The following is a 72089-nucleotide window of genomic DNA, read 5'->3' on the forward strand; positions in this document are numbered from 1 at the left end:
AGATCTTCCCTAAGGTTATGGATTTCTAGACTTGATGGAGATGGTTGTGGTTTATTTATCATTTCAAAAGTTCCAACAATATCCCAATGTTGTGCATTTTCAGCTAATTGGTCAAGGTAATCTAATGCATCTTCAGGATTTTTATCTCTAAATTCACCATTACACATCATTTCAACAACTTGTCTACTTTAGGGTATCAAGCCCTCGTAGAAATAAGTGACCAATTGCCAAGTTTCAAAACCATGGTGTGGATATACGTTAAGCAATTCTTTAAACCTATCCCAACATTGGTATAATATTTCTCCTTTTTTTTTTAGTTAAAGAAGTGATTTGTCTTTTAAAAGAATTGGTTTTATGAGGTGGAAATAATTTTTTTCAAAAACTGTTCTTGCATGTTATTCTAAGTTTTTATTGATCCAAATCTAAGGTTTTGTAGCCAAATTTTAACTTTATCTTTTAATAAAAAAGGAAAAAGCTTTAATCTAATTATGCTTATATTACAATTTTGGTTTGTGTATGTATTACAAATTTCTTTAAAATCTCTTAGATGTAAGTATGGATTTTCATATTCTAAATCATGAAATGTTGGTAAAAGTTGGATAATATCTTATTTGAAGTTGAATCGAGATGCTTTTGGAGGAAATACTATATACGACTGTGCTTTGGTTCTGGTTGGATTCATGTAGTCTCTCAAAGTTCTTGGTTGATTCTGATCACATGCATTATGTTGAGAATGATTGTCTTCCTAATACATTTGAGGATTAGTTCGCCCAAAAAGTTATCATCTTTGATCTCGTCTGACTTGATTTAAAAGTGTTTAATTTACTCTAAAGTATAAGAGTGTCTAATTATACTATTTCTCGGTGAGTCCGAGGTCGATCCATAGAGAAATGATTTAATTTGTTTATTTAAGTTTATATAAAAAAATGAAAATAAATTTAAAAATATGTGGAGAAAAACTATGAAATTGAATTACTTATGGTTATGGATCCACTCCTAGTAATAAATATAATTTAATAAATTCTTTTTTATTTTCATTTTATTGAACAAAATATTAATTGTATAAATTACAATTATTTTCCCATTAATTTTATTATGGATTAAGTACTTAATATGGCAAAACTTAATTTTTCTACAATAAGTCAAAATACCATTTTACCATACTTTATACTAAGATATTAAAAATTCATTTTGTCAAACTCCCATATTTGTCTACAATAAATCAAAATTTCAAAATATAAAACATGGATAAAATTAAATAAAAAATAATTTAATTTATATAATTAAAAATAGAATTTGATTAAATCATATTTTTCTACTAAGAGCTTCACATCACCCTAACTATTAGTATTTAGCTAAACATGTTTAAAATAAAAGGAATTATTAAAATTTAAAAAATCATAATAAAAAATATTTGAAAATTGAAAATAAAACTAATTTTATTTATAGAAAATATATTACAAAGAGAGATGAGAAGAAGAAATTGAGGGGAGAGAAGAGAAGGAAATGTGTGGAGAGGTGTGATCCCCCCACTCCATTTATACTAATACATGATTAATCTACACCACACAATTAAATAAAACTAATTACATCTTAGTCATATATTTGTCCTACTAACAAAACATAAACCTAACTTAATCTACTCAAGCACATCTAACACATTCCACTAACAATTATCATACCTAATATGATAAAAACTTATAATTTCACAGTTACCACATTTACTGTCGTAAAAACTTATAATTTTACAACAAAAGTCTCGGATCCTCCTCGGCGATGACCTAATTTTTCGGGCCTTCGGAATCTAAATTTGACATTCGTACATTTGTTTGGAGCCTCAAATTGCGTGAAATTATTATTTTTACTTAATAAACACATAAAAATACACAAAATCAAATATTTAAAAAAATTATTAGAAATTCTTAATATGTTACATAATTAAAAATATAAATTATAATATAAGCACAAAATAATATTTTTACCCTCTAACAAACATACAATTTTTAACACTAATCGCACCCCCAACCAGCTTATTGTTAGCACCTACCAATTAAAGCGTTATATTAAATTAAGATTTACTAAATTCACATGCAAGTTAATAGTTGTTCATCTATCCTCTAAACTACCAAATAAATAAACTCTCCTAAATTTTTCTAACTCTTTGTCGTTCACTCATTATGCAGAATATCATAAACTTTCTTTTGTGTTCAAGTAATTAACACAATACTTATGGGGTTTCATTAAAAGAAAACAACATTTTTATGCTAAAACTCATTAGAAATTATATTTTCAGGCAGTAGATTATTCAAATAATTGTTTAAAAAATTACATTTTTAACCCATGTAACAAGCTTTAGCCCAGTGACTCCAAGACCAGTTGGCCTTAGGGCACTAAGTGTTAAAACACCCATACGGACTTAATTATTCGGGTCTTTAATAAATAAGCAAACAATATATTTATAACCTATGTAGCGAGCTTTAGGCCAATGACTTCTAAACCAGTTGGCCTTAGGGAATTAGGTGTTGAAACACCCCAATGGACTTAATTACTCGGATTCTAGATATAACAAAATTAAACACATTTAATTTTTTTATTTTTTTTATTTTTTTGCAATATACCCTTTCCACACCTTTCCTTCTCTTCTTTCTCCTCAATTTCTTCTTAATTTCTTCTTTTCATCTCTCATTATAATATATTTTCAATAACTAAAATTAGTTTTATTTTCAAATTTTAAATATTTTTTATTATGATTTTTTTAATTTTAATAATTCATTTTATTTTAAACATGTTTAGTTAAATACTAATAGTTAGGGTGAGGTGAAACTTTTAGTAGAAAAATATGATTTAATCAAATTCTATTTTTAATTATATAAATTAAATTATTTTCTATTTAATTTTATCCATATTTTATATTTGAATTTTTGATTTATTGAAAATATATTTAGTAGAACAATAAAATAAAAAGATATTTACCGGTAGTGGTGATTGTGGCTCACATCTTCCTCTGGTTTTACGTCCAATAACGGTTTGAACGCTCTCTATGGGTCGAGGATAAGCTTCCCATTAAGTTTTCTTATAAACTGGCAAACAAGTTGTTTTTTAGTCAAATTCTCAAGACTAAATTGTGCACTTTCTTTTTGGAATAATCTATATAACCTATGTATCTCATATTGCACATGTCTACTTCGATGTGTCTCAAGAGATCGTAAGATATCATCCAATGATTCTTTACTCAGACCATCCTTAACGAATTTAATTTTATCTTCTCAATTATCAAAAATCATTCCTAAAGATTTACAAATTTCTCGTTTATAACTAAGTCTTACATAGTTATGACATTCTGAGCCAAGTCTTTTAGCTCTCCGTTTTTTAGCAAATGTGCTTTTACCAAAACCAGGCATGTAAGAAATAAATGGATCAGAAACTCACCAACTAATCGGACCTTTACTTTAATTCACCAACGAATACCAGGAGGAATTCTGTTGATCATTAACAAACACATTCTTTCACAACGAGCTTTGTAAATTTTTTTGAGTGCATTTTGAGGGAGAGAATGATAATGCTTATGCAATTTATGTTGTATTTCTTCCATGTTTGATTTTGGGATCTCAGTTATTGTGGGAAACTGAGGATACCGACTTAAGAAGTCACGGACTATCATTATCCGCCATTTATACGGGAAAATAAATCAAAACACACCAAAATGAAGAAAATCAAATCTACAAAATCAAATCAAACGTTAAAGCGAGCAACAAAAAGAAACACACAATGTAAAAAGGAAAATGAACTCACACTCGTGCTCTTATTGAATTAACCTCAAGCTCCAATTGAAATTCATATATACCACCCTCTATTTCTCTGAGTTGTCTTTCTATATCCTCAACGTAGAACACTAATGTTGGTGGTTGTAGTTTCCAAATTGGATGTGATTTATAACTTTGTATCAGTCCTCTCAAGTGAAATTTCACTCGCAAAAGGTTTTTAAGATGTCTAAGTAGAATCTTCTTTATTGAGGTGCTCATGATGTACAATGACGAACAAAACACAATTATCAAACACACTTAAGCAAGAAACATCATAACACGTATCATTCAAACGGTAAAGCAACAGTGAAAAGTTAAAACATTCATTAAAAGCTTAATCAAGATTTGGTGGGTCACTCAAATTTATTTCGGTGATTTCTTCATGTGATTGGTATTCCAAATATGATATTTAATCTTTGTCCATTAACTTTAAATGTGACACCGTTCTTTGCATTCTCAATTTATATGACCCCATATGGATATACATTTTTTACAACAAATGGGCCACTCCACTTTGACTTTAACCTTCCTGGAAACAAATGAAGATGAGAATTATAAAGCAACACTTTTTGACCAATCTCAAATGTTTTTCTGAAAATTCTTTTATCATAAAAAGCTTTTATTCTTGCCTTAATAATTCTTGAATTTTCATATGCATCATTCCTTAATTCCTCAAGTTTATTCAATTGCAATTTTCGCATATTACCAATATCATTCAAATTTGAATTAAAAACTTTAATAGCCCAAAATGATTTATGTTTAAGTTCAAAAAGTATGTGACAAGGTTTACCATAAACTAGTCGATAAGGTGACATTCCTAAAGATGTCTTAAATGCAGTATAGTAGGCCCAGAGTGCATTAGTCAGTTGAAGAGACCAATCTTTGCGGTTTGGGTTAATTGTCTTTTCTAAAATTTGTTTTATTTCTCTATTTGCTAATTCAACTTGACCATTTGTTTGAGGATAATAAGGGGTAGCAACTTTATATGTAATTCCATGTTTTTTCATTAAAGATTCAAATGACTTATTATAAAAATGCTTACCTCCATCACTGATAATGGCTCGAAGGATTCTAAATCGACTTAAATTTTTTTCTCTTAAAAATTTAACCACAGTTTTGCTATCATTATTTCGACAATAAATTGCTTCAATCCATTTTGAGATATGATCAACTGTCACTACAAGAAAACAGATAATAGATGACGGAAAATAACTGTCATAAAAGGGGGTGCATGACAGATAGTGTATCTGTCATCTATGTCACTGTCATTAATTTATAATAAAATATTTTCCGTCATGAATTCATGATGGTTTTTCATAGTCATATATCTGTCACACAATATTTTAATGTAAAAAAATAATTCAATTGAAATTTAAAATTTATTTAAATTTTTCACTTTTTTTTTTAATTTTTGGCAGGAAATTAAATTATCATTTGTAAATTCATTATTTGATTTTGACAGGAAATTATTTATGACAGAACGTATGACGGCTATTTTCCGTCATATAAAGTTTTGATTTTTTTAAAAAATTATATTATAATTATATTTGGTTGATGAATTCCTGTTTACAAATTTAATTAATTGATAAAACAAATATCATTAAAAAATAATTAATATTAATTAAAATCCATTCAATCTAACAAATTAATTTTAAAAGAAATTCAATTAGTCTCCAATGTGATCACCATTAATACATAATAAAACATTTCAAATTGAAAAAATGATCCCACAGTATAAAATAACAATTAAATTCCAATCAAACTCCAAGAAAAGCAATTAAAACTCCAACCACCAAGCTAAGGTATCCAACAAAACTTCCAAAAATTAATGCAAGTATTCCAACAACAAGCCTTCCAGCAAAACTCTCAGTTAAAATAGCATATTCCAACAGCCACACACCTAGCAATACTCTAACTCATAGGCAGCAACTGCCATCTTCCAACAACACTCTAATATCAGCCATACACCCAACCACATTCCAACCTAAATCCAACAGACAGGTTTATACAGAATCAATCAACCCAATTTATAAACTTAATAAAAGGCACATTGCATAATAGCATTCGCATATGAACTTTACATGCATAATCAAACATGAAATGTTGAAACAACATAATAGAAAAAAATGATTGGAATAAATACATGAACTGATACAAACTACAAGCATTATTTAAGAATATAGTAAATTAGAACAAAGCACTTCTTTATTTAAATTTTCTAAAATACGGATGTCCATATTTTCTGGATTGCTTGAATTCTACAGAGTTCCAAGTGCACACACCCAAAAGTTCACATTTTATGAAATGCAAATATCTTCACACAAGACTCACTCCAGATATTTATAATTGAAGTTAGAAATGGAGAATTTCACATGCAATGAATGGAGAATCATTATTCAAAAATGCAGATTTTCAATCCCTTAAAACAATAAATTAGATCTTTCATCAATTTAACCCAACAATACAACAGTAAATTAAAGGTTTTATTAATTTATCACCACATTAAATGTTAGTGCTTCAAACCCATTATTAAAAAATTATAGAGAAAACAAAGGAAACCAAACACGCTCTTTAACTTTCAGCTTTTTATCTCTACAACAATGTTTCTTTAACATGCTTAAGAAAACATGCAAAGAACCTCAAAGCTCAAATTTTAAAGTAAATAAATAAAAAGATAAACACATGTACCAAGCACATTTGCCTAAAAAGTAAAAACCTTTTTCTCTTTTGCCCTTTTTTTCATTACTCTCAAAGCTTCTAACTTCCAAACAAAGTTTTAAGTTTAATAAAAAAAACACAATAAAAGAAAGAAAAGAATATGAAGAAAAGGTAGAATAAGTTTAAAAAATTAAATCAAACATTAAAAGAAAATTAAAAAAGAAAAGACAGCTTTTTCTTACACAATAAACCTTCAAAAGCGAATGTAAAAGCAGGGCTCACAATTGCTTTCACTTAAGTAAAGCGCTCTCATAGATACAGAGTTTTTTATAAGATGGCGTTTCAATTTTGTTGCATGTCAAACAAAAGAATTGCCACTTCTTACACATACAAAATGAGACATCGATTGTACTATATGGATGGGATAAAATATATGGGTTCTATTTTGGTGTCATTGAGTTCACTGTAAAAGGGACATTCATTATCCAAGCTCATCAAGTTTGTACACAAGTTAAGACCACTGCAAAAAAAGATGTTGTCTGTTAAATGGGTTCCTTGCAATTTTCAAGTCCCTCAGTTGCATTTAAAGGTAGAACCTCTCATAAATAAAAGCCTATAACAATTTTTATCCTTTTAGGCATTCTGTCAAACACTTGCTAGGCGTAACTCTGTAAAATATCACCATTTCATTCAAGAGCTTATCTTCAAGTGAACTCAAAATACAAATTCTCTAAGGAGGGAGAGAGAGAGAGGGAACCCAACATACTCAGTCGGGAGCTGAACCTCAGCGATCCCTATAGTCCACTGCGTAGAGCTTTCTTCTGAGTTTCTTTTATATACCTGATAAAAACAAGAAGTGTGAAATTTTAAGGCACAATAATAATATTCCTACATATAGAACTAAAATAGAACAATGTAGAACTACCAACACAACCACTCGTAAAGAATGCAAAGAACAAGATAATTAGAATTTACGAGGACACCTTTTTTTTAAATGACTAAATAAAACACACTAGTAGGCATCACTAAAATAGTTACAGAAAATTATCACTAAAACACCTTTTTTGTTATTTCAGCCTCTTCGATGCCCAAATCGACGCCATTTTCGCTGCCTTGTTTGCCTTGAAGTACGACGACATTAGAATGGTTGTAACGGAGACGGGACGGCCATCTAAGGGGACGAGAATGAGATTGGTGCAAGCATCGAAAACATTGCTGCGTACAATGGAAATCTCGATCGCAGAAATCGAAGAGCAGCAGGGGAGCGGCGGCAACAACTTAACAAGTAGCGTGTTTAATTAAGGTAGATTTAGGGTTCACTTTTTCATTTTATACTTTAGAAATTATATAGTGTAATTGTTCACATATTAAGTAATAAATTATAAGTCGACACGTGGCTAGTAAAAAATAATAATTTGTGATAAAAAATAATTCTATCATAAAACCATCATTAATTCATGAAAAATATAATTTTATCACAAACTCATCATTAATCCATGATAAAAAATAATTCTATCATAAAACCATCATTAATCCGTGATAGAAAATAATTTTATCACAAAGCCATCATTAATTCATGATAGATTGAAAATTATGTCACAAATCTATCATCATTTGATGATATACCCAGAATCTGTCATAAGTTGCCTGTCATCTATTAGCAGTTTTCTTGTAGTGTGTAACTAATACGTACACAAATCCAAAAAATGGTGGAAATGGACCTAAGAAATCAATTCCCTAACAATCAAATATTTCAATCTCCAGTATGGGATTTAAGGGCATCATGTTTCTTTTAGTAATTGATCCCAATTTTTGATAGTTTTCACAAGTTTTGCAAAATTCATGTCTTTGAATATGGTAGGCTAATAAAATCCACATTGTAAAATTTTATCTGTAGTTTTTCTTGAAGAAAAATGTCCACCACATGCTTCAAAATAACAAAAATTAATGATACTACTTACCTCGTTATCAGGAATGCATCTTCGAAAGATTTAATCAGAGCAATATTTGAACAAGGATCCTCCCAATAAATTTTTTTTACTTCAACCAAAAATTTCTTCTTTTATTGAGTATTCCATTGCAAAGGCATTTTACTTGTAACAAGGAAATTAACAATGTTAGCATATCATGGTATTGAAGTAACAGAAAATAAAAATTCATTCAGGAAGGAGTCATTGATAGGTGTTATGTCAGTGCCGAATTCAGATGTGAGCCTTGATAAATGATCAACAATGACATTTTCGGCACCTTTTTTATCTTTGATGGTTAGGTCAAATTCTTGAAGTAACAAAATCCAACGAATTAGTCTTGGTTTGGCATCCTGTTTAGTCATCAAATATCTCATAGCAGCGTGGTCAGTAAAAACAATAGTTTTAAAACCAAGCAAATATGAACAAAATGTGTTTAATGCAAACACCACAGCAAGCCATTCTTTTTCAGATGTCGAATAATTCATTTGAGTAGTGTTCAAAGTATTACTCGCATAATAAATCACAAACGGCTTACCATCCCTCATTTGTCCTAAAATAGCACCAACAGCAAAGTCATTTGCATCACACATTAATTGAAAAGGTAAAGACCAATCAGGAGATTACATAATAGGTGTAGATGTCAAAAGACAAATTATTTTCTCAAAAGATTTTTCACAATCATCAGTCCATTCAAATGGTGCATCTTTTAATAAGAGGTTACAAAGTGGTTTAGATATGGCAATAAAGTTTTTTATAAACCTCCTATAAAATCTTGCATATCCTAAAAAGGATCGCACATCTCTAACTATTTTTTGTTGGTAATTTAGATATGACTTCAATTTTTGCTTTGTCAACTTCAATTCCTTTAATAGATACAGCATGACATAAAACAATTCCAGGAGTAACCATCATCAAAAGAATTCCAACTCAACATGAATTCTTTTTCAACACATCTTTTTAAAAAAATTTCCAAATTATCAAGGCAATCATCAAAAGAATTCCCAAACATAGTCAAATCATCCATAAGATCTCTAAACAATGTTCAACCATATCACTGAAAATACTTTGCATGCATCTTTGAAATGTTGCAGGAGCATTACAAAGTCCAAATGGCATTCTTTTAAATGCAATTGTTCCAAAGGGACATGTAAATGTGGTCTTTTCTTGATCTTCAAGTGCTATGGGAATTTTATAATAACCTGAATATCCATCTAAAAAGTAGTAGTAGGGATGTCCAGTTACTCTTTCTAAGATTTGGTTAAAAAATGGTAATGGAAAATGATCTTTTCTAGTGGCTTCATTTAACTTTCTATAATCAATGCACATGCGCCAACTAGACGTAACTCGTGTTGGAATTAATTCACCTTTTTCATTTTTAATAACAGTGATTCTAGATTTTTTAGGCACTACTTGATATGACTTACCCACCTACTATCAGAGATAGGTTAAATAATTCATGCACCAAGTAATTTAAAAACTTCTATTTTTACTACTTCTTTCATGTGTTAGTTTAATCTTCTTTGAGGTTGTTGACAAGTTTTAGCATTTTCTTCCAAATTGATTATATGTGTACAAATTAAGGGGTTATGTCATTTAATATCATTTAAAGTCCATCCAATTGCATTTTTATACTTTTTAAGAACAAATAGTAACTCGTTGGTCGCTTGATAGGGTAGAAGAAATCACAATAGGATAAGTTTGTTCTTGTCCAAAATAAGCATACTTCAATCCCTCCGGCAAAGGTTTTAATTCCAATTTTAGTGCTTCTTGTTGTTTGGTCTTTTTAATGATTTCAAGCTTGTCAAAATTTGGTTTTTCATTATCATTTTGTAAAGTCTGAGCAGAATCAAGCAACAAATTTATATTAGAAGTATCATGTTCAAGTTGCTTATTTGATTCAATTGAATTAACCAAACAAATATCACTAAGTTCAGAAAAATTCCATTTTTGAATATTCTCCTCTATACAAGATTCAAGCAATTCCTTTTGTTCATCAATTTTATCTTCATTCTCATTTTCTTCATTAGGTTGCCTACACATGTTAAAAACAATAAATTCCAAGGTCATATTTCCGAACGGCAAATTAATTAAATCATTCCTACAATAAATCAAAGAATTAGCAGTTGCTAAAAATGGTCGACCCAAAATTACAGGAATTGGTTTATAATTATTCACAATAGATCTAGTTTCTAAGATTATAACATCCACAGGGTATATGAATTTATCAACTTTTACTAAAACATCTTCCATTATTCTTTTTGGTACTTTAATTGATCTATGATAACTCTATGAAATGAGAAATATTATGGCAATTCTAGACTTAAATCAAGATCACTTAGAGAGTAAATGATGTGTTTTTATTGCATTTTTGTTAAGCTTTGCATAAACATTCATTTTAGTTTAGTCTTAATAAGTTTTGCTTGATTTAAAGTAATTGGGGCTCAAATCATGTGCATAATTGCAGGTTTCCAGAAGCTTATAATTCATGGAAGGGATGTTGATGCAGTAGGTTGGCAAAAAGGAAGAAGAATATGGCCACAAAAAAGGTGAAACAAAACCTGGAGCAGTGCAGTGTTATAGCCATTGCTGGAGCAACCATTGCTGTAGCAACCCTGGAATAACGACAGAGAAAACTTAGCACGGGATATCTATAGAATTACGATCTATAGTTTCCTAATCTGACTCATGCGTGCCCTATGCTTTTGTTTACCCTAGTTTTCAGTTATAAAAAGGGGCGCTCATCACATAAAACAGCGACAAGGAATTAACATCGGAGAAATCGAGAGGAAAAGAAGAAAACAATCAAAATTCAAGAGAACCAAGTCTGCATCAGTGAAGAATCTGGTAGAGTTATTTTGATTCAATCTTCATCGTTCTCTACTTGTTCTTTTCTTTACTCTTTGATTGAACCGATGTATTTCGAGACCAATATTTTGTTGTTTGTTTTTCTTTTTCAAAGTATGAACTGAACTTGCTTGTAGTTGAGTGACAAACAATCTAAATGGGTATTTGACTGTTCTTATTAGTTGTTGTACGATTGCTGTAGCATGTTACTCTAATAGCTATTATTGTAACTATTATTTCGGTTGACCACTTATTTAATGGTTCTAGCTAAGATAGAGCCGCAAAAGGGCATGTCTTAGTGGATATTATTGGAGTAATACTTGATCTTAATTTGAGTTTCCTGGATTAAGTTTTTCTTGAATCCCAAAGGGCTATACTTAAAGTTAAGATTTATGAAGAACTAGACATAGTCATTCACCTTGTAGGGTAGAGAGAGTAGATGTTCGTAATGCCATACCTTAGGTAGAATAGCAACTAGTCACTATTAGGACACTTAAGGATATGAGAAGTCCAACAGGCGACAGCTGAGGATGCGAAATGATTCTACCCAGTGCTGTAGGAATTACTGTAGCAACTGGTGTTAATTTGATGAAAAGCAGTCAACCCATGAAGAGAGTTTGATCATTCAGCTACTTCATTCTCATTTGATTCTTTTACGCAATTTATCTAATCTATTTCATTACTGCAATTATTTGTTTTATTTTCTTACAATTGTTAATTTCGATACTAATCAACTTTAACTAGGTTCATCGTGAAATAAAGGTAGATTACACTATTGTGATTGCTGTAGCATTTCTAGTAACATCAGTCCATGTGGAGACGATCTAGAATATTCATCACTTTATTACTTGTTGTTTACACTTGCACATTGGCATCAATAGCAATTGAGTAAAAATTCACCTACAAGTTTTTGGCACCGTTGTCGGGGATTGATTGTTTATTTTTGAAGTGTGAAGTAAATCTTGATAGTGCCAACTTGATCTAATTTGTTCTATTTATTGACAAATTAACACTTGCATGCGCAAAGACAGATCTATGTATTCCAATTTGATCCCGAGATTGAAAGGACTGTAAGGAGACTGCGAAGAGAATAAAGAATTTGAAACACTGTTTCATACATGGATAATCTGCAAGATGTGGGAAACTTGGACCCTCACGGGCCACTACAACATGTCAACATTCAAAAGGAGCAAAATGAGCATGTTAATCAGAGACAGCCTGGCAACAACAATATCATTTATGTGGCAGATACAGAGACAGGGCTATCAGAGATTATGTTGTGTTAACTCCTCAAGTTGTACATCCTGGAATAGTCAGACCTGAAGTGGAAGCAGCAAACTTTGAACTGAAGCCAGTGATGTTTCAAATGTTGCAAACAATGGGTCAATTCAATGGACTACCAACAGAAGATCCTCACCTCCATCTTAGGTTGTTCTTGGAAGTGAGTGATGCTTTTAAAATTGCTGGAGCAATACAAGATGCTTTAAGATTAAGGCTTTTTCCTTACTCCTTAAGAGATCGAGCAAGAGCATGGTTGAACTCATTACCATCTGATTCTATCACTACATGGAATGAATTGGCTGATAAATTCTTAATGAAATATTTTCCACCAACCTAAAATGCAAAATTGCGGAATGAGATCACTTCTTTTCATCAACTTGAAGATGAAAGTTTGTATAAGGCTTGGGAGAGATTTAAAGAACTGCTTAGAAGGTGTCCTCATCATGGCATTCCTTGTTGCATACAGTTGGAAACTTTCTACAATGGGTTGAATCCAAGTACGAGATTGATGGTTGATGCTTCAGCAAATGGAGCTTTGTTATCTAAATCTTACACTGAAGCTTATGAAATTTTGGAGAGAATTGCCAATAATAACTATCAGTAGCCATCAACTAGACAGACAGTAGAAAGAGAAGTAGCAGGGGTACATAATATAGATGCAATTACAGCATTATCAGTACAAGTAACCTCATTAACTAACATGGTGAAAGCCATGACTTCTGCTCCAGCAGCAGTAAAGTAAGTTGCTAAACTGTCTTGCGTGTATTACGGTGAAGAACATGTATTTGACAACTGTCCTGGAAATCCAGCATCAGTAAACTATGTGGATAATTTCAACCGACAGCCTCAAATCAACCCGTACTCAAATACTTACAACCATGGATGGAAACAACACCCAAATTTCTCATGGAGCAATCAAAATCGAAATTCTCCAGCATTGAGTAGACAGAGCAGAAATATTCAACCACCTGGTTTTCATCAGCAGAATCAAGGGCAAAAATACACCAGCCATGATCCTCTTATTTCATTAGAAACACTTATTAAGGAATACATTGCGAAGAATGAAGCAATTGTGAAAAGTCAAATTGTATCTCTAAGAAACCTGGAAAACCAAATTGGACAGCTTGCCACAGCAATGAGTAGCAGATCTCAGGGAAGCTTGCCCAGCAACACAGAAGATCCAAGAAGAGAGGGAAATGAACACTGCAAAGTAATCAACTTAAGATCTGGAAAGAATGTTGATATCCCTATTGATGTGACTAGAAAAAAGTTGGAACTCAATTCCTTACAAGAACCACCTCAAGATGAGAGCATGTTACAGCAACCCAGCCATCAAAATACTGGTGTTAGTGGTCAAGCTGCAGCAACTATGGAAGGGAATCAACCAATAAATGCTTAAGAAGAAGTTGTAATACCAGTGGTAACAACTTGCAATAAACCAAATAAGTAGATATTGGTACCTCCTGAAGTTACCCAGCAATTTATGCATCCACCTCATTTCCCACAGAGATTTCAAAAACAAAAACAAGACAACCAGTTTAGTAAATTCTTGAAAGTGCTGAAGTAATTACACATCAACATACCTTTTGTGGAAGCATTTGAGCAAATGCCTAATTATGTGAAATTTCTAAAAGACATCCTGGCAAGAAAGAGAATGCTGGGAGAATTTGAAACTACTGCTTTAACACAGGAAAGTAGTCATATGCTCCAAAGTAAGATTCCTCAAAAATTGAAGGATCTAGGAAGTTTCACAATACCATGTTCCATTGGAACTAGGTACAATGGCAAAGCACTCTGTGATTTAGGAGTTAGCATTAATCTGATGTCATTATCTATATTTAAGCAATTGGGAGTAGAAGAATGCAGGCCAACAACAGTCACTCTACAATTAGCTGACATATCTCATGCATATCCTGAAGGAAAAATTGAGGATGTACTGGTGAAGGTTGACAAATTCATCTTTCCAATGGACTTCATTGTATTAGACTTTGAGGCTGATAAAAAGGTACCCATTATACTTGGAAGACCTTTCCTAGCAACCGGGAAAACTCTTATAGATGTGCAAAAATGAGAGCTAACAATGAGGGTGAATGACCAACAAGTCACATTCAATGTATTAGAGGCTATGAAGAACCCTGATGAGGCAAAAGATTGCAATTTCCTTAATGATGTGGATTTTATTGTAGCAGACAGAATCAACAGATGCTGCAGTAATGAGGTCATCAAAGTTGTCACCTTTGAGAACTTTGAAGAAAAAGATGTTGCAATAAACCAGATAGATTGGATGGAAGGAAGGCAATCTAATAGACATAGCAGATTTGTTGAACATCTAAATCTTTTAGACAGGAAAGTAAAGACAACTTTACCATCTATTGAATCACCTCCTATTCTTGAATTAAAATTGTTACCCTCACATTTGAAATATGCTTATCTTGGTCAAAACAACACACTCCCTATAATCAGTTCCTCTACTTTGGATGCAGGTTAAGAACAGAGCCCGGTAGATGTGCTTAGGAAATACAGAAAAGCAATTGGATGGACCATGGCAGACATTAAAGAGATCAGCCCATCCATATGCATGCATAAAATTCTGTTAGAATACTGCTACAGCAATTCAGTGGAGCAACAGAGAAGGCTAAACCTCATTATGAAGGAAGTTGTGAAAAAGAAATCAACAAATGGTTGGATGCTTAAATCATATACCCGATATCAGATAGTTCATGGGTGAGCCCAGTTCAATGTGTTCCAAAGAATGGAGGAATAACAGTGATAGAAAATGAGAAGAATGAACTTATTCCTACAAGAACAGTGACTGGATGGAGGGTATTTATGGATTACAGAAAGCTCAACAAAGCCACTCGAAAGAATCACTTCCCACTTCCATTCATAGATCAAATATTGGACAAACTTGTTGTAAAACAATACTATTGTTTCCTAGATGGGTATTCAGGCTACAACTAAATTGCTATAGCTCCAGAGTATTAGGAAAAGACTACATTTACCTGTCCTTATGGAACTTTTGCCTTCAGAAGGATGACCTTTGGTTTGTGCAATGCTGCAGTAACTTTTCAGAGATGTATGATGTCTATTTTTTCAGATATAGTGGAGCAAACATTGGAAGTCTTCATGGATGGTTTCTCAGTCTTTGGAGACACATATACTGATTGTTTACACAACTTGGAAGAAGTTCTTAAAAGGTGAAAAATGACTAACTTAGTACTCAATTGGGAAAAATGCCACTTTATGGTGCAAAAAGGCATAGTGTTGGGTCATAAGGTGTCCAAGAATGGCATAGAGGTAGATAAAACAAATATAGAAGTGATAGATAAACTGTCACTTCCCACTTCAATCAAAGGGATTAGAAGTTTTTTAGGTCATGCTGGATTTTACAGAAGATTCATAAAAGACTTTTCTAAGGTAGCTAAACCACTATGCTCATTGCTAGAACATGACAAGTCTTTTCATTTTGATAAAGACTGTCTTCAAGCCCTTGGAGAATTAAAGAAAGCTTTGATCACTGCACCAGTGGTTATATCACCAGATTGGACTCTACCATTTGAATTGATGTGTGATGCCAGTGACCATTCTATTGGGGTAGTGTTGGGGTAGAGGAATGATAAGATTTTCCACTCTATATACTATGCCAGCAAGACTCTCACTCAAACTCAGATTAATTACACCATTACAGAGAAAGAGTTGCTGGCAGTAGTATTTGCTTTCGATAAGTTTCAAGCTTACTTGGTGGGTACTAAAGTGACAGTGTACACAAACCATGCAACCATCAAGTACCTAATCTAAAACAATGATGCTAAACCGAGATTAATAAGATGGATTTTATTGCTTCAGGAGTTTGATTTGGAAATTAAAGATAGAAAGGGGACTGAGAATCAAGTAGCAGATCATCTGTTTAGGCTAGAAGCAGACACAAGCACATTGACAAAAAAGACATCACTGAAACTTTTCATGATGAACAACTGTTAGTAATACAGCAAGCACAGATGTTGCAATAATCAGGATCTCCATGGTATGCAGATTTTGCTAATTACTTAGTAAATGGATTGCTACCACCTGAGTTGAAGTTTTAACAGAAAAAAAAAATTTCTTCATGATGTTAGAAGCTACCAGTGGGATGACCCATACTTGTATAAGTTATGCTCAGATCAAGTAATACGAAGATGGCTTCAGAGGAAGAAATTCCTCATATACTAGAATCTTACCATGTTACTGCATATAGAGGACATTTTGGTGGTCACAGAACAGCTGCTAAGGTTCTGCAATCAGGTTATTACTGGCCTTCCATTTTTAAAGATACTTATGAGTTTGCTAAATGTTGTGACAAGTGTCAAAGGACAGGAAACATAACTCAAAGACATGAAATGTCATTGACGAACATTCTGGAAGTGGAGATTTTTTATGTATGGGGAATAGACTTCATGGGTCCTTTTCCACCATCCTTTGGGAACTTTTATATCCTGGTTTTTGTGGATTATGTCTCCAAATGGGTAGAAGCTGCAGCATTACCTATCAATGATGCTAGAGCAGTAGTGAACTTCCTTCAGAAAAATATCTTTTCCAGGTTTGGCACTCCACGAGCAATTATTAATGATGAAGGTACTCATTTCTGCAACAAAGTATTTGCTGCAGCTATAGTAAAATATGGAGTCAGGCATAAAGTAGCAACAGCATATCACCCACAATCCAATGGTTAGGAAGAAGTGTCTAATAGAGAGATTAAGAAGATTCTAGAAAAAGTGGTGAACCCATCAAGAAATGACTGGTCCTTGCGCTTACATGACTCCCTATGGGCTACAGAACAGCATACAAAACACCACTTGGCATGTCTCCCTACCGAATTGTGTATGGGAAAGCTTGTCACTTGCCACTCGAGCTAGAGCACAAAGCATATTGGGCGCTGAAGCAATTAAATTGGGATATACATGCTGCAGCAGAGCAAATGAAGCTTCAACTATGTGAGCTTGATGAATTACGCATGTTCTCATATGAAAATGTAAGAATTTATAAAGAGAGAACAAAACACTGGCATGAAAAACATATCCAACACAGGAAATTAATCCCTGGTCAACTAGTGTTGCTCCATAATACGAGGTTAAGACTATTTCCAGGGAAACCGAAATCTCGATGGTCTGGACCCTTCAAGCTACTTAGAATCTACCCTCATAGGGCTGTTGATCTCCGAGATGAAAAGACAAGTCAGGAATTCAAAGTCAATGGGCACAGAGTTAAGCATTACATGCATTCAGCTGCATATTGTTCAAAGACGGTCTTACTACTTAAAGAACCAAGTTTGTGAGCACTCAAGGAAGGTCAGGCTGAAGGACCTTAAATCAAGCGCTCAATGGGAGGCAACCCATTGCGGAGGCAGTCACTTCAATTGAGATGGATCCTCCTTGGTTTTGTTAAATACTATTTATTTTATTTTATTTTATTTTATTTTATTTTTATTATTTATTTTTATTTCCTTTATTTAGGATTGTTTAACTTTTATTTTTTTGTTATATATATATATATATATATATATATATATATATATATATATATATATATTCTGTGCCAAGTCACGCACTTATTGAAGTTGGATTCAATACTAACAATTGGGACTGTAATGTTAACAGAGTACATAGGCAAGCCACATGTCAGCAGCTATTTGAGGAGAGTATGTAACTGTTGCTAGAGCAAACAATTGGGTGCTGCAGCAAACAATATTACTGTTAGAGTAACTTAATCATGGAGCCCCTCACTTACCGTTGGAGATAATATGTGATAGATGGGTAGATGGATTTGGATAGAAATTGAGGAAGATTATCTCTTAAATTAATACACTAATTTCTCTTACCTATTTTTATGGGATATGTTTAATGAATTTAAAAAATATTCTTCCCTAATTTATCTTTTTTTACCGAATTTGTTTTCATTTAATTCCACCTATATAAGGGCATCACTGTGCATATTGACCTTTAACACTATTTTCTCTCCCTTTCGCAGTTACAACTCCAGTACTCCATAAGCTCTTCTTCTCATTTTACTCTTGGGCATGTTACCATCGAATTCTTACTGCTATCGCAATGCCAAGGTACAAAAGGACAGCCAGCCGACTAAAAGATCCCTCAAGATTCCAAAATTACCATGCAGAAGAAAAATATGAGGAATTCATTGAACCGCGAAAGATTCTGGAGGAAAACGGGTTTCAATTCCCACCTTAACCCACAGGAATTGTGCAATCATTATACAATGCTGCAGCAAAGCGCGGGTGGCTAGAGTTTTGTAACCACCCTAGAGACCCTGTGTTGTTATTAGTAAAAGAATTTTACACTAATTTGGTAAGCCCTGGTTAGCACAATATTTGGGTAAGAAACTCGCTTGTTCCATTAGATTCTCGAGTTATAAATGCTTTCTATAATTTACCTGCTGAAATTAATTGCTGAGTATGCCAAGTTGCTTGACAAAGTAACCCTGCAAAGATGGAATAAAATTTTCACGACACTTACAGTAGAGGGTGCATCTTGGGCTAATGAGGAAGGGCGTGTAATTAATAGGATAGATTTAAAACCCATTACTAAGGTGTGGGTGAAATTTTTGAAATCCAGACTTATGCCAACCACCCACACCACTACTATTTCACAAAAAAGGTTGGTACTGTTGTATGTTATTGTTAGAGGGCTTCCCATAGATGTGGGAAGCATTATCGAAAAAGAAATTCGGGATTGTGCCATGAAAAACCACAAAGCAGCTGCCTTGTTATTTCCTTCACTCATCACTAGCATCTGTGTGTTATCGAGAGTTTGTCTTGATGCAAAAGATGAGCATGTCAAAAATGATGGTGCCCTTACTACACGCACCATCGAGAGAATTGCTGGTGAAGTTGCTGGAGCCCCATCTGAACCAGCCGCAGTAACAGGGGTGAGAAGAGCTATTAGGTTAGAACAGAGAATCCAAGCACTGAGCACCAGCATCACTCAATGTGCTGAAGCTCAGCAAAGGGAAAACAATCGATTTTGGAGCTATTTACAGCACGTGGAAAGCCATCTACACCAATTTGATGTATCTATGAAAAATATCCACCGAAATTTCCCTAATTTATTACTCCAGCAATACAATTTTGATACCAACACTGCAGAGGCTCCAACAGAAGTCAGTGAAAAAGCTACTGACACAGATGAACCAGAAGAGAAAGCTACAGCAGAACCACAAGCAGAGGCCGAATCGGATGATGATGACCAGTCAGACCAGCCAAAAGAAGAGAATGTTAAGTTTGTAACTGACAGTTTCCCCACAGAGGCAGAGGAAGAGCCTGAGAAAGAACTCGAGGAACCCCCAGTCAGGACCTCTTCCAAGTCCAGAAAAAAGCACATCATACAAGAAGAGAAAGATGAACCTCCAGAGGAGCCTCACATTCTAGTCATTCCTCGAAAGGGCAAGGAAAACGTAATCACCCCTCCTGCCTTTGATGATGAAGCTGAGCAAATTGACACAGAGCTGAAAGGTGCAGCAGCCAGAGTCACTCGTACACCCACAGAGACAAAGCAGCTGCTGGATATCATTGCCGCCATCACAGTTGAGGGACATGCAACTGACAACCCAGCTCCAACTCCTCCACAACAAACTACCAGCAAACTTATTCATGCTAGTCCTACAGGAACCAGCAAAAGAAAGGGAGGAACTTCTGAAAGCGTTGCTGCAGCAGCCTCACTAGAACTAAAAAGGACCAGATCTGTTTACACCAAGCAGGTTGCCCCAACTGCAACTCCTCCCACTAGCCCGTTACCGAAAAAGAAAAAGACGTTGCCAACTACCTCACCACAAGAATCCCCTAACGATAGGCTGCGAAGTGCATCCAAAAAGCGCTGAAGTCACTGCACCATACTGCAGCAAGTCCCCAATAATAGGGGAGTACCCTACCTGCTAGTTTTTTTTTTTATTTCTTTTTCTTTTTCCTCACTTCTGAAAAACTTTTCTTGCATCTAGTTTCAAATTTCGGATTCATTCTGCATGTTCTTTTATATGTATGCATGTTTAATTTATGGGGTACTATCACAAACACAACACCTCTCAAGTTTGGGGGGGTTGTGTTTTCGAGTGCATATGTTTATGCTTGTGTTATGGGTTATGTGAAGCTCTGTTATCTAATATTTGTGTATGGATTTGAAAACCTAATAAAGATACATTGAGTGTTATTTAGTGTTTATGAGAATGCCAAATAGAGATAGTTATAGATAGAGGGTGAAATTATGTCCTAACACTTAGACTTTGGTTGAGTTTTATGAGAGTGTTGTAGCAAAGCCAAGAAAACTAAAAGGAGTAGAAAATATCTCAAGTTTGGGGGAAAATCTAGTTGAACTGTGCTCATTATGAAATAAATTTGGCTCTAAAGGCTCAAGTTACTGAGTAACCAGGACAGAGTATGTACCCCATATGCAGACTTGAGTCCAAAGACAACAAGAGTTATGAGCAGTGTTGTAGCATCACTGTTCTAAAAAAAAGAGATAATAATAAGAGGAAGTCCTCTGTCTAGAATATTGAATAGACAGGTCTGTTCATGAGCCTCATGTTCAGTCTTGAGTTAAAATATATCTTTAGATAAGACTATGCTATGAATATTACTATAGCAACTCTGATCTGTGCATTAATTGAGTAATTGGGTGTCATCATTACAAGTGATCGACATTCACATGAAAAATAAATGTTACAGTGAAGAGGATTAGATGTTCTAAAAAAAATAGTTTGAGTATATGTGTGATTTCTGCTTCCCCATATACGAATATAATTGTGTTCTACCTCTGAATTACATGCAATATCTTGGTAATGTTGTAGCACCTCTAGAACTTGATCAAAGTGGCACACACACACTTTGGACAGAAGGAAGCTTAAGTCTAGAACAAAACTGCTATGGCTATTTTGCATGATTAAGATTGTGATCTGAGGGTGGAAGAATCCTTACAAATTTGATGACAAAACCAAGTTATTTGTTGCATGATTGTGTGCATGAAGTGTTAGTATGTTGTCATTACTTGAGGACAAGTAACGGTTTAAGTTTGGGGGTGTGATAACTCTATGAAATGAGAGTTATTATGGCAATTCTAAACTTAAATCAAGATCACTTAGAGAGTAAATGATGTATTTTTATTGCATTTTTGTTAAGTTTTGCATAATCATTCATGTTAGTTTAGTCTTAATAAGTTTTTCTTGATTTAAAGTAATTCGGGCTCAAATCATGTGCATAATTGCAGGTTTCCAGAAGCTTATAATTCATGGAAGGGATGTTAATGCAGTAGGTTGGCAAAAAGGAAGAAGAATATGGCCACAAAAGAAGTGAAACAAAACATGGAGCAGTGTAGTGTTATAGTCGTTGTTGGAGCAACCATTGTTGTATCAATCCTGGAACAACGACATAGAAAACTTAGCGCGGGATATCTGTAGAATTGTGATCTGCAATTTCCTAATCTGACTCATGCATGCCCTAAGCTTTTGTTTACCCTAGTTTTCAGTTATAAAAAAGAGGCACGCATCACATAAAACGGCGGCAAGGAATTAACATCGGAGAAATCGAGAAGAAAAGAAGAAAACAATCAGAATTCAAGAGAACTAAGTCTGCATCAGTGAAGAATCCAGCAGAGTTATTTGGATTCCATCTTCATTGTTCTCTACTTATTCTTTTCTTTACACTTTGATTGAATCGATGTATTTCGTGACCAATATTTTGCTGTTTGTTTTTCTTTTTCAAAGTATGAACTAAATTTACTTGTAGTTGAGTGACAAACAATGTAAATGGGTATTTGACTGTTCTTATGAGTTGTTGTACGATTGCTGTAGCATGTTACTCGAATAGCTATTATTATAACTGTTATTTCGATTGACTACCCATTTAATGGTTCTAGTTAAGATAGAGCCGCAAAAGGGTCTGTCTTAGTGGATATTATTAGAGTAATACTTGATCTTAATTTGAGTTTTCTGGATTAAGTTTTTCTTGAATCCCATAAGGACTATACTTGAAGTTAAGATTTATGAAGAACTAGACATAGTCATTCACCTTGTAGGGTAGAGAGAGTAGATGTTCGTAATGCCATACCTTAGGTAGAATAGCAACCGGTCATTGTTAGGACACTTAAGGGTATGAGAAGTCCAACATGCGACAGCTGAAGATGCGAAATGATTCTGCCCAGTGTTATAGGAATTGTTGTCGCAACTGGTATTAATTTGATGAAAAGCAGTCAACCCATGAAGAGAGTTTGATCATTCAGCTACTTCATTCTCATTTGATTCTTTTACGCAATTTATCTAATCTATTTCATTACTGCAATTATTTGTTTTATTTTCTTACAATTGTTAATTTCGGTACTAATCAACTTTAACTAGGTTCATCGTGAATAAAGGTAGATTGCACTATTGTGATTGCTGTAGCATTTCTAGTAACATCAGTCCCTGTGGAGACGATCTAGAATATTCATCACTTTATTACTTGTTGTGTACACTTGCACATTGGCATCAATAGCAATTGAGTAAAAATTCACCAATAATCTATCGGCGAGCAAAAGTGTAGTTGAAGTTGATTTTAACTCAACCAAGATTAAGTTGAAGATACACTGAATATGGAAGTAAATTAACACTAGCACCAAGGTCTAACAAAGCATGCTTCATTTTGTGATCTCCAATAATACAAGAAATAGTAGAATAACCAGAATCTTTATATATTTCAACTTATTATTAGTAGACAGAATGGTACTTACTTGTTCAACCATGAAAGCACTCTTTCTTACCTTCAATTTTCTCTTGACAGTGCATAATTCCTTTAAAAATTTGGCATATAAAAGTACCTGCTTGATTGCATCTAACAGAGAAATGTTAACATTCACTTACTTAAAGATTTCATAAATTTCAGAAGAGTGGTTTGATTTCCTTAGTTTATTTAATGCATATAGAAATGTTGGTTCAAATGGAACAATAGTTATTTCTTCACTAGGTATAAGTTTATTTAGTCCTTCCTTATCCTTTGAATTTTCATTATCTTTATCTTTACACGGTTTAAGAACAGGTCTATCAACAACCTTACCACTACGAAGAGTTATAATTGACTTAACTTGGTCCATGGGTGAATGTTGTTGAATCTTAGGATTTGGTTGTGGTTGAGCTGGAAATTTTCCTTTTTTTTTAATCGTGAGTGCAGCAGCAATTTTAGCAAGAGTATCTTTCAAATTAGAAAAGGTTTGTGCATTTTAATTGTTAATGGCATCTTGCTTCCTAATGAATGAATGCATTGTATCTTCCAAATTTTTCAAATGGTGGTGGAACATAAGGTGCATAAGGTTGAGCATTTTGAAAATTTTGTGGAGGTGGTGCTTGTGAAGATTATGCATTATTATTATTCCTCCAACTAAAATTTAGATGATTTCTCCAACCAAGTTTATAAATCTGTGAATATGGGTTTAGTTTATTAAAAGTGTTAATGGCATTAGCTTGATCATGCAAACATTCTTTAAGTGCAGGCAAAGTGGGACACTCTTCAGTAAAATGATCATTAGAACTACAAACATCATATGCAATTTCTTGAATAAATTTTACTTGATCACTCTTTTTATTCTCCAAAGCTTCAATCTTCCTAACTAGGGATGCAAATTTTGCTTGTAAATCATGATTTTCCCTAAGGTTATAGATTCCTCCACTAGATGGAGATGGTTGAGGTTTAGTTGTCGATTCAAAAGTTCCCAAAATTAGATATATTTAAGACATAATTAATAATCCCTAATATATTGCATAAACACAAATATAAATTATAATCTTAGCACAAAATGTTATTTTTTATCGCTTGATAATCAAACAATTTTTAATATTAATCAGTCATCTGTCTAGGATGTCGAGTAGTCAGGTATGTTCATGAACCTCATGTCCAACCTTGAGTAAAAAATGCCCAAAGATAAAGACCACTGTAACAGTATCTTGGATGTTATTGCTATAACAACTCTAATTTGTACATTAATGAAATAATTAGGTGTCATCAATACCCTAATAAATATTCACATGAAAAGTTGATGTCACATTAAAGGGTACCTTGTGAAAAAAAAATAAAAAATTGATTGCTATAGCACAGTTTGTAGCTTTTATAACTTGTGTTTCTCCAATGAATAAAAATGTCTTTATAGTTTTATCTTTAAGATGTATTGAGTGATTGAGTATTGCTACAGCAACTCGGAATTTGATCAGAATACACACACGCACATAGGATAGAATGAAACCTAAGTCTAGAACTGGATCTGCTATTGGTAACTTTATATGTTGAGAAAAAAATGTGAGGGTTGTTGATAAATCAAAACAATCTGGATGACAGAGCTAATTTATTTATTTATTTATTGCATGATTGTGTGTTTCAAGTGTTAGGTTTGTTGATATTACTTGAGGACAAGTAATGGGTTAAGTTTGGAGGTGTGATAATTCTATGAAATGAGAGTTATCATGGTGTTTTTATGCTTAAATCAACTGCATTTTAGTTCCATTTTGCATGGGTAGTCATTTAAGTTTAAATTTTATAAAATTCATGTGTTTATAGATTATTGTGTGCTCTGATTACATGCATAATTGTAAGTGACCCAAAAGCTCAAATTTCATGGATGGAACGTTGCAGCAGCATGCTTGAAGAGTTATAAAAGAACTTGGTCGCAATGGAATTAAAGTGAGTATGGAATAATGAAGATGTTAGAGCAATATACTATAGCACAATTGCTGCAACAACTCCTGCAGCAACGACAAACGAGATTTCCCGCGTTAAATGGAAGATTGCAAACTAAAATTTCTAAAAATAAGAGATTCACTGCTATACGTTTCTGGTAATCCTAATTTCGACTTATAAAAAGAGCACATTAGAAAGCAAAAGAGAGGGCCATCATTAGAGAAAAATAATTGAGAAACAACACAAGAGAAAACAGATATCAAGACAGAGAATTGAGGGCTGCAACAAAGGATTCAAGAAGAACATCGAGGGGATTCAATAGGACAAGTGGATTTCAACTCTTATTCTTGCTCTCTTGTTTTTTTATTGTTATGAAGACTTGTTTGATGGCCGAAACTATTTTGATTTTTGTTTTATCACAAGTTATGAACTAAAGTTACTTGTCATCGAGTGATAAACAATCTTTATAGTTAATTGACTGATTATATGTATTGATGTATATTTACTATAGTACGTTGTTTTGATAATACTTATTTCAATTCTCTATTTCGACTGACCACCCATTTAGTGATACTAGTTAAGAAATAGTCTCAAAAATGTCTGACTTAATGAACCATATCAGAACGATACTTGGTTTTAGATTGGATTTCCTGAGTTGAGTTTAACTTGATTCGAAAAGGGTCATGCTTAATTTAAAATTAGTGATGAACTAGACAAAAGGATTCACTTTGTAGGGTAATTAGAATCTAAAACGTGTAATGTTATATCTTATGTTAGCATAATAATTGGTCACTGTTAAGTTGCATCAAGATATAAGACATCCAACAAGCGACAGCTGAAGATACATAAGGATTCTGCCCAGTGCTGTATTAGATGCTCTAGCAACCAAACCAAAAATTAGAAAAATAGTCAAAACCATTAAGTGAGTTTAATCACTCAACTATTCCTTTCTCATTGGTTATATCATTGTGTTAACATGACAATTTATTTTATTGCATTTTACTTATTGTATTTTTATTTTTATTAGTTTTAGTTTCATAAATTGTTTTATTTTTAATTTAGAACAAAATTGCACTGATAAAGTTACTGTAGCAATTCATATAACATGAATTCTTATGGAGATGGTCTTGAATACTTATCACTATATTACTTATTGTGTATACTTGCACATTGACACCAATAGCATTAGATTGCCCACACCAATTGTACGAGAGAGATTGTGGATTTGATTTTGGGTGATGAGAATCGGATGAGAGAATGGATTTGAAAAAGGGAAGAAATTTTAGGGATTTTCCTTTTGAGAGAGCGAAGAAATCGTGTTAGTGAGTGAGAGGGGAAAAAAGGAATGAGAGAACTTTAGGAATTTTCTTTTGAGAACCAGCATCTCAATTGCTTTTCTTTTTCTATTTTTATTGAATATAAAATATCAACCGTTATACTCATTCTATTTTAATCTAATGGTTTGATTTAAATTTTCAGTATGCTGCCGGGACTTAGTGCTCGACATTATAATAATAGCCCAAATAAAATATTTTCTTTTTTAATTAGGGTAGAGTTTTAATTATCTAGATCAAACTTAGATTTCTTAAAATTTGATAGTCCATTTGGGTTCGACTTCGTTATTTCTAATCTATACTCCAATAGACTTGTATGCTTGTGAGTACATTAAAATTTGCAGAGTACAATATCCTACAAGCTTTTCTCTTATTATCTCTTCTCTCTCTTATTATTTATTTGTTATTATGCTACTCTCGGTCTCTAACTTAAGTATCGGAGGATCTAGATGGCTAACACCTCCGTTGACCTCTCATGGGTTATTGTCTTGCAAGATTCCGACTAAACCGAGCTCTTCACTCTTTATTAATAATGACAATCCCAAAGACATTAAGTTCTCTGACATGAGTTTTCCAAGTAAAACAACTCTTTATCAATTTTTCCTGTATGATCAAATTTTTTGTATCAATAAAACAATACAACTATAATACTTTAATAATAAACTTTACCAAATATATTTTATCAAACACATATATCCTATTTTTGAAACTCAGTAATCACAACAATATAATTTATTAAATATCAAATTACTTTTTTATCTAATGACTTATTTCACCGGCACAATAAAAGTTAAAAGAAGATTGTTTCATGAACAATTATCTCAAACTGGTTCCTTGAAAATACTTGAAACCTATTTAATATTTATCATTTGCAGTAATTTTATAAATAGATAAATTAAGAACTAATATAAAGAAGATTACTGGGGCTAAGTCGATAAATAATTGGGCATATACACTGTTGTAAAAATTTGTGCGTATTCTAGAAAAGAAACTCGTTTGTGTCAAAAGTACATAATTGTAAGCGTAACGTTGACCTTTGTCAAAATTATGCAATGCGATGTTGCCATGTATTCAGCCACGTACGTTCTTGGCTCTGATCTCCCCTAAACACGTCACCGTTTTTACCGCAAATACCCCAAATCACACCAGGTGAGTCTCAGTCTTGCTCGGAATTTCTATCCGCATCAAATCACAGTCAACGAAAAAGCCACCATATAACGCCCTCTCTCTCCGTTCAAAATTTCCGGCAAAAATGTTGCCGCCGGAGCTGAATCCGCGCTCATTCCGACCTTACATATCCGCCTCCATAAGCGCCCCTTCTTTTAACACCTCATACAACAACCTCTCCTCCCCTTACTCAAACCCTAGCCCCAACAGCAACGACAACTTTAACGGTGCTGTTAACAGCAGCAGATCTTTGAAAAAATCGCGATTCTCGCCGTCTTCCTTCGCACACAACGCGCGCATCGCAATCGCTCTTGTGCCGTGCGCCGCTTTCCTGCTCGATTTAGGTGGGTCCCCCGTGGTCACCACTATAACCCTAGGTCTAATGCTCGCTTACATTATCGATTCTCTCAATTTCAAATCCGGTTCGTTCTTCGGCGTCTGGTTCTCGTTAATCGCCTCACAGATCGCTTTCTTTTTCAGCTCGAGTCTTTTTGTGACCTTCAACTCAATCCCGCTCGGTCTCCTCGCGACATTCTTATGCGCCTACACGAACTTTTTAATAGGCACTTGGGCTTCGCTTCAGTTTAAATGGATTCAAATCGAAAACCCTTCAATAGTGCTCGCTCTCGAGCGGCTTTTATTCGCGTGTTTGCCGTTCACTGCGTCGGTCATTTTCACGTGGGCAACTGTTTCTGCTGTTGGTATGAACAATGCTGCTTACTATCTAATGGCATTTAATTGTATTTTCTATTGGCTTTATTCGATTCCGCGTGCTTCGTCTTTCAAATCAAAGCAAGAAGTGAAGTATCATGGTGGAGAGATCCCTGATGATAATTTAATTCTGAGTACCCTTGAGAGCTGTATGCATACTTTGAATTTATTGTTCTCCCCTTTGCTATTTCACATTGCATCACATTACTCGGTTGTATTTTCATCAGCTGCTTCTATTTGTGATCTGTTTCTGCTATTCTTTATCCCCTTTTTGTTCCAACTCTATGCATCCACTAGGGGTGCGCTTTGGTGGGTTACCAGGAGTGAGAACCAACTGCATAGCATTCGTGTTGTTAACGGTGCTCTTGCTTTGATTGTGGTGGTCATTTGTTTGGAGATTAGGGTGGTGTTTCACTCTTTTGGGAAGTACATTCAGGTCCCACCACCGGTGAATTATCTTCTTGTGACTACTACTATGCTTGGAGGGGCTACTGGTGCTGGTGCTTATGCACTTGGTATGATCTCTGATGCTTCCAGCTCAGTGGCGTTTACAGCTTTGGCTGTAGTTGTTAGTGCTGCTGCTGCTATTGTTGTGGGATTCCCACTAGTGGTACGCTTCTTGTTGTAGAGTACTTATTCCTTTTTATATTTTAATTTCTTGAGTCATATTTGTATGATATGCTTGTGATGCTGTAACTTGCCGATGATGGTTTTTGCTCTTCTGCTTTATATTTTCTAAATATAAACACAAATTCCCACCATCTGTTTTTACTTCTTCTTATTAATACATTTTCCAGTTTCTTATCCAAAAAAAAAAATACAAACTCAGTGAAGGCATCATTCATGAACATTTTAGTAGCATTCTGTTTTTAGCTCCTTTTATATGGTGCATTATTAAATTAGGGTTTTGAGGATCTGTGTTCTGTTTATACCAAGTGTGAGCTTCTGTTTAGATCCCTAATTGTATGATGTAGATTCTCAAGTTTTTCGGAGGAATACTCGTATTCATTTACTTTGACCAGTGTATCATAATGTAAAAGACAACATAGTAAAACTTTTCCCATTTGATATGACGAATGGCAAAAGCTGTTTTTTCATGAATGAGCATCAGTAAAGTATAAGCAATCTAAGATGTTAGTTTTTTTTTTTCAGTTACTTGGGAATTGGGAATGTAATTGGATCAAGTGCAATAGTTGTTGATTATGACTCAAAGTAGAGGATTTGCTCTGGCATTTTTAAGGAAGAAATGCTCATCTTAGTTTTTCGGGCATTATGGTTGACTTGAAATTTGATAATGAATTTGGGTAATTGCTGTGTAACATAGAATTCTGGGAGATGTGAAGAATAAAAGTTTGGAGAGCGAAATTTCAATTAACTTAGATAAGATATTTGTCAACAGAAGGTGGTGAATGCTAATTAAATCTATTCCTTACATGGAGGATAGAGGTCAAGACGTATGGACCTTAAGGTTTTCATTTTCAAGTGCTTAGATGCGAATTTTACTTTATAAGAGTAATTTTACAATAAGGGAATCCCATACTTTAATAAAGTAAGGGACAAGCTAAAAGACCAAAAAACATAGATTTCAATACAATGCAGTGGAGTTTGTGTTTTTCTGTCTTTTAGCTTGTTCCTTACTTTAAAGTAAGGGATTTCCTTATTGTAAAATTACGCTCTCTCTCTCTCTCTATATATATATATATATATAGTCATTATCTAATAAGGGATACTTGTCTTTATAAAGTAATGGATAAACTAAAAGACGAGCAAAACACACACTCCAATGAAGAATTAATACAATGACATGGATCAGCTGTCCACTAAGGATGCAAAAAATAGAGGCCAATTGTACATTTCTACATAGGAATGATTGAATGTCCACCGAAAGGATACATTATGGTAGCAGTGCATGGTTTTTCGGCTGGAATCAGAATTAACATTTTGTGCAGCCATAGCAGCACCAATTGTCATTTAGAGCCATGATACTGGTCTCTGATGATAAGAATTAAATAGCTAAAAAGGAAGTTGCAGCTGCTTGTTATTGGAATGTGTATATAATTTATTGGTCATCTATTCATGAGTACGCTCAACCAAATGATCTTGTTGTTATACTTTTATAATGTGTGTATTGGTCAATAAAGTGTGTATGTGGTTCCTTTGTGATTCATTCTCAAAATGTAGGAGATGTAGGTCAAAGTAAGTCTGCTTAAATAAATTTGGTAGAGTTTTCCATGGTTGTTACATTGCAGAAGTTTCATCAGTTGCAGGTTCAGTTTTCACTCGTGAAGATTATCTTCTTCATAGGCTTAACTCATTAGAATAGTATTTGTTAGGTTTCCAACAAATGCAGTTGAAGATATTCATCCAATAAACCTTAGTATGTCCTCAGTAGGATATATAAGCTCTGGTAATTTTACATTTCTGTGCATTATAGGATTTATGCATTGCTTTTGATCTGATTTGTGGGCTTCATGCTCTGTTACTGTTCCTGTTGGTGCTGTGCCTACCCATCCATCTAAATGCCTGCAGCGTTGTTAATTGCCTTTTTGGCATGTGGTTTCTGTGGTGCAATGCAATTTAACGTGTCTCTTGTATCTACTTTGTTCTTTTCGAATAACTTTTACAGTTTTCATGTATTTGTTCCTTCCAGTTTAGGAATTTCTTATCTTTCAAGGGAAAAGAGAGAAGAAATTGTTCTGAAAACTATTATTATTTATTCTTTATCTTGCAGTTTATTGCGGTTCCTTCAATAGCTGGCTTTTATTTGGCTCGTTTTTTTACAAAGAAAAGCTTGCCATCATACTTTGCCTTTGTTTCACTGAGCAGCATGATGGTCATCTGGTTTGTGATGCATAACTTCTGGGATCTAAATATCTGGTTGGCAGGCATGTCTTTGAAAACCTTTTGTAAACTCATTGTTGCTGATGTTGTCCTGGCCATGGCTGTTCCTGGCTTAGCTCTTCTACCAACAAAGCTACATTTTATGACAGAGGTTGCCTTGATCAGCCATGCATTGTTACTGTGCTACATTGAGAATCGATTTTTTAATTACTCAAGCATTTACTACTATGGGTTGGAGGATGACATAATGTATCCAAGCTATATGGTCATCTTAACAACATTTGTTGGTTTAGCCTTGGTTAGAAGACTGTCAGTGGATAATCGAATTGGACCAAAAGCGGTTTGGATTTTGACTTGCCTCTATTCTTCAAAACTGGCGGTGCTTTTTATTACATCAAAGTCTGTTGTCTGGGTTTCAGCAATTCTTTTGTTGGCTGTTTCTCCTCCATTGCTTCTTTACAAGTAGGTGCTTGATAGTTCTGTTTCTAGAAGATCTAGTTCTTCTCAAAGTTTTTCTTTTCTCCTTTATAATTCAGATTTTGGTTATTGCTTCATGAATCAAACTTTGCAGGGATAAGTCAAGAACAGCCTCAAAGATGAAGGCTTGGCAAGGTTACGCACATGCTAGTGTGGTGGCTTTAGCTGTCTGGTTTTGCCGTGAAACTATTTTTGAAGCTCTGCAGTGGTGGAACGGGAGACCTCCTTCTGATGGTTTACTTTTGGGTTTCTGCATCATTTTGACGGGATTGGCTTGTGTGCCCATTGTTGCTCTACACTTTTCTCATGTCCTGGTATGAATATAATAAGAAAATGATGACCCTAAGAAATTTTATGCTGTGGTTTTGATGATGCAAATCATCAAATTTGTATTCAATTCATAATGTCGATCTTCTAATAATGTCTGGATAAATATTCAATCTTTGGGACTGATACATGTTGATGAAGTTTTTGAGTACTGCGAGGAGGAATATTATGATATTGTGAATGGTAAATATGTGTGAATAGAGCTGTATATAACATGTCATAATCATAAATTGTATCTTGAACTGAAGGCTGTTCCGTTTACCATGACCTTTTTTTTTTTCAAATGAAAGAAAGAAAAACATTGTTAATAACAGATGTTTATGCTCATTGAAGTCTCAGTATCTTGGTAAGAATGTATTTTATGTATTGCTCATACTAACTGGCTGATGAAGCATGAGATTCATATACAAGACTAATGACCTTTTCTTCTCTTCCTTGTGCAGTCTGCCAAGAGATGTCTAGTGCTGGTGGTGGCTACAGGTGTACTGTTTGTTCTAATGCAGCCTCCAATCCCATTATCATGGACATATAGATCTGATCTGATCAAAGCTGCTCGTCAATCTGCTGATGATATCTCTATCTACGGTTTCATGGCATCAAAACCTACATGGCCATCTTGGTTGATAATTCTTGCAATTTTGCTCACGCTGGCAGCTGTGACGTCTATCATACCTATTAAATACATTGTAGAGTTGAGAGCATTTTACTCCATTGTCATGGGGATTGCTCTTGGAATCTACATATCTGCTGAGTTCTTTCTTCAGGCCACAGTTTTGCATGCCCTCATCGTTGTAACCATGGTTGGTACCTGTGTCTTCGTGGTCTTTACCCATTTTCCATCCGCTTCAAGCACAAAGCTTCTACCATGGATATTTGCACTGCTTGTGGCCCTCTTTCCTGTGACATATCTGTTGGAGGGTCAGGTGAGGATCAAAAGCATCCTTGGGGATAATGGATTTGGTGATTTTGAAGAGGAAGACAGGAAACTCACAACTCTACTGGCTGTTGAGGGTGCAAGGACATCTCTCCTTGGTTTATATGCAGCAATATTTATGCTTATAGCTTTAGAGATAAAGTTTGAACTTGCCTCACTTATGCGGGAAAAGGCTGTGGAGAGGGGTGGAATTAGACATAGCCATTCTAGCAGTCAAGGCAGCTCTACTAGTTTTCCTCCACGAATGAGATTCATGCAGCAGCGTCGAGCATCTACAGTTCCAACTTTCTCAATCAAGAGGATGGCCACTGAGGGTGCTTGGATGCCAGCAGTTGGAAATGTTGCTACTATAATGTGTTTTGCAATATGCTTAATATTGAATGTCAATCTTACAGGGGGCTCAAACCAGGCAATATTCTTCCTTGCTCCTATTTTATTACTGCTCAACCAGGATTCTGATTTTGTTGCTGGTTTCGGGGACAAGCAGAGGTACTTCCCAGTGACTGTAGCCATATCAGGCTACTTGATCTTGAGCTCCCTATATAGCATATGGCAAGATGTCTGGCATGGGAATGCAGGCTGGGGTCTTGAAGTTGGGGGTCCTGACTGGTTCTTTGCGGTAAAGAATTTGGCCCTTCTCATTCTTACATTTCCCAGCCATATCGTCTTCAACCGGTTTGTGTGGAGTTACACTAAGCAGACGGACTCGACACCACTATTGACATTGCCTCTAAATCTTCCATCCATCATAATAACAGATGTGATCCAGGTTAAGGTATTGGGGCTATTAGGAATTATTTATTCCCTGGCCCAATATATAATCTCTAGACAGCAATATATCTCTGGATTGAAGTATATTTAGGCAAAGACATAAACTGTACAATATGTTATGGCAATTTTCAAGTGAGGTAAGTTCAGGTTGTTGATCACTTTCATTTGGTTGTCTTACTTTGATTTGGGCTTTTGCATGTCCCAAGATGCCTAGTTTTATTTCTCCAAATTTTGATTGCAAACAGTTGCACTGAAATCTCATGATATGATATACAGCAGGAATTAACTTCCAGCAAAAATGATGATTTTGGTTAATTTCTGTTTTCCTGATGAAATGTATTTTTGAACTGCGAAATGCATGTAGTTCTGGTTGAAGTTGAGCGCCATGTTGAGGATGCAACCGGTTTTTGGCACCAGTCTGAATTTTGAGACTAAATCTGCTGATCCTGAGGTTATATGGGTAAAGATTGTCTCTGTGTTTTCTGTCACTAACACCATTTCATTCCAGATTATTCATAGCATTTGAGTTGATGTGTGTCACATGATTTCTTTCTTCCAATGTGATTGTTGGCTTTGGCCATTACAAAGATACAATGGGTTCCATATTTTACATATGCAGTCCAGAATTGTATGTTACAATTTTTAGGACAAGGGTCTGCTCTATTTTGAATTTTATCCTGATGTGTTTTCTACTCGATAAACAAAACAAGAAATGATAAATTTTTCCATTAAACTACTGTCTTGGGAAAAATAAAATAACATTATAGGTGTCTCTGGCGCACTGTATGTACCAAATAAAGTTGCCAATAAAATAGTATGGAAAATAGTGTTCAATTGTTGTTTGGAGCGTATTGCATATTTTAATAGATTATATTAAATTAATAATATGACTAAAGATAAAAACTCAGAGGAACAAGCCACCATTATCGGCTATCATTTTCTGCTATCGTCATTAAGATGTTCACCGTTGGTTGTCGATTCTTAGAATCAATTTGGTAATACATGGTACTTTTTAAAAAATTATTATTATAAAAATAATTAATTTTAAAGATAATTAATTAAATATTTGGTAAAATATTTTTAAAAGTATTATAATTTTTAATGTGGTTGTTTGTGCTTGATAAATTTTATTATTAAATTGTTGAAAGAATGCAAATGATTAATATGCATAATGTTAAAATTTATTTGTACCTTTATAAATATGTATGTATAATATCTTCATTATATATATATATATATGTATATATATATATATATATATATATATATGGTAATTGATAACTGTTTTGTAAATTTTAATGTACTTGCAAGCATACGAATCTATTGTAGAGTGTAGATTATGAATAAAGGGGTTGAACCACATTGGCTGTTAATTTTAAGAAAGCTAAATTTAATATAAGCTAATTACAATTCTACCTTAGATAAAAAGAAAATATTTTGTTTGAAGAGATTTAAAATAAAGATGCAAATAAAATTAAAATGAGTAAATTAATGCAAGAACTCAAGAGATTGAAGTTGCTAAAGTTTTAAAATCCAACACTATTCAACTCATCAGACAAATTATCAATCAATTTTCAATTTTAGAGTGAACTCAAAATTAATCTATGTTTACTAATGAATGAAATAATTATGTTCAGGTAAAATTAATCTTGTGTAAATTCTTTTTCTATTTATTAGTATAATATTTAAGCATCACGTGTAAATATATTGAACAACAAAGAGTCAAAGATTTTTTAAATACTCGGTGTAAACAATATAATGAAATAAACAAAATCAAATATAATTACATACAGACTTTAGAAACCCTATGCATAGATTTAGTCAAACATTAATTCTAATAATCGAATAACAAATGACAAAATTGATGAAAAATATTTAATAACATCTACCTAATCACGTGAAAGTGAGATACGAACCATAAACATTAAACCACACATGTAGGAATTAATTGAATAAAAAAAGCAATTTATTCATTGAACAACATATCATCCTTAATAGGATCAATGGAAGCCATTGTTAAGCCACGACCTCTCCTATTTGTAAGCAAAAAGCCGAAGGCTTGGCTTATATAATTTTAAGCCACCAACTTACTCTTAAAATCCAAAAGTCAAAAGACTTCATAGTGCATTTATCAATTGGTAATAAAAAAAAATTAAAATCAGAATAGATTGTAATGAGAATCAGAATAAGTTCTTATACTTGAACTATAAGAATTGAAATTGAAATGAGTTGTATTACTTTTGATGTGTTTACTTTATTTTGCAATTGGAATAAGTGGCTGAAAGTTACAAAATGTTCTTAGTTAATTATTATCATTACTATTGTTATTATTTGTTATAATAATTCTAATTAGGGAAATATCCACCGTCCATCCGTTTTTTCCAACTTTTTCAAAAATACACAATTCTTTTTTTTTCTTGTCTAGAATCCACCTAAAGTTACATTTTTGTTTCACTTTTCCACTTCCGTTTGGAATCCGTTAAGAAAACTAACGGAAACTTTAAAAAATGACCATTTTACCCCCCAAAACGAAAATAACAATTTCACCCTAAAAATTACCAAAAATAATCAAATTAAATCTAAATATTTTTCCCATCGATTAATAAAGAAATTAATTCCACAACCATCAAATGCATGTTTTTTTTTAAATATGTCTGTAATTAGAATGCTAAATTATAATAGTAGTATTAAAAATAACTCAATCTCACAAACGATCAGTTGAATTTAAAATAAATAGAATTTTATTATTTATTGAGTTATAATCTCTAGTAGTTAAGATTTTTTTATACTTTATTAACATACCAATAATGATATTTATCATTAAATCTAATTATTTTTGGCATTTTTTTAAGGTGAAATTGTAATTTTTGGTTCGGGGGTAAAATGGTCATTTTTTTAAGTTTCCGTTAGTTTTCTTAACGGATTCCAAACGGAAGTGGAAAAGTGAAACAAAATGTAACTTTAGGTGGATTCCAACAAAAAAAAAAGAATTATGTATTTTTGAAAAAAGTTGAAAAAAACAGGTGGACGGTGGATATTTTCTCTTCTAATTATTATTATTCAAAAATCTTCATGATAATAATAACAAAAACAATGAAAATCATCATAGGTGGCAATCAGAGATGACAGCGACAAGCTGCTTCTATTGGTTCAATGACGCGAGTCCACCTACCATGCAGAGCTGTATCTCATACAGCGCGTGCATGCAACTGGTACAACCGGATTTTAACCGGATAATATAATGAAAATGATATTTTTATTTGTTTTTAATGTGAAAAAATTATGAAAAAATTTGGAAAAAAAGGATAAAATTGTAATTAAATGAGGAAAAAGATTGTAATAATTTTAAATTTAAAAATAGTACAAAAAATATAAACATGTCACAAAATAGTTACATTCCTACTTATTTTGTCACATTCCAATATTTATAATGCATATTTCAAGTTTACTTTTCAAAATTCTATTTTTCGTGGTTATTTATCTAAATTTTGGTACGTTGTTTCAACTCGTCTTTCCACTAGTTTTTAGTTCCATAGATCCACTCTTTTCATTAACTTCCAACTTTTTAGGTATATATTTCAAGTTATTTTTATATCTTTGTAATGTATTAAACTTTATTTAGTTTTTGGTAAATTGTTCCGATTTATTTTTCTACCACTTTTTGGTTCTATATTCCTACTATTTTATTGAATTTCAATATTTTGAGTAGATACATCAAGTTTAGTTTTTAGATCCTTACTTCGCATTTGAATTTATTAAATTCTTAGTAAATTATTTGAACTTTTGGGTTAATTTCTTCAACTCTTGTTCCTACTATTTTTTAGTTCTATATTTTTACTATTTTTATTGAATTCCAAAATTTTGTTTGGATATTTAAAGTTCAATTTCTAGATCCCTACTTTCCATTGGAATTTATCAAATTCCTGATAAGTTGTTTCAACTCATTTTTCCATCAGTTATTAGTTCTATATTTCCAGTTCTTTCATTAAATTTCTAATTTTCAGGTTGATATTTCAAGTTTATTTTTTAATCTCAATATTCTATTAGACTTTATCTAGTTATTGCTAAGTTGTTCCAACTTATTTTTCCATTACTTTTGGTTCAATATTCCTACTATTTTTATTGAATTCCAATATTTTGGGTAAATGTATCAAATTTACTTTTTAGATCCCTACTTCGTGTTTAAATTTATCAAATTATTGTAAAATTATTTCAAATTTTGGGTTAACTTCTTCCACTCTTATTTTCACCATTTTTTGGTAGGGGTGGGCAAAATACCCAACTCGATCCGATCCAACCCGAAAAATTTTCGGGTTCGGATCGGATCATGTTGTGAATAGAACCCGATCGGGTGCAATTGTGTCAACTCGATCAGGTCGTGTTCGGATCGGTTGAAACCCGATCCGATCTGAAAACCCGATTAGGTTGACACAAAATTACAAAAAAAAAAAAAACAAATACAAAATCAAAAATCATAACCGCCAAACCTTATCCTAATTCCTAAACACTCACTGTCACACACACACCTCTTAACACTCACGATCCACACACACAAACCCTTACAAACAAAAGTCTAACCACTGCATATGGCACAACTGCACAAGCACTCAAGCAGCAGTGAGCAGCCCACTGCCGACCGGTGCGTCATCCACCCACAAGCGACGCCCTCCCGCTTGCAACTTGGAACCCACCACCGATAGCCACACAGCCCGTCGCCTGCAACTTGAAACCCACCACCGACAGCCACACAACCCGTCACCTTAACGAAGCAAGCTGCAGCCGACCACCACGCAGCAACCACCGAGCCTCTGCGAGGATCTTGATCTGATTCCGATCGACCGATCTACTACTACAAAGTACCAGATTTGCTGCGCCACCTCCAAGCCTCCATTCCTCCACCATCATCTGATCCGATTCAAGCCCCATTAACCCAGCAAGCAGCAACTCAAATTTTGGTTGTAGAATCGAGTTTTGGAAGCTTTGAGTTTGAGCTTTGGAACTTGATGGTGATGATATTTGTGAAAGTGACGTGTGGAAGACTGGAAGTGAAATGTTAATAAGTCTTTTTCTAATTCGACCCGTTTCAAACCCGAACCGATCCAAATTCAACCCGAATTTATAACCCGATTCGATCCAAATATATTCGGATCGGATCGAATCGGGTTATAAATTTGGGTTGAATTCGGATGAAATTTTATTCAACTTGACCAACCCGAAACCCGATCGGGTTGATCCGAACCCAACCCTAACCCGATTTTGCCCAACCCTACTTTTTGGTTCTATATTCCAACTATTTTCATTGAATTCTAATATTTTGCTTGGATATTTCAGGTTCATTTTCTAGATCTCGACTACTTGTTAAACATTATTAGATTCTTGTTAAATTCTTCAAACTTTTAAGTTATGCTCTTCAACTCTTGTTTCCACCAGTTTTTGGTTCTATCTTTCTACTCTTTTTACTTAATTCCAATATTTTTTGTGAATGTTTCGAGTTTATTTTTTTATCCCTACTTGTTGTTGGATTTATCAAAATTTTGGTAATTCTTTCCAAGTTTTAGGTTAAGCTCTTCAACTATTTTTTTCCAGCACTTTTTGATTTTATATTCCTACTCTTTTCATTGAATTCTAATATTTTACATAAATATTTCAAGTTCATTTTTTAAATCTCTATTTATTATTTAAGTTTATCAAGTTATTGGTAAGTACTTACAACTTTTGGGTTAAGCTCTTCAATTGTTGTTTCCACCATTTTTTGGTATTATATTTCTATTCTTTTTATTAAATTCCAATATTTAAGGTAAATATATCAAGTTCAGTTTTTAGGTCTCTACTTTCCGTTAAAATTTATCAAATTTTTTTGTAAGTTCTTCCAACTTTTGGGTTAACCTCTTCAACTTTTATTCCTATCAAATTTTGGTTTGATATTTCTACTCTTTTTATTGAATTCCAATATTTGGGTGAATATTTCAAGTTTATTTTTTAGATCTCTATTTTTCAGTGGAATTTATCAAACTCTGGTTAAGTCATTCCAACTTCTGGGTTATGCTTTTCCACTACTTTTTCACCATTTATTGGTTCTATGTTCCTGTTCTTTTTATTGAATTCCAACATTTGGGTAAATATATCAAGTTTTATTTTCAGATCTATGTTTTTCATTAAAATTTATCAAATTCTTTGTAAGTTGTTCCAACTTTTGGGTCAACATTTTAAACTTATTTTCTTACCAAATTTTGGTCCTATATTCCTACTATTTTTATTGAATTGCAATATTTGAGTAAATGTTTCAAATTTATTTTTTAGTTCTCTACTTTTCATTAGAATTTATTAAATTCTTGTTAATTTGTTTCAATTTCTGTGTTAAGCACTTCCACTCGTTTTCCTACAATATATTGGTTTTATATTCATACTCTTTTAATTGAATTTCAATATTTTATGTGGATGTTTCAAGTTTATTTTCAGATCCCTATTCATTGTTGGAATTTATCATATTATTGGTAGATACTTACAACTTTTGGGTTAAGTTCTTCAACTATTATTACCACCACGATTTGGTTATATATTCCTATTTTATTTTATACTAAATTCCAATATTCTGGGTTAATATTTCAAGTTCATTTTTAAGATCTTTATTTCTCATTGGAATTCATCAAATTCTTTGTAAGTTGTTCCAACTATTGTGTTAACATTTTCAACTCTTTTTTTCACGATACTATATTCCTACTCTTTTTATTGAATTCCAACATTTAGGTGAATGTTTTAAGTTCATTTTTCGGATCTCTACTTTTCATTGGAATTTATCAAACTCTTATCAAGTTATTCCAACTTTTAATTTCTGCTCTTCCACTCCTTTTTCCACCATTTTTTGGTTCTATATTCCCACTCTTTGTATTGAATTCCAATATTTTGATTAGATGTTTCAAGTTTATTTTTTTGTATTCCTAGTTTCTTTTAATCAATTTCAACTTTATTTTCTTGATTTTTTGGTTACATATTCTTACTCTTTTAAGTATATTCCAATATTTTGGCTAATGATCCAAGTTTACTTCATAAATTCATGCTTTCCGTTATAATATTTCAACTTTTTAGTAAATTATTCACACTTTTAGGTTAAGCTATTCTTACTCTTTTACACCTTACAATGGTTTTATGTTCCTATTATTTTCATTATATTCCAACACTATAGATACATGTTCCATGTCCTTTTTTCAACTAATAATAATATTACTTTTTTAAAATAACAACAATATCAGTAAGGCCAATTATATATAACCCCTTATTGTTTTAACAAATATCAATTTACTATACAATACTGAATTTTTTTTTATTGCAACCCTTTATCATTTTCAACGTTTTGGGTCCTTAATTTAATTCCTTTTTTTTAATCTTCGTTACTTCATGAGTTCTTCTGAACTTGAATTTATATATACTTAAGCTTTTAATCTTTATACATATTTATTATCATTTAATAATTTTAATTAATAGTATTTAGTTATATTTAAAAAAATTATGCATTTATTTCCATCTTTCTCTTTACTTCTCAAACTAAATGCTTTAATTTTTCATAACTTCAACTGTAAATAAATAAATAGCAATTGAGAATGATTGTAATTGTAAATGAAATTATCATGCCCTATTAAGTTATCTAGTGCACTAAAAAATTAACAAAATCAAAATTTTCATCCATTTGTATATAAGAATTTTTTACAAGCTTCTGGGAAAATAATTTTTTTATCAATTCATTTAAAATTGTTGTCATTCTATTTCTTTTCAAATAATTAATTTATTTGACTTCAACCAAAATTCATTTTAACAGCTTTGCATGCAATTGTTATACTCCTCAAACATTTTATTTTTCAAATTGTTATGATCAAATAAAATTATATATTTATTATACGATTATTCCATGAACCATGAAAATTAATATGTTATATCAAAGTTTTAAAGGTTGGCAAAAATGTTTTGTTTGTACTTGAAAGAGAAAAAAAGATTAAAAAAATCATTATTCATTATTTTGAGAGATTATTTTAATCATTAATTTGATTATCCATACTTGATCTTTTGACCTCTACATAAATGTTTGTTCATTTCTCATTTCTCATTTTGCTATGAAAAATTTATAATTTGAAAATTAAAATTCTATTTCAAATAAAAAATGTCTAAATTCAAGTTTTAGATCATGATAATTTTAAATAAAAAATTAGAAAATTCTAATTCTTTTGAATCACTTTTCTCCATTTTAATTAATTTTAATTATTTACGTTTAAAATAACCTTATAAATTTATTTTCATCTTTCTCTTTACTTTTAAAAGAATTTCCTTAATTTGTTATAACTTAAACAATAATACCATATAAGGATGCAGCCAATTGCTATGCTTCTCAAAAAAATTTATCTTCTAAAAAGTTAAGGCAAACGTAAGTTATAACTTCCAAAATATTTTAAATTAATAAAATTTATGCTAATTTATTTGTATTAAAACATCAATTTTTTTTCTATCATTTCAACTTGATTAGGTTTCTTTTTTTTTTAACGTAATTTTGTTTATACTTACTTTTGATGTTTCGATATGTTACACCAAAGTACACTTTTTTATCTCAAAAATAAATTATATTAAGTTAATTTTTCAATTACAAAATCAGTTCTTCAATTTTTCTGACTTGACTAAAATCATTTTAAAAAATTTTTTACAGCTTAATTTGGTACTAAGAGAATATCACTTTAATTGTTGAATTTGACATGTCTTGATTGGAATGGCAGGTACTCTTGATTTGTTGCCATTCCTTTGCAAATAAAATAATAAATGCCCTATTAATTGTTTGTGATGCACTAAAAATTAAGGTAAACTAAAACTTCCATTCATTTAAACAGATGTAATAAGACAATTAGAATTTTTCACAAGCTTGTGACCAAATAGCTTCAAAAAATGAAATCAATTTATAACTTCCACAAACTAGACTTCAGCTGCTGCTCATTTTAGATTTCAAGTATCTACAGATTAAAAAAACAAATGACATTAGAAAACACAATGCAACCACAAAGTAAACAACAATATTTAGAATTTCAAAGGCATGATCCAAATTCTTAAGTAGGATCAAATAAATTTGGTTTTCAACAGAAAACTTCGGACTTAATCTAAAATAAATAGAAAATATATTTTCATTTAACATATATTTTCATTTAACATATATTTTTTTAAGGGATTTATTAACAGCTATATTCAAAATATAAAAATTACTCTCAACTTGCATAATTGTTCGAGGCAACTTTTATGTCTACTTTCATTTAACGACCAAGTGATCTTTGGAATAAAGAGAAAGATAACAATACATCAAGAATTAGTAACAAGTGATAAAAAATTAAATAATATGGCATGTAGATATCATATAAAAAATAACAGGTAAATGTTTCTTTATTTTAAAATAGCAACTCAAATCATATTACATGTTACAACTATAATCCACGGAATTAAGACAAGCAACAAAATCCAATAAACAATAAAGCAAATAAAATTAAATCTAACAATCAAACAACTACAATTTCAACTGAAACATTAAAGACTATGCAAGTTTTAGATCATTAAAATATCTCCGATAGCTAAAAGAAAAATGCTAATCAATTACATTGGCAAAAATACTCAATTAAAATTGAATCTTCTTCGCAATGCTGAAACACTAGTTGAAGTTCCCATTAGTAATATTACTGAATATAATCAAAACTTTAGACATTACAGAATTAGTTAAAAATATACAAAAAAGGAGTAGATTACTTTACAATTCCTAAGATATTGTAATACCACAAAGATAACAAATTAAAATAACAAGAGTTCAATCTCTAATTTTCTACCATTTCCATTCATGCTATGAATTATTGTTTCATATCATATTTTTATTTACTCCTATGATTAAAGAAAACTGTAATGAGCATATCAAAATCCTCCACATGAAAAATTAAAGATAGAAACTCAAGAAAAAAATGGAAAAAGAATGAAAAATGGGAGAGGTTGCAACAAATGACCGAACAGGGACAACATTCATATCAGGAAGCAAACAAATGTTTATGCAAAACAATTTAAGAAATATTAAGGAGCCACAAAACAAAGTCATCACAGCTAATTCAAAAAATTGAAACCATATCTCAATCCATAAACAATGACACAAGAGGTTACATAAAATTAGAGGAAAAAAGACAGTGCTACCAGTTCAAGCACTAGAGAGTGGAGATTGAAATAGAAATTGAAATGCGGAGACGCAAATTAATTTGGCAACACTTCCAAATTATCTATCACCATGTAAGTTACCACGCATTAGCCATCCTCACTTTTCTAGTTTTTAAAATGCCTTACCAAGCTTTCACAGCTTGAGCAAATTGTCATTTTTTCATTCTAAGACAATAAATAAGATGAAGATAAAACCTTCTACCTTGTGACATTTTGTCCTTATTGGAAAAGGGCTTACTTGCTCCTCCAACCTACAATTTTTTCAAAGTAATAAGATTTTAGAAAATACCCATGATCAATTGTAAACTCAAAGCTTCATACTTAATCCATAAAAAATACAGAGCAAGGACTCAAAAACCTATACTTAATCGATCAAAATACAGATCAAGGATATACAAAAAGAAAAGACCAATGTGCCATAAAAAGATATTCCCAATATTCTGAATTAATTAGAGACTAAGAACTATGGACAACAAGCATCAACCTGGCAGTAATGACATTTGATAAGCATGTCCAGGGCATTACCCGAGTGATATTAGCAAAAGTAAATCTTGATAAAACATTTCCGAAGACAAAGAGTCAAATACAATGGCAACCCTCACCACCCATGAATTCTTACAAACACATTAAAATTAAATCTCAGCTTTTTAATAACAGAAATTAGTAACCAGCCTCATCTGAATTCTGTAGTATTTCCTACTTTAGATCAATTTGTAGTATGTTGTACGTTTATGCTCGGCCTTAATGATTACTATGGTCATTAAAGAATAGGTGAAATAAAATAATTGAACTTAAAAGCACTTGTTAGAAAGAAATGGATGCTAAATTACTAAATTACTAATACACACCTAAAGATCCATGGTCATGCTTATTCTATATATATTTTAAAAAAATCAAAATGTGTGTGTGTGTGTGTGTGTTTTTTTTTTTTTTTTATAGCACATCATCATTGATAAAACAAACCTCAACAACCAAGTCTATAACACATCATCACTGATAAAAGAAGCCTCAACAATCAAGCCTATATAAACAAGAATTTATGAAGATATAAATAACACAAAATTACAGATAAGCCTATATAACCCAAACGAATCACTTTTGGCTGTTTGGTTGATAAAATAAGAATTTAGGCATTAAATCATTTGTAAATTAAGATGCAAAATATCAAGTGCACAATCAATTTACTTCTTCCAATCATAATGCATAGGAATAAAACTTTGTATCATTTAGAGTACCAATATTCCATCTTGAAGATGCAATTAAAATGAACAACTCAAAACAAATTAAATGAAACTCTAAACTAATTAAACAAGCATTAAATCAAAATCTAACCGTAGTGTCAAAATCAAAGCGAAGAATTTTAATTCTTTAAGTGAGTAATAGAGGCAATACCTAAATTTCGAGAATCAAAGTCGATGAAAGCTAAAAGGCTTCTGTATGTTCTTCGTTCTTCAAGAATTAAAGACAAAATTAAAAAATGAGAGCTGTAAATTGAGAAGAAGTGCCGAATCACTAATTAGAAGTTATTATTAAAAGGAAATTGATGAGATTTTTGTTCTTTATTGTTAGAAAAGAAAGAGAGCAACCTTCACCCTTTGATTCAACTCGCTAGTCTAGGGTTTGTGTGCAGAGACAGTTCGTGGAGGAAAGTGACAAGACAGTGAGGGCTGGTGAGCTGGCGGCTGATATGCAGGATGGGGACGGCGACGGAAACGGAAACGACGACTGCGATCTAGTGCTGTTGCAACGAAGACGACGCGACTACTAGGATGGTGGCTGGCTTGTGATGCTTGAGCACGGCTGAGGCGAGGGGCTAGGGTTTTCAACAATATGAAGTACTAAAGTGTTTATATTTTTAGGGTAAAAAGAAAAGCTATATAAGGCTTTCAATTTTATATAGGAAAAAATTTCAAAAAAATTAAAATTTAATAAATCATTCTTTCATATTGGCGGTAGTTTTACCGCCTAAATCAAACCTTATTACATTTTCTTTCTAAATGTTTATTATAGTAATACAAATAAAAAATATCAAAAAACTTATTAATACAGATAAATTTAATAATATTATCCTTATACAATTGGATACATAATTTATATTCTATCTGATGACTTATTTTTATATGTTTATATTTCAATGATACTTATTTTATAATCTACCAATATTGTAATAATTTTGTAACACTAATAAATGAATTGAACAACATTTAGTATACAAATACTATAACGAACTATAATATTGCACATTACTCAAATAATTTAATTTAATTTAAAAACGTTTCTAAATTATTCAATATTAGTAGCATTCAGATTGTAATTACCCAAGGTTATGACAAATAGTATATTGATACCTCATGATTTAGTGAAACTGTTACATAAATCTTGTTTTGAATAATTATGTTCAGATAGAATATCGGTGGGTCACTTTAGCTAAAGGGCATAATTGTCTAAAAAGAGGAATATGTGATTATTTTTTAAAATAATAAGGGTCTTTGAGACAATTTCATAAAACACGGGCTTGTTGTTATCTCTTTTTCTAATATTTACAATGCAATGTGAATAAGAATTGTAATTATAATTAACAATATTACTCAGCTCCAAGGGGACAGTTGGATGGTTTCTTCATTTATTGCTACCGAGTTAAACTCATGAGAGATTGTAAGAGTTAAAAAGTTATATTTGTCCTCTCCCAACCATACCCCCAAAATAATAATATTAAATTAACAATATTACTAAAAAAATAATAATGTCATAACTGAATTTAGTTTAATCAAATTAATATTGACCAAGTACTAGCCATGATAGTTATTAACAACATTTTTTTAATACTGATTACACATCAAATTATCACAAACGAGGGATATCTCTGCTCCACTCGTATTTCGCAAGGGAAAAATACTTGCAAATAACTCCACACGATCATGCATAATGTTTAATTGAGAGAGTTTGAGTACATGAGAACTCAAACCCTTACCCTGACAATCCTGCTTAACTGTGAGGGTAGAGATTCACCACTAGGCTAAAGGCCCATTAGAGTTATTAACAACATTAAAAAAGGAAAAGGCTTAGTGTATGAATTATGATATCATTAATCACAATAACACTAATAAAAATAGATTAAAAATTAACAATACATACGTAATTATCCATTACAAGTATTTGTAGAAATTATTGTGACTTAAAAATAGTGAATAAATAAAATCATAAAAGTAATAAATAATATAATGAATAAAGTAATTAATTTCACATTAATTTCTATGAATTAATTTACACAAGAGATTGTTTTTGAGTATTATTTAAAAATATCAAACATTAGATGTTTTATACTTGTCTAATATAGAAATATTATAGGTCTAAATATTTATACTGCGTTGTATTATCTAAAAATTGATAAAATATTATGATAATTTTTTTTTATGTAAAACATTCTTAACTTTATAATGTAATATTAAAAATTAATTGGTCAATTTATTAATTTATATTTAAATATTATTCTAATTAGTATAGAAGTCTCATATATTTTACGTGTGTTTTCATGTTATTCGGAGAAAAAAAAAAGAAAGTAGTGTATTTTCAAGTTAAATTGAGGGGTTCTTTGGTAGTGTTCTACTTTGAAATGATTAGTTTGATATTTATTTGAAATGAGGGTAGCTGTATGATAGTTACCTTCAATATTTACTTGTTTCATAATTGATAGGGTAATTTTTAAAAACCTCCCCTGAGGTTTGGACTTGTTGCAAGTAGATGGCGAGAATTTATTTATTTATAAAAAACCCCCTACCGTCAGTTAACTTTAACATTGACCGTTAGTTGACTGTGCAAAGACAATATTACCCTTAACAACAGTTTGTAGACGAAAATAACTAAAAAAAATTAAAATTATTGACGCGAAAAGCACAAACCCTATTTTTTGATAATTTTATCCTTGTCAATTCCAAAGATTTACACTATCATAGGTAAAGATTATAACTATTTCATTTTCAAGTTTTTAATTTTATTTTTTTTGTAGGAACTTTAAGAAAATATCAATAATTTAAAGAGAATTTTTCGAATTTTTAATTTTATCTTTTTTGTAGGAACTTTAAGAAAATATCAATAATTTAAAGAGGGTAAAATAACCAACAATTTTAATTTTTTTTAGTTATTTCCATCTACAAACTGTTGTTAAGGGTAATATTATCTTTGCATAGTCAATTAACGGTCAATGTTAAAGTTAATTGACGGTAGGGGGTTTTTTACAAATAAATAAATTCTCGTCATCTACTTGCAACAAGCCCAAACCTCAGGGGAGGTTTTTAAAAATTACCCATAATTGATATCGGTGGCCAGTTACATCCGCAATAATAAAAAAATAATAAAGGCAGCTGCATGACATACAGAGCTGTATTACAGGCTGACCCCAATGACGCGGGTGTTGTTAGTTCAACAAGCAGTTGCTGCTAGTTTGATGTAATAACTGCCGTTGGTTTGACAAGCAACTGATGAACATCACACATGAGCAGTGACGCGATGCCAATTGAGTGCTTATGCTCGACGGGATCGAATTACACTACTGCTGGTTTGAATTTGATAATCTAGAATTTGGGATTTAGGTTTATTTTTCATCCATTTGTTCATTTTTTATTTTTTATTATGTAAATAAGAAATTTAGTTGGGGCATAAAAGTCAGTTCGGAGAATAAGAACTTGACTCCCACCCACCCTTGGTAATCAAGTTCCTATTCGTCAATCCCAAAAGGGCATAGGACTCGCATACTTATTTCCATAATCCCATTTCCCCTTATAATTTAGTTAGTAAATACTCTCAATCATTCCAATTATGAATTTTGATTTCCCACTTCCACAAAGTAAATGCGCTATTAATTGATTTTCCATTATTAGCTCATGTGAGTAGTTATTTAGAAACGAAATTGAAAATTCTCTTGTTTGGCCTTATGTTTATTCACATCAAAATAATAATAATGAAATAATTCATGCATTAAATTAAAAAATAATAATTCATACAAAATTATAATAAGTATATATTAATCCATGTATTAAGTTAAAGAAAATTCAATCAAAATTATAATAAATATATAAGTATATTTTTAGATTTAAAATTTTTCAATTAAAAATAATTAAAAAAGCCACGTGTTGGTGGATACCCATGCGGGTATTCACCAGGTATTTAGGTAATACCAAAATCACCTACAACCTAGTGCGGTTTTTAATTTATAATAGCAAACCCGCATGCAACCTACAAAATTACCCGCGATTGAGAGGTTTTGGTGGGCGGATTTGGGTGGATTTGGGGGTACCATTGCCATCCCATTATCGTGTAAAAGGGTACGGTGTTCGGTTTGATTTTTGCCAAACTGAACTGAACCAAGATACTCGATTTAGTTCGGTTTGATTTAACTAGCAGACATCAAATGGTTTGGATTTAATGCACCGAACGGTTTATGTTCGGTTCGACTCCAAAACTGAACTAGATGCACAAACCGCTCAGTTCATGCAATTGTGTTTTGTCTTTACAATTTGATCCGATCCTACTTTTGGCTCGACTGACCCAACCCTAATTTTTTGGGATTTAACTCGAATATTCGAGTCTTGAGTCGGGTTCGGACCAAAATTTTTAGGTCCGAACACATTTCGGGTTAGGGTCGGGCTTAAGCTGACCCGACCCGACCCTATTTCAAAAAAAAAAAAAACTTACATTTTTTAAACACGCACGCAACACAGATCAGTGTATCTGCAATTCTACATCACACTCGCACGCTTCACTCTTCAGTAAATCAGTACACCACATACACTTACACAAATTCACAATGCACAAAAGCAATCAGTGACAAAACCCTAAGTCAGCCACTCAGCCGCCATCCCATCAGCCAGCATCGTGACCGTCAGCCACACGCCAGCCAACGACCATCCAATCAGTCGCGAACTGTCTCCACTCTCCATTTATCTCCCTCTCGCCTGCTACCTGCAACCTGCTCCATCTCCAATCGCAATCAGCTGCACGACGCTGCGACGTGAACCAGCCGCCCTTTGTCGTCGTCCTGCCGCGTCCGCCTGCCAGCCAACGCACACGTTCAGCTACGCACATGTTCTGTCGCCGGCATTAGCTATTTAGCTTTGGTAATTTTAATTTCACAAATATTAATTAATGTTTTTCATTGAAGCTTATAATTGAATTTATAATTTTAGCTAAATATATTTATGTTAATTAATTAATTATGTAGTTCCTGTAAATATTATATTGTGCCTAAATATAAGGTTTATTTAATTATTATGTTGTAATTGTAAATTAAGTTTAATCATATCTTAAATTTATAATTTCATAAATATTGATTAATTTTTTTCATTTAAGCTTATAAATTAATTTATAATTTTAGCTAAATTAATTTATAATTAATTATTGAATTAAGGCACATGCATAGGAGAAAATATTAAAATAACATGAATATAAAATAAAGTATTAAAAAATAATTTAACGTTAAAATAAATATGGTCCTAATTGCCGGTTCTATGAAAATTATTTTGGTAGGGTCGGGTCGGGCCCGACGTAATTGTGTTTTGGGGGGGGAGGGGGGGGAAGCGGCCCTGCTCTAAGTCCCCAAATGACGGAACATAAATTCCCAACTCTTTAACTCCACCACTAACTACTAAGCAGCTCTCCAGTGGCAGCCTCTATCCCTCTGCCTCACCAGCCCCTCTCCGTCAAGTCTCAGGAGCACGCATACCCGCAGCAGCAGCTCACGAAGCAGCAGCCCAGCACGGCAGCACCAGGCCACCAGCAGCCCCTCTCTACACGTGCTCAGTCTCTCTCTCCGTCTTCGGTCACTTTCTCACCCTCCGGTCTCAACTTTTGCCGTCGCAGCATCTTCAGTTGTTCACATCGCGCCAGCCGCCGGAGACAGTGAGTTTAGCCTTCTTTTTTTACTTATTATGTTTTAATTTTTTATTAATTTTTTTCCTGAGTTAAATTAGTCAAATTAATTACTCTTTTGAGCTGTGATTAATAATTTGATTAATAATTAAATTAGTCAAATTAATGCAAACCAAGATTGTGTCACCACCTTGGCTTTTTATTTGCTTTAAATTTGGCTCCAGCGTCTTACAGACAACCCAATGGGGTTGAAAATTAGTTTGATAGTTTCTGTTGGTCCCCAGTGTGGAAATTGCAATTCAATGAGGGCCATGTTGATTGATTTCTAGTACTGTACTGTTTTCCATTATTGCTTACTTTCTGTGTCCTTATGCTGCTGTCAATGTGAAGCAAATTTTTTGGGTTCCTGAGATGATAGTTTGTGACAATTTTATCTTTTTTACATGTAGTTTAGGGCAATATTTTGACTGGTTGGATTAGATAATCTACTTTTCCCTGATTGAAGTCTAACTTATCAACTTGATGACATTTGGGTCCCTTCTTTTGGAGCATATGCATATATCTCCATAGCTACCATTTCCTGTATTTGGGGAAAATGCAAAAAGGGTTAGTTTGTGTTATTGCAATTTGCATAATGATTTTTAGTGTAGAAAATTAGAAATATGTGAAGTTTCTTTTTGTAATTTGTTACAGTCTAAATGGTTACTTCTAGAGAAAATAGAGAACTAAACTGAACTGAACCAGAAATATTTTGGTTCTGTTCTACTGTTCGGTTCGGCTTCAGCTGTCATTATTTAAAACGCATGGGTTTCGGTTAGGTTCGGAACTGCCCAATTACATAAAATACTCATACTGCCGATACTAAGGTTGAAACCTGATAGCATCCTGAACTGAAATTGACAACAGGACTTTCAATCTGAAATGATCTGAAATTTAAATCCGATCCGAATTTGGGGTTTGAGCTACGAACCCGATTGCATTGAATTCTCCAACATGAATGGGTTGGAATCCAAACCGAAACCTGAACATCCCGAACTGAAACCCGATTCGCCCACCCTACCAAAAGAATTGGAGGAAATTAAATTCAACGATTAGCGGGAAAAAAAACTAGTAAACATAATTGATTTCACTCAAATAATCATATCTGATCCGAACCGAAGTGAACAGTTTGGATCGGAAGCTAAATAAAATGATAAAAGAAAATAAAGAAACAAAATCTTAAAAATTAAAAGTAAATCACCTAATTGCCAATTGCTATCTCGGCTCACTGAAAACCCAAACATACAACACTAAGTTGGTCCAAAATCAGTCCAATCTCAATTACCACCAGCACCACAACCAAGCCACTGTGCCAACACCAAGCACAGGCAGCTCCATCTGAAATGATCTGAAATTTAAATCCGAACCGAATTTTGGGTTTGAGCTATGAACCCGATTGCATTGAATTCTCCAACATGAATGGGTTGAAACCCAAACCGAAACCTGAACAACCCGGATTGAAACCCGATTTGCCCACCCTACCAAAAGGATTGGAGGAAATTAAATTCAACGATTAGTAGGAAAAAAACTAGTAAAAATAATTGATTTCAATCAAATAATCGGATCTGATGCGAACCGAAGTGAACAGTTCGGATCGGAAGCTAAATAAAATGATAAAAGAAAATAAAGAAGCAAAATCTTAAAAATTTAAAGCAAATCACCTAATTGCCAATTGCTATCTTGGCTCAGTGAAACCCAAACACATACAACACTAAGTTGGTCCAAAATCAGTCCAATCTCAATTATCACCAGCACCACAACAAGCCACTGTGCCAACACCAAGCACAGGCAGCTCCATCACAACTGTGAATGCTCCGGCTCAGCTCAACCAAGTCTTGAAATAGGGACTCGAAAGATAAATAGCTAGGGTTTACTTAGTTCTGGGTCAACTCGGCCCACCTTCGTTTTTATTAGATCACCAATCAGAGATTTTGATGTCTCGATTTTGAAAAGCTTTTATAAGCAATTTGTGGGGGACAGAAAATGAAATAAGATGTTTCTTGTTTGTGAATTGAACTGAGAAAACTAAAGTGAAACTGAACTGTGAGTGGTCCATTGAAGCGGAGAAATGGAAATGTCGTATCCATCAACTCCTCGCTGGAACATCGAGCGTCCTTTCCTTACTGGCCGCTTCCACCAGGTCAGGAATCAATTTTCACTAATAATGAGCTGTCACATTATGATTGGTTGCTACACTTTCATTTTTCATTAATGCAGGAAACTAAAGCTGCCTCTCGTTTTGCCGATTCCTTCAGGTAATTTTATTATAAGGAGGTGCACTTTCTTTTTCCCATAAAATTTTGGTTTAAATTAATAAAATATTTTATTTATTATTTATCTTGTATTCTTTGGAGCAGTAACAATGGAGCTGAAATGGCCATAGGCTGTTATGACGCTGGAGTGCAGGTAATTCTTGGTAATGAAATGATTTTTTATAATTTATTTTATTGTAGATTAATTGCCAGCTCATGTTAAAAAAAGGAAACAAAACTGCAGGAACTTCTTGTGATAGATGATTTGCTCTCAGCTTTGGTTGGAATTGAGGGACGATACATTTCGATTAAACGAAGAGTTAATCATGTTCATGGAAATGATACTTATGATTCTACTGTTACTTTTCAAGTCGATGCGTCCATGGATTTAGCTCTCCAAGTAAATACAAGAGTTATTTGTAATTTAATGAATGTAGCTGATGTGGCAGATGATGTTGGGATGTGCCATGAAGTGCAATGGTGGGTGATGACAAGATAGAGAACAAACTAATACATTGCACTTCATGATAGGGCCACGTTATCTGCCTCATCAGGTGGGATAGTGCTATTGTCTAACATTTTATTCGAGGAAGAGACGAGAAATTTTTGTGTTGCTTGGCGATGTAGGAAATGGCGAAACGGATATTTCCATTGTGTGAGAGCTTTGTTTTGACTGAGCAGTTTGTTGAGTCGAGATCTCAGTTTAAGAATGGCTTAGTTAATCATGCCTTTGCTGCCAGTCTCAGGGCTTTACTTCTCGTAATTTCCTTTTTTTTTCCCCTTTCAATTAATTGGATTTTTTTAATACATAAATTTTAATCACTTTTATGAAATATGTTACGTTGTTTATCAGGATTATGAGGCTATGGTAGCACAGCTTGAACACCAGTTTAGGCTTGGGAGACTTTCCATACAAGGATTGTGGTTTTACTGTCAGGTGTGTTTAGCTTGTTTTCAATGGATAGACCCTTTTTATTTTTTGGATTTCTGCTCAAATTTTCCTACCATGTTACGCAGCCCATGCTGGGGTCCATGCAAGCAGTATCAGCTGTGATACACAAGGCTTCAGCTAATAATTTTACAGGTTCTGCAGTTCTAAACCTTTTGCAAAGTCAGGTGAAAAACCTATTGACTAGCTTTCATTGCTGTTCTGCACTTGTGAGTTTGTTGTTTTCTTATTTTTTGGGTACTATTTGTTTCATCTGTAACTGATGTGGCTTTTATTGTATCCAGGCTAAAGCTATGGCCGGAGATAATACAGTTCGGTCATTGCTAGAAAAGATGACACAGTGTGCGAGCAATGCATATCTGGGCATATTAGAAAGGTATGTTTTGCCAGCCCATTACTATCATAATAGTTTCCTTGTAGGCATTCTAAAGGTTTTGCCTCATTCTGCTTTCAGACGCTTCTACTTTATGGATAGCCAACTTTACATTTTGCTTTAATAGCCTGTTATCCTGTTAAATCAGCATCTCTATTTCTAATTTAAGTTGCAGGTCTTACCTTCTCAGAATGAACAGCATTTTACAACTAGTTTTATCTCTTACCAGGAGTATCTATGCCTTTGAGCATCCAATTCTGTCTTTTTGCTATGTATTTTTGTGATTCACTCTTGTTCGTCCTCACTGAAGTTTAAATCACTAAAAATTTCAGGTGGGTCTATGAAGGAGTGATTGATGATCCTTATGGTGAGTTTTTCATTGCTGAGGACAAATCTCTCCTGAAGGTATGTTGAATTTGTTGTAATTGTGAATGAATTATACTTTTTGCTTTAAATAATCACAGTTAGTTTCTTTATTAGGAAAGTCTCACTCAGGATTATGATGCTAAGTACTGGAGGCAACGTTACAGCCTCAAGGATGGGATTCCAAGCTTCCTTGCAAATATAGCTGGTAAAATTTTGACCACGGGAAAATATCTAAATGTCATGAGAGAATGTGGTCACAGTGCTCAGGTTTTGTTTCTACCCACTATTCAATGTTACCGTGTTGCTTTCACAAAGGATTGTTTTTGTTCCCCTTTTCTCCTTGTGATTGCATTAGTACTTGTTGATGGGAGCATTATTGATAGGTCCCTACATCAGAGAATTCAAAGTTATTGAGTTTTGGCTCTAACCATCATTATCTGGAGTGTGTAAAAGTTGCATATGAATTTGCCAGTGGTGAACTCTTAAATCTTATCAAAGAAAGGGTAAGGATCAACAAATCATTACCGAATGGCAAATGTGTTTATTTCAGTGTGTTTAGTTCTCCTTATGTAACCGTCACTCTTGGCCTTAGTATCATGATACCCATTGTAATGATTTTTCCTATTCTTATTGTAGTATGATCTAATGGGAAAGCTACGGTCTATAAAGCGTTATCTACTTCTCGATCAGGTAAATTTATCTTTTAATCAGTAAACTTGTGGAAAAATTAATTATGTTCTGCCTGTTGTTGGATATAGGCCCCTAAGTTGAATTTTTGAATGAAATTGGACAGCTTTTTACTCATTACTTGATTTTAATATGATATTAAGACTATTATGTGCCAAAGATCAGACATATGACTTAGCAATTAGCATGGTGCTGGAAGCCCTAATGAAGGGGCTGTTGATCATTAGAGCAGTTGCCTAGTTTCCTGGAAGCACCAATGCAGATTGAACTTTTATGTTTTGTTCGTCGAATATTGGATGTTATATGCTACAGAATTTGATTACTTGATGGGGCTTTTTCCCACTATTTTTTAATAAGAAACTATAGAGTGTATTAACTGTCAAAGAAAAAAGAGTTACATAAAAAAAAAACCCCAAGAGGGTAGTTAGATTGCACTCTGGTTCTGGTGTTATGTCCGTATATGGGTAGGCTCTGTAGTCAGGCTTATGCCAGTTTCACCCAGGGTTTAAGCAGTGATTTATTCGTTCAAAATGCTTTGTTACATACATCAGTTTATCATTTCATTAATCGTATCTAAGATTTTAATATTGCCTGGTAGTTTCAATCCATAAACTATAGCACTGTAGCCTGTCTACCTTTTAGTGATTCAGTAAATATAAAGTCTGATCAGGACACCAGAGGGTGGAAAGCCAATATCATCATTTGTTTTCCTTTTTCATAAAGGGTGGAAGCATTGAGGTTCTCTGCAATGGCCTTCTCAGTCACACCTTTCTTGTTATGCCCGGAGGAGATTATCTTTTTGGTTGCTATCATTTTTTGTCAATCAATTGTAGTAATCTTTTATTTTTTCAGGGTGATTTTTTGGTTCATTTTATGGATATAGCTCGTGAGGAACTCATGAAACAGCTTGATGAGATTACTGTGGAAAAACTGCAGGTTTCCTCCACTCTCTTACTACCATATCAAGAGCATAACATCTCTATGTTTTTAATAAGTTAAAATATTGCCTAAAATAAGAAATTCGTAGACCTGGGTATAAATGACAGGTCTTAATGTATACTTTATTTTTTTTGGGGGATATGTAGTCTCTGCTAGACATTGCTCTGCGTTCCACTGCTGCAGCAGCAGATCCTTGTCATGAGGACCTAACATGTTCTGTCGTAAGTGACTAGCTCTAGCTGAAACTTTCAAATAAAATTTGCATTATATCATATGCAAGTGTGCAACCTTTTTGCTGCCAGGAGAGATCATCCTTGCTTAAAAGAATGGCCACACTCAAATTTGTTGAAATTAAGACTTCCTCTGATGGCGTGGATTTAGAGCAGCCAGTGAGCATTACTGGTCTTGAGACGTTTTCTTTAAGCTACAAGGTCTGTTCTTTTTCTTTCCCCTTTGAATATTTTCTCTTGGTTGAAGTAATGAAGTACATAGATTGTTAGAACATAATGCATATAATTTTGGTTATCTTCAAGCGAAACTACTTTCTGCCTTTAATTACTTGCAAATTTGTTGGTGATACTACTTTATATCAATTTGATTGTACAATATTTACAATATTTATTTTATTGTTAAATATTAGGCTATTGTCAATAATTTTTGTGTTTGGCTTGTTTATCAGGTCCAGTGGCCATTATCTATTGTTATATCAAGAAAAGCCCTAACAAAGTATCAGATGGTTTTTCGCTTACTTTTTCACTGTAAACATGTAGAGCGCCAGCTGTGTGGGGCTTGGCAAGTGCACCAAGTATGCGCTGCAATTTTTCTTATCTGGCCTGGATATTTTTTCTTGCCTTTTTGGGGCTTCTAATCCAGTTTCATTTTATCTGCGCAGGGAGCTCGTGCCTTTAACGCAAGTGGAACTGCTATCTCTAGATCATCTCTGCTCTGCCGCAGCATGCTTAAGTTTATTAATAGCCTTCTTCATTATTTGACATTTGAGGCATGTTTTATCTTTATCATCAATAGGAGTTTTCTTTAGAATACTGTCTGTTTTGGCCTTCCTAGCGTTCCAGTGCTTGTTCCCCCTATAAGCTCATTTTGGCCTTACCCCCCTTTATGCTCAAAATTTTGTTTCTCCTTTAATGATTAGATACTCAGTGTTCTACTCCAAACCCATTGGTTTCAGGTTCTTGAACCCAATTGGCATGTGATGCATAATAGACTTCAAACTGCAAAGAGCATAGATGAGGTAGGGCTTTATCAATTTGTTTTACTTGAATGACCTACGAATTTTCTGTCTTACATGTCTCCTCCTGAAACAGGTCATACAACATCATGATTTTTTCCTTGACAAGTGTCTCAGAGAATGCTTGCTTCATTTGCCTGATCTTCTCAAGGTTTGTTTTTGATCATATGCTTTTTAATTCTTTAATATCAACCTAGATTCCTTATTGAGTAAATGGAAGGAACAGATGGTCATGGATGCTGGATTAGAATATGTGAGGCAGGACAGAAGAATGTGGAAGATGTTGAGCTAATAGATCTCAATTGAAAAGCAGAACGAACAACTAGAAGAAATAGGCAATGGAAGTGACTACCTAACAGATATGTTTTTGGGAAAAGTAGTTGCATTCTGATAATACCCACTCCATTACATTCTTGGATGTAGGAGTCTTCGAGAATAATTTCCATCTTTCTTCTAATCCTTAATGTACGCTATTCGCATATGCTTGTGGATGTTTTAAAGCTAATATTAAAGTTGAGGATCATCGGGGCCTCTGAAATGTGTACATTCAGTCAAGTCCAAACTGTTTGCAGATATAAAATCAAATATGTTATTCATTGTTCAAATTTTAACTACTTTTGACCTGCAAGCCAGTTTTATGTTTGACAAACATAAGTGAATTAATTTTAAAATATTCCTGTGAAATGGAAAATTTTTAGGACTTTACAAAACCACATTTGAGAAGAATCATGATTGAAGAGGCTTAGAATATGTTTCCAGTTAGTGTGGTTTGTCGAGTTAACACTTATGATGCTTTCCAAATGCAGAAGGTGGAGAGGCTGAAATCATTGTGCCTGCAGTATGCGGCCGCAACTCAGTGGTTGATATCATCTTCTATTGACCTTCCCAAGCTAGAGGAACCATCTGATGGTTTTTCTGGGTCAGAAAAGTTCAAGCGATTGAAGTTAAGAAGCCTGTCTCAGGTACAAAAAGTTATGATCAGAGATGCAACAGTCACTGAATCAATCCTGTAAGTGGCTGCAGAACACTCAAACACTGACACACAAGCTACTCTTTTAAATTGCTGTCTTATTTGCATTAACATATTGCAGCAAATTTGAGAGGGAATTCAATAATGAGCTTCAGAGTTTGGGACCAATTTTGAGCAGTAGTTCCCAAGCAGAACCATATTTGACCCACCTTGCACAGTTGGTTCTTGGCGTTGGTTTTGACAAATGAATCAGATTTTTATTACTCCACTCTAATTTTATGATGCTGCTGCCGATAAATGAGTTGTAAATGCACCTGCCACATGGTTGGTTACATGAGGGTTGCCTTGTGTATGTTTTATCCGTCTCTCTGTCTCTCCCTTTTTTATTTTTACTTTTTTTGAGTGCCTGCTTCCTTTCATCTGTTCTGGTTGTGATTGTTGAAAAGAAACACAAAGTTTGAGTCGCTTAAGCTCGTATTGAGATTTTGGCAGTTTGGTGAAACGGCTTCAGTTGCACTTGGTCAAAACAGTCATCATATGGCATGTGTATGAATGTAACGTGCTTGAAGGTTGTAGCCAATTGATATGTTAGTGAAATTAATTGTACTTTTGTTTTTCAGTTTTGAAGTTTCTTTGCCTTTGGCATTTATGAATGATGAGTTGATTCCTAGTGAGATTTCAATTCTGATTCAAAGCAATTTGACGCCTCAAGACGTGCTAAACTTTTTGGACACTGCAGCATATTATGATCAAAGGTAATTCAGATCATTACACACACTTATCATATTCAGAAGAAAGATGTGAATGACAAAAGGGAAAAAAAGGAGTAAAAGTGAGACACGATTCATTTTACTAAAATGTAAGAATAAGCTTGTAAGAACCTAAAATTCAATAATTTTTACACTACTTTGAGTAGTACTTTCCATCATTTAGATTAGTGGTTTATCTTCTATTAAAATTAAATGTGATAGATGACATGAACTTTTAATAAAATGTAACTAATAAATTTTCTGTCTCATAGTTTTGCTTTCGCCATTACACTTTCCAAAAATTTCTCTTTTCTTGTCCTATATTTTGCCCTCTTTCTTATTCAATGTTTCATTATTTTCTCTCTCCACAACATTCTCTACCTTTGGACGAGAACTAACAAAAGATCAATTAATTAACAGTTATTGAGGATAATAGATTATTAGATGGTAAGACTTCATCATTAACAGCATTATAGTTTTTTTTTTTAAATAACAACATTATAACTAATCATTTGAACAGAACTATTAATCAAAATAATAACGTTACATGTCTCAAATCTTAATCCCAAAACACATCTCAAATGACATGGCCACTTATGTAGCATCCCACTTAAAAACTTCTTAAAAGTTAAAATAGACACTTCAACTATAATTTATTTAAATCTTTTCCCTTCACAATTATATGTCCTTTCAATCGAGGGTTTTTGGAGCTGCCAACTAAGCAAGCAAAAAAAGGAAGTTCAGAAAAAAAATACAATTTCTTCTCAATCAGGGCATCAGGTTTTCAATTTCTACCAAACTATTTTAGTATCGCTCAATAATCAACAATGTTGGACTTTTAAAAAAATCGTTTTCTATTATTTTCGGATATCGTTTTCTATTTTCAATTCTCTTAATAGTGCTGTGCTATCTATTTTTGTGTAAATACTTCAAATCAAAACTATAAAATCTTAAATTTAAATGATGGGCCTGGGCCTAGCAGCCTAGCACAAGGCTTTTTAATTGAGCCCGGCCTCAACGCTCTTAGTTATTATTAATTATTGTTATTATTATTTTTATTAATATTACCATTATTAACAATTGATTATAATAATAATAATTATTATTATTACTATTATTATTAACTTTATTATTTTAGTTATCATTATTTTATTAATAATATTATTAATAATTTTATTTTTTAATTAATAAAAATTATATTATTTAATAATATAAATATTTTGATAAATTGATTCTCATTTTCATTTCTTATTTTTATTTATTTTATCAAATAAACATATTAATGATATTCTAACATATTCTCATTCCCATTTATTTTTACCAAATAAACATTAAAATCTCATTTTCATTCCAGCTCATTCTCATTTCCAACTTATTTTTATTTTACAAAATAAACGCACCGCTAAAGCCCGACCACTGGGGCAAAAGCTATGTTGAAAACGCTTGGGAAAAAAATTATGTATGGTATAATTAATACTCCACGCGTCTGTCTCTCACAACAGCAATGGCCTCCTCGACCAAACCCATTGTCATCTGCTTCATCTTCTTCTTATCCACTTTATCTTCCTATGTTTGTGCACGATCATCATCAGCAATTCCAAAGCCAAAGGCATGGCCTCTCCAATTCCACTCAATACTGTGGATGAATTACAACGGGTCTCTCGAAATGATCGATCTCTGGTACGACTGGTCCAACGGCAGAAACTTCAACATCATTCAAAGCCAGCTGGGCAAGCTGCTCTACGACCTCGAATGGAACAACGGCACTTCCTTCTTCTTCACGTTGGATTCTAACAAAGAGTGTAGAACTGCACAGCTTGAGGTTGGAATTCTGCGCCCTAATTGGCTGGATGGTGCTAAGTATCTGGGTCAAAGACACGTGGATGGCTTCCTTTGCAATGTCTGGGAAAAGGCTGACTTTATAGTCTATTATGAGGATGTCCTCACCAAAAGGCCTGTGCATTGGGTTTTTTACACTGGTATCACTCGCTCTTCGGAGCATTTTTTCTTACTTGTTTCAACCTTTTTTTTTTTTTTTTAATTTTACATGCATAAATAATCATATCATATAAGATTGAATAATTGATTATCAGCGTAATTCTCAAACTTCCTCTTCAATTTAGACTTTTTCGGATTTTGACGAGTAATTCTCTAAGCGAGGTGTTATAGTGGTGCATTGAACAACGATTCGATTCGAAGCCCAATACGGGCTCCGATTTCTTTCTAAGGAAATTATTTCTGTATCACCTTTTTTAATATATCTAATCATCTTAAAATTTTTACACATTCTTTGCACCATTTTACTTCTAAATTTTTACCGATCAATCACTTTAATATTAAAAATAATTATTTTACTCTTAAATAAATTAAAAAATTATTATATTCTATAAAATTTTAAAAATAAAAAAAAATTATAATTATAAAAAATTAACATCTTATTATTATAATTTCTATAGTTATAATTTTATTTATTTTTTGTAATTATATTAAATATAAGGAAATTTACAAAAATTAACATGGAGAGAGAAAAAATCACTATAGTTATTGTAAACTTTCCTATAATTAATATTAAAAAACTTTCTTACATGAATTAAATAAAATTATAATTAAAAAAATTAATATAATAATTTTTAAATCAAAATTATTATTATAAAAAATTAACATGTTGAATTTGAAATTTATTTATTTTAGTAAATTCAAGAATATTCTTGTAATTATAATTTTTTTTTAAAATTATAAAATAAAATGGTCTTTTAATTCATTTAGGGATAAAATAGTTATTTTTTAGTGTCAAAGTGATTTATTGATATAAATTTAAAAATAAAGATGGTGCAAATAACATGTTAAAATTTTGAGTTGATTAAATGTACATATGACAAAATAAAGATGGTGTAGAGATAATTTTCCTCTTTCCAATGTTGTTAATGATGGGAGTAGATTTTTATGAGCTAGACACGGTAGACTTTTTGGTTATACTAATGTATGCATTTAGATTCCCAGTGCATTAAGATTGGTTGTATACTGAATGTAACCATTTAAAATAAAAAATGATTTGTTATGTTGATCAACTTCTTAATATTAAACAAAACATAGCAAACATTCGAGTAGTGACATTTCCTAGACATAGTTTTGAATCACTGTTCCAGTACTACTCCTAGACATAGTTTTGAGTCACTTTTCGAGTCTTCCCGTGTGTGTGGGAGCATATTTTCTCCTTTGGGAGCAGATTTTTTTATTAGACTTTAAGCAGATTTTCTGATTAGACTTCAAGTTGGGGCAAGTTTCTAATACAATTATTAGTAAATTTGTGGAGTCCTATGTAATGTATTAATATGAAAAAGGAGAAATAGATTTTGCAAAATGAAACTATGAACTTGAACACCTAGCCTGCGAAAGTTCAACTAGTGTATCATTACAGTTACTACAATATTATAGCCATAGCTTTAACTGTACTCAATTTAATGCGAAACTTGTAACATGTAGCTATGCAGGAAGATATGCATGTAGCTATGCAGGAAGATATGCATGTAGCTATGCAGGAAGATATGTTTAACATTGTTGTATATTGAGGCGTAACTTCAATTGATCAATGATATAATTTCAAACGAAACCATGTATTGCAAATTCAATTTCTTTTGTATGTTGCTAGTGAAATAATTCTTTGTTGGTTGTTTTGACTATTTTACAGGGCGGCAGGCTCATGTGATAACATTTGAAGTTGGAGCAGTGCTTGAAGATGCAAAGTGGCAAGCCCCTGTTTACTGCTTCGATAAAACCAATGAACTAGAAGCCACCGTCACTGCTTCTCAGGGACGAGTGCTCGATGGGTTTTTTGAAGGTCCCAGGCAGCTCTGATTCTGAATCAATGTGAGTGGTGTTTCTAATATCATATGGCCAGCTTCCGTTAAATGTTAGAGCAAGACTGCTTCTTTATCACTTGCCTTCTGCTTTTTGTCATTCTTGCCATTAGATTATTTATCTGGAGTTACAGAAGCAATGTAAACAGGTATCTTCAACCTCCATGGCCTAAATCATCCATCTTTTAACAGATTACTGAAGGATAGTGTCATTTTTTAATGGTAAATAGTAGGGTTTATGAGAGAGCCAGAACATTGTAATTCAAAGTTGGTGTACACATACACTCAGTGGTTGACACTTCGAACCCCCGGTATTCTTATCGATACTCTGGCTTTCAAGACCAATGCTTTCAACTGCTCAGACATCCATCCCCTTTGCGCTTTGCCCGGCCTATCTATCGATGCGCCGGTGGGGAGGGGTTTATCTATGTGGTTCACCATGCTTGCCTGCGTCACCATGCTTGCCTGCGTCTATTGGCGGACTCTATTGCTTGCCGGTTAGACCTCAAACTTCTACATAACAAAGCTGCAACATATTGCTTATTTAACAGTCGCAGAGGAAATAGAGATCAATATCCTCGTAATTGATAAAGATCAAAGTCCTTGTGGTTCATGTAAATTAAAAAGAAAGCCAGTGAATAAGCTCACTCTGAAAACCGTACACAGTTGCCATAAGCAATGTTCAAACCGTAAATTGTAGCCGCAAGCAACAGAAAACAAGGCCATTTTTTCAGTCAAATCACCGCACGATCATCGGTGGTTACACCATGTTTGCGAGTTAATCATCACTTAAAACCAAAACTCAATCAAATTGGGAGATACGCAAGGCAGACGCTAATATGCCCATCTTCACAGAAGTATCAAGAACGTTCCTCTATCAGGGCAACAAAAGTTCGCAAAAATAAAAGAACAAACCATAATTTGGATTTAAGCAGACAAATAGTCATATAGAGAAGTGAAAATAGGAAAAGAAAAAAATATTCAGCAACATCAACACCTTGTTTAAGCCGTTCAGGATAACCGACAATGAAGAAGAATCGCTTCTGTAAAAATAAATAAATAAATGAAAAATGTAGGAGTAGAGGATAGGACTAACCACAGAGAGGAAACAAAATTAAGCTGAAGAAGCAGACTAGCATTATGTTTCAATATTTTATGACTTGAAATTAAATGGTACAACTAAAAGCATGCGACAAAATAATAATTTCTGAATTTCATAAAATTTATTTATTCATTTTTTTTTAGCATATATTATTAACTATGTGATATTTGTCAATATGAGAAGATTCAAATCATAGGTTCTTTATAAATAAAAGATTGTTCACAACTGTTAATGAAATTGGCATTTTATTATGTAAGACTGCAACTTTTCTACTTCTATTGTGAATTGATTTTTTCTTGATCACTTAAGTGGAGACTTTGAGTAGAATGGTTAATGTGTATATATGATTTAAATACTGAACTAGACCATAGTGAACTATAATCTAATTTAATAAATGTCATTGATCATAATTCACATAAGCTTTAATAAGCTTAATCGACTTTAATCCCGAGTTAATAATGAACTTGCATTCATGTATTATGTCTTTTGAGTTATCACGGAGTGAGATCTATATAAACAGTTAGAACCTCAATAGCTTGGAAATGTAATTTCATAGATTGTTGGAAAATATACTTATACGACAGAATCTATACTAATGATGCTTATCTAAGGTAGCGTTTACTTTTTGGATTGGAGTGGAAATCCTGAGGAGTGGGAATCCTAGGATTGAGAGTGTGGAGTGGGAGTGAGAGTATGTTGTTTACTTACACTGGAATAGAAGTATGGAATGGAGATCAGAATCCAATTTATGTGTTTACTTTGTCTTGGATTGGGAGTAAATAGTTTCAAATTATAATTTTATCCTTATGTAAAGAATTAGAGTTTTTAATTACAAAGTTAATAAAAAATATATTTAATGAATAAACATTTATTTTATTATATTTGTAAATTTATAATAATTATTAATATTCTTAATTATGAACATCACAATTTTTTTTAATTTTAATTATATAAATTAAAAATTGTTGATAAGGGCAATATAAATGAAATATTTTTACTATTAACATAGTATGAAATTAATATTTTCTTAGAATAAACTATTTATTAGTATTAATCATTAATATTAAATAAATATAATACTATTATTTTTAAATAAATATAATAATATTATATTTTCAAATAAAGATTGTATATGCAAATATTATTAATTCTCTATTAATATAATAATATTATTTTAAGTAAATTAAACTTAGAATCAAACCCAATTATTATTTAGTTAAATATAATAATATTATTTAAATATTTATTAAATATAGTTATAGTAAATTTAATAAAAAGAAGGGTAAATATAAAATGAAACATTATTTTATTTTATATAATTATATTAAATTTATTAATATAATATTATTTAGTACAAAATTAATATTTTCTTAGAATAAACTATTTATTATTATTAATTATTAATATTAAATAAATATAGTACTATTATTTTTAAAATAAATATAATATTATTATATTATTAAATAAAGATAGCACATATTTATTAATTCGCTATTAATATAATAATATTATTTTTAAGTAATTTTAACTTATAATCAATGTAAATTATTATTTAGTTAAATATAATAATAATATTTAAATAAATATAATTATAAATTATTTTATTTTATTAAATTAAATTAAAACAAATGGTAGAAAAGGGAGAGGTGGGAGTGGATTTCCACTCCCACCTCTCCCCATGGGAGTCCCACTCCCACTCCCCACTCCAAAAATGAATGGGGCCCACGGAGTGGGATTCCCAATCTCTCTCTATTTTGTTGAAGTAATCACTGGAGTGGGAGGAATCCATACTCCTCACTTCCACTCTAGAAAGTAAACACTGGCTAAGTTATTTGTAGTACTTGATGATTTAAATCTATGGCTACAGTTTATTCAGTAAATTGTTTATTGACTAATAATATTTATTTGTAATTTATTTACAAATATAGATATATTGAAAGTGATCATAAAAGCAAATAGTGACTTAAGGGTTTATGTAAGTACAGAAACACATTTATTATAGGTTTAGCTTTAATGATGAGCATAAGTGGTAATTATTGGTCTAAGATCAAGACTAAATTTACCAAAAAGAGTTTTAATTAATTGGGCTTTTATTTAATTGCATGGGTTACTAGTATATAAGTTTAGGCTTTTAATGGAAAGAGATTTATATAAAAGAGATTTTCTTGAAAAAGAAAAATACAATCTATTGTTTCCATTACCTACACAATAATTAGGATTCTTTATATCTCTACACGTGTAAGAGAGACGATTGAGGATAGCAAAGAAGACTACAAACATATTTTGCAGATCCCAACAATAGTGGTGGAAAAGATTACATCTTCTTCTTCGGTTCTTCAACAAAAAAATCAAGATTTTTCTCTAACCCTATGCATGCATAAAAAATCGAGAAAAGTTCTTACCTTCCGTTGATTTCATAAAAAGAAAAATTGTTTTTCTAGATCTGATTTTCTAACAACAACAAATGTTAATTGCATATATTGCAATGTATCCTTCACTACACAATTCGAGCAAAGCCCTAAATCCAAGAATATCCATTTGTTGTGGGAATCAATTCTGTCCAAGAGAAAATGGATGCCTTAGAAAAACATTGGCTTGTCAATAGGAATCAAGCCTACTAAGTATTTAGGCCTTTCTTTAGGAAGCAATCTTAGATCTTCAAGTCTTTGGGCCCCGATGGTGGACAAAATCAAAATTAGAATTAGATGATGGAAAAATGCCCTTCTTTCTTAAGGTCGCACGCTTACTTTAATCCACTATTATGTATTGTCAGCTCTTCCTATCTTCTTCCTTTCATTGTTCAAAATTCCTAGTGAGTGATGCAGCTAATGGAATACAAAGGCTGATGAGGGATTTTATTGGAAGGTTTTGAGTAGCTCATTAAATGGGATGTAGTTTTCAAGATCCTAGTTCAAAGAAGGGTTAGGAATTGTTGTAAACAAAACAAAAACAAAACAGTGAGATAACAAATTACTCAGTAGGTAAACAACGAAAAACAGCTACTAAAAAAATCAAATGAGAAATAGTAAGCTAAACAGAAGAGGGAGGAAACAGAAACAGTAAAATAAAATGAAGCCCGAGGCCTGCACAAGACAGTTTCCTTAAAACAGATTTACCGCCTCTTGTAGTGCTTAAGGTCTGCTGGTATCTGTTTCCCAGGATACAACGGGCACAAATTTCTGATCAAGCACAAGATGGAAATTCTGGCGAACAACAACAACGAACTCGATCAGAAAAAATAAACGAAGAAGGAGGAAAGAAAAATAACAAGTGCTCTTAGTGCTGATTTCAAAGTGTGTAAAAACGGAAGAGGAGGTGCCTTTTTATAGCCATGTGAGGATGTAACAGTAGCTCTGTATTGAATTTCTGAATTCAATTTATGTTATTAAATTGCTGTAACAGCCATTGAATTTAAACAATTCAATTCAAAAATTGAATTACATAACAGCAAGAAATAATTGTAAAGCTGTTACAACTTTGTTTGAATTCAAAAACGTGTGAAACTGTTACACAAAAAATTCAAAAGGAAATAAAAAACGTGCCAAGCTTGCATGGATGATTTTGGGCTGATATTCACGTACGCAGGACGTGCGGGTGCACACGAGTTCAACTAAATCGGTCTTGGATTTGCACCCCACCCCTGCGCACGCACGTGTGGAGAGAGCCTCTATCCTTATAATTCTTACTCATGCATGGTTAAGTGTTTATATTTAAACACTAATTCTTAGGCTTCTTTTTCCCATGTGGGATAAACCTCATTTTCTTTCAAATTTCCAACTTCAAGGGTGAACTTTGAGAGACAATTTCTCATTCACCCAAGCATCATTTTGAGAAAATAAGATTATACTATTGAAGTATCAATGGAGTAGAATCCGAACCTCACAATATTTTTCACTTTCGTTAAGTGAGACCCACTCAAAATGTGCCCTCAAAATAGCATGTTATGCTATTTTTTTCAACAATTGTATATGTGGAGAAGAAACATACATCTCTTTTAGCTAAGTGACTGTAGAGATTTCCTCTTGAAAAAAGATACTCTATGTCATTCGGTGATTAGAAGTAAATATGGCCTTCACTCAAATGGGACTCTGATGTGGTTGACACCAGAAGTCTTAGAAGTCCTTGGAAAGCAATCTCAAAAGAATAGCCCTTTTTTCTTCAATCTCAAAAGAATATCCCTTTTTTCTTTCTCACATTAAAGAAAGTGTAGGGAATGGTAAGAATATTCGATTTGAGGAGGATAACTGGTTAGGGGATTGTTCTTTTTATGAGTATTTCCCTCGCCTGCATAGGCTTTGTCCTAAAGAAATGTTTCTATCAATTTATATACATCTTCCTCCTCTTTGTTGAATTAGCAAATTTTCAACTTCAAAAGAAACTTTAGCGATAGAGAGATTCATTGTTATGCTTCTCTGTTGGAGTTATTAGACAATGTCGAGAACAATGAAGTGAAGAAAGACAAAAGATTGTGGACTTTAGGGACGTTAGGACATTATTCTTGCAAGAAACTAGGAAAACCTAAAAGGTTAATTAGAAACATCCTAAGCAATGCACAATCCCAATTATTCTTCAAAATTTTGTAAATATATTTGATTCTAAAAAAATGGGATTGCCACTTTCCCCCCTACAGTATATAACATATACTATTTACCCCCTACTGTTTTTATAATGGCCAAAAACTCCTCTGACAACATAAGTTTACAATATTACCCTTAGTTTTAATTACTCTTTTATTTATATTTATTTTAAATTAAATAAATTACATGAATAGAAACTAAATAAAAAAATTAAGTATTAAAAACAAGAAATATATATTTTGATACGAGCAAAAAAATTAATAATAAAATTTTTTTTCTTGTAATTATTTATTTTGTGAACATTTTCTTATAATAAACATTTTGTAATATTTTAAAATTAAATGTAAAAAGTATAGGTAAAATATTTTATTATTTATCTTATAATAAATTTTTATTTGTCATTCAAATTTTCTTATAATAAGTTTTTTTTATCATTTTATAATAACTTTCTTATATATTTATTATAAGAAAATTTTCACAAAATAAATAAGTACAAGAAAAAATTTTATTATTAATTTTTTTCTCATATCAAAACATATATTTTTTGTTTTTAATGCTTAATTTTTTATTTAGTTTCTATTCATGTGATTTATTTAATTTATAATAAATGAAAATAAAAAAGTAGTTGAAAATAAGGGTAATATTGTAAACTTATGCTGTCATGGGAGTTTTTGGCTATTATAAAAATAATAGGGGGAAAAATGGTATATATTGATTACTGTAGGGGGGAAATTGGCAATCTCCCTCTAAAAAAATATAAACTCTGTTTATGATGATAACAAAAATCATAGCAGCTAAGGACCAGAGAACTTAATAATAATCAAACAGCAAAGGAAAAGCTCACAATATTATCACCCTCGACATTGATGTTCTCAAACTGCAAACTCTCAGCAGACTGAAGGACAATATCGAACATTAGAATAGGCTTACCAAGTGAGATATAGTAAATGAAAAGTTACAAAATAAGTATTGTTGTAAAGTCACACTCAAACCCCACTTGTTGATTATTCCATAGCCGGCACTAGTCTCTGCAAAATTAAGGAAATGACCCGAAAGTCATGTCCCTACAAACTTAAAACAACAATAACTCAACAAAATATAATAATACAGGAAAAATCTAGCCAATTGACTGGTCATAGCATTTCAAAGCAAAACTTGAAAGTGGTAAGTGGCAAATCAAATCCAAAAAATCGACAGCAAACTATACACATTCTTAATTTTGAAGAGTTCTAAAAAAAAATAAAATTCACCAACGTGAAACTGCAACTACCCAATGAAGGACCATAGTATACTTTGAATAGGCATCAATTAAAGTAAGATACATAGAAGATAAATATCTTATTAGGCACCCCCAAGTTGGGTGACACTTAGCCCCTACACTACTCAAGATTCAAGAATAAAGAGAGTAAAAACAATTACAAAAGAAAAAAATATAGAAAGTCCAGTAAGATAAAAGGCAATAGAAAAAAGAGGAGCAATTTATAAATTGATCAGAGAGGGAAAAAAGAAAGAAAGCCAATAGAAAAGGAATAAGCAATTCATACAGAAATGCACGCAGGACTAACCACGGTAGTAATATTACTTCTAGGAAATTGCACTAAGTAAATGCCAAAAGTATGGCTCAATATTTCACATGCCAAGAATACGATATAATAGTGAGTGATAACCTTTTCAATAACTAACTTAAAAAATAGGAAAATTATCATTCATATACCCTATATTTACTCTATTATCAAAAATACTATAACACTTTGAGGGTGTATCAATCGTCCACCCTTAGTTGACAAAATGTATCAGTCGACCACCAAACCGTTAGTTGCCGTTTGAAAGTTAACGGGGTTACAGTGAATTGACGATTTTACCCTTAAAAATTATCACTTGTACACCCTTAAATTCTCTTTTTATTACTTGTATGCCCTTAAATCATCACTTGTATCATATGAAAAGACCAAATTACCCTTCTGACGTCATCATACTTAAATGGCAACTAACGGTTTGGTGGTCAACTGATACAGTTTGTCAACTTAGGGTGGACGATTGATACACCCTCAAAGTATTGTAATATTTTTGATAATGGAGTAAACTAAAGGTATAAAAATGATAATTTCCCTAAAAAATAAAACAAAATTTTAGTTAGAAAGTTTATAAGAGGGATGTCATGAGGTTAGAAGTGAGGAAGAAGGAGAATCAAGTTCTTCACTATCAACTACCGTTTTCGTTGGCCTTTTATGGATGTCTATTCAGAATAGACAAATCGAGAATCAAAACATAAAATTGAAGGTTATTTAAACACAAAAATTTAAATTTATCAATTTTGATAATATAAGGTTTATTACTTTTGAATTTACCGTAGATATAGGGTTTTTAGAATTTATAGTTGAGGATGTTATTTTAGGATGATAAAGATGGTCATCTTGTTTTGGATAACTTCTATTAGGTTGCTAGTTATAATTAGAATTATTTGAATCCTATAACATAGATTGCTCAACTTCTAGGCTTTTTTGGTTCAAAAGTCAAGAATTTACACAATTGGCTAGGCTTTTTCAAAGTACTATATTACACTAATAACAAAATGTGTATTTCTTTCTAAGATAACACCTATATTAGAAACAAAAATAAATTGAGTTGATTGTTTCAAAGGTTAAGGTGTCGACACTCTCCCAAATGAAAGTAATTAAGAATATCCAAGAGTATCTTAGTAAGAATAAAAAAAAATGGAGATGTTCAAGGAATCTTGCTTTGGACATCTTATCCATATCCAACATTTGCAATTCTCTGGTATCATTACAAAGAGCCTTGTTCTTAGAGAGGTGCATTTGAAAAATTTGTACACGGTTTAAGGTAGAGAACAAGGTGTGTATATTCTTTATGGAAGAGTTTGGACTAGTTAGCGGTTTGAATTATAAACCTATCTATGAATCCAACATAGACAATGTAGGTAGCGACGATAGTGCTAGATTGTATAAGGAGTTAACTAATGGTCTTGAGAGATGCACCACCTTTAAATTAGAGGACATGTTCATGAATTTCACATCAACTGATGATAGAAAATTGTAAAGCTTGTTATATTGTACTTTGTAGAGGTTGTTCTCCCTAGAAGGATGCGAGAA

At 32.6% G+C, this 72089-nt stretch overlaps 4 protein-coding genes and 1 non-coding gene across 10 annotated transcripts; 4 read left to right on the forward strand and 1 right to left on the reverse strand.

Moving 5' to 3' along the window:
- Positions 1-12899: 12899 nt before the first annotated feature.
- LOC112495681 (small nucleolar RNA R71) lies at positions 12900-13006 on the reverse strand. The gene has a single exon (XR_003062010.2). It is a non-coding gene; the product is annotated as a small nucleolar RNA R71 (small nucleolar RNA).
- Positions 13007-14162: 1156 nt separating this feature from the next.
- Positions 14163-14627, forward strand: LOC107178198 (uncharacterized). The gene has a single exon (XM_015533081.2). It carries the CDS (start codon positions 14163-14165, stop codon positions 14625-14627), a length of 465 nt encoding a protein of 154 aa, XP_015388567.2.
- A 12966-nt stretch (positions 14628-27593) lies between these two features.
- Positions 27594-34109, forward strand: LOC102626431 (uncharacterized). Of its 2 annotated transcripts, XM_006487514.4 has the most exons (5): positions 27929-28077; positions 28214-29054; positions 31176-31747; positions 31857-32076; positions 32533-34109. In XM_006487514.4, the coding sequence occupies exons 2-5, from the start codon at positions 28437-28439 to the stop codon at positions 33883-33885; spliced, it is 2763 nt and encodes a 920-aa protein (XP_006487577.2). In that variant the 5' UTR covers positions 27929-28077; positions 28214-28436; the 3' UTR covers positions 33886-34109. The 2 variants fall into 2 exon arrangements, with proteins under 2 accessions (XP_006487576.2, XP_006487577.2); XM_006487513.4 differs by having other exon boundaries at positions 27594-29054.
- A 15627-nt stretch (positions 34110-49736) lies between these two features.
- On the forward strand, positions 49737-59313 carry LOC102625766 (gamma-tubulin complex component 2). Of its 5 annotated transcripts, none has more exons than XM_052431953.1 (23): positions 49738-50122; positions 50532-50903; positions 52974-53052; positions 53130-53167; positions 53270-53318; positions 53409-53564; positions 53792-53923; positions 54018-54101; positions 54182-54280; positions 54398-54489; positions 54819-54891; positions 54967-55119; positions 55236-55355; positions 55489-55542; positions 56392-56475; positions 56625-56699; positions 56781-56909; positions 57158-57283; positions 57371-57478; positions 57665-57727; positions 57801-57875; positions 58531-58733; positions 58816-59313. In XM_052431953.1, the coding sequence occupies exons 3-23, from the start codon at positions 52981-52983 to the stop codon at positions 58940-58942; spliced, it is 2112 nt and encodes a 703-aa protein (XP_052287913.1). In that variant the 5' UTR covers positions 49738-50122; positions 50532-50903; positions 52974-52980; the 3' UTR covers positions 58943-59313. The 5 variants fall into 5 exon arrangements, with proteins under 5 accessions (XP_052287918.1, XP_052287913.1, XP_052287916.1 ...); XM_052431956.1 differs by having other exon boundaries at positions 50658-50903; XM_052431958.1 differs by lacking the exons at positions 58531-58733; positions 58816-59313 and adding an exon at positions 57951-58516 and having other exon boundaries at positions 49737-50122.
- Positions 59314-60894: 1581 nt separating this feature from the next.
- Positions 60895-63546, forward strand: LOC102625101 (uncharacterized protein At4g14100-like). The gene is made up of 2 exons (XM_052433038.1): positions 60895-61422; positions 63132-63546. Exons 1-2 carry the CDS (start codon positions 60948-60950, stop codon positions 63296-63298), a joined length of 642 nt encoding a protein of 213 aa, XP_052288998.1. The 5' UTR covers positions 60895-60947; the 3' UTR covers positions 63299-63546.
- The last annotated feature ends 8543 nt before the right edge of the window (positions 63547-72089 follow it).

This window comes from Citrus sinensis, chromosome 8, assembly GCF_022201045.2.
Source record: "Citrus sinensis cultivar Valencia sweet orange chromosome 8, DVS_A1.0, whole genome shotgun sequence".
Classification (NCBI taxonomy): Eukaryota; Viridiplantae; Streptophyta; class Magnoliopsida; order Sapindales; family Rutaceae; genus Citrus; species Citrus sinensis.

Excerpts from the sequence above, each read along its gene's own strand:
- LOC107178198 (XM_015533081.2), top strand. The coding sequence starts at position 14,163 with ATGCCTAATTATGTGAAATTTCTAAAAGACATCCTGGCAAGAAAGAGA.
- LOC102625766 (XM_052431953.1), top strand. The coding sequence starts at position 52,981 with ATGGAAATGTCGTATCCATCAACTCCTCGCTGGAACATCGAGCGTCCT. Across the intron at positions 56,910-57,157 it reads CGTTTTCTTTAAGCTACAAG|GTCCAGTGGCCATTATCTAT; the intron begins GTCTGTTCTTTT and ends CTTGTTTATCAG. Across the intron at positions 57,479-57,664 it reads TTCATTATTTGACATTTGAG|GTTCTTGAACCCAATTGGCA; the intron begins GCATGTTTTATC and ends CATTGGTTTCAG.
- LOC102625101 (XM_052433038.1), top strand. The coding sequence starts at position 60,948 with ATGGCCTCCTCGACCAAACCCATTGTCATCTGCTTCATCTTCTTCTTA. Across the intron at positions 61,423-63,131 it reads GCATTGGGTTTTTTACACTG|GGCGGCAGGCTCATGTGATA; the intron begins GTATCACTCGCT and ends ACTATTTTACAG.
- LOC102626431 (XM_006487513.4), top strand. The coding sequence starts at position 27,819 with ATGTTGCCGCCGGAGCTGAATCCGCGCTCATTCCGACCTTACATATCC. Across the intron at positions 29,055-31,175 it reads TTGTGGGATTCCCACTAGTG|TTTATTGCGGTTCCTTCAAT; the intron begins GTACGCTTCTTG and ends TTTATCTTGCAG. Across the intron at positions 31,748-31,856 it reads CCTCCATTGCTTCTTTACAA|GGATAAGTCAAGAACAGCCT; the intron begins GTAGGTGCTTGA and ends CAAACTTTGCAG.